Source organism: Hibiscus syriacus, unplaced genomic scaffold, assembly GCF_006381635.1.
Source record: "Hibiscus syriacus cultivar Baekdansim isolate YM2019G1 unplaced genomic scaffold, ASM638163v2 tig00111388_pilon, whole genome shotgun sequence".
NCBI classification, from domain to species: Eukaryota; Viridiplantae; Streptophyta; class Magnoliopsida; order Malvales; family Malvaceae; genus Hibiscus; species Hibiscus syriacus.
The window spans coordinates 599625-671713 of NW_024063076.1; the positions used below are offsets into that span (position 1 = coordinate 599625).

General features: G+C 34.1%; 4 protein-coding genes, 2 long non-coding RNA genes and 2 pseudogenes across 6 annotated transcripts; 3 read left to right on the forward strand and 5 right to left on the reverse strand.

The window, feature by feature from the left end:
* Nucleotides 1-7132: 7132 nt before the first annotated feature.
* On the forward strand, nucleotides 7133-8816 carry LOC120160046 (RHOMBOID-like protein 1). The gene is made up of 6 exons (XM_039170509.1): nucleotides 7133-7569; nucleotides 7653-7816; nucleotides 7898-8061; nucleotides 8139-8398; nucleotides 8482-8611; nucleotides 8694-8816. Exons 1-6 carry the CDS (start codon nucleotides 7181-7183, stop codon nucleotides 8814-8816), a joined length of 1230 nt encoding a protein of 409 aa, XP_039026440.1. The 5' UTR covers nucleotides 7133-7180.
* On the reverse strand, nucleotides 8723-19601 carry LOC120160047. Its single transcript, XR_005519402.1, has 3 exons — nucleotides 19591-19601; nucleotides 18360-18376; nucleotides 8723-8857 (listed from the first exon to the last, which is right to left on the reverse strand). It is a non-coding gene; the product is annotated as an uncharacterized LOC120160047 (long non-coding RNA).
* A 6957-nt stretch (nucleotides 19602-26558) lies between these two features.
* Nucleotides 26559-27163, forward strand: LOC120160044 (annotated as a pseudogene).
* A 641-nt stretch (nucleotides 27164-27804) lies between these two features.
* On the reverse strand, nucleotides 27805-35300 carry LOC120160048. Its single transcript, XR_005519403.1, has 3 exons — nucleotides 35283-35300; nucleotides 32013-32015; nucleotides 27805-27994 (listed from the first exon to the last, which is right to left on the reverse strand). It is a non-coding gene; the product is annotated as an uncharacterized LOC120160048 (long non-coding RNA).
* Nucleotides 32267-34607, reverse strand: LOC120160041 (annotated as a pseudogene).
* Nucleotides 35301-36738: 1438 nt separating the features above from the next.
* LOC120160042 (triosephosphate isomerase, cytosolic) lies at nucleotides 36739-39059 on the reverse strand. The gene is made up of 9 exons (XM_039170507.1): nucleotides 38910-39059; nucleotides 38533-38608; nucleotides 38322-38445; nucleotides 38112-38196; nucleotides 37817-37949; nucleotides 37533-37627; nucleotides 37227-37305; nucleotides 36924-37006; nucleotides 36739-36811 (listed from the first exon to the last, which is right to left on the reverse strand). The coding sequence occupies exons 1-9, from the start codon at nucleotides 38946-38948 to the stop codon at nucleotides 36764-36766; spliced, it is 762 nt and encodes a 253-aa protein (XP_039026438.1). The 5' UTR covers nucleotides 38949-39059; the 3' UTR covers nucleotides 36739-36763.
* A 2229-nt stretch (nucleotides 39060-41288) lies between these two features.
* Nucleotides 41289-42732, reverse strand: LOC120160045 (mitochondrial import inner membrane translocase subunit TIM9-like). The gene is made up of 2 exons (XM_039170508.1): nucleotides 42582-42732; nucleotides 41289-41654 (listed from the first exon to the last, which is right to left on the reverse strand). Exons 1-2 carry the CDS (start codon nucleotides 42674-42676, stop codon nucleotides 41468-41470), a joined length of 282 nt encoding a protein of 93 aa, XP_039026439.1. The 5' UTR covers nucleotides 42677-42732; the 3' UTR covers nucleotides 41289-41467.
* A 9793-nt stretch (nucleotides 42733-52525) lies between these two features.
* Nucleotides 52526-53945, forward strand: LOC120159990 (fasciclin-like arabinogalactan protein 4). Its single transcript, XM_039170462.1, has one exon. It carries the CDS (start codon nucleotides 52647-52649, stop codon nucleotides 53919-53921), a length of 1275 nt encoding a protein of 424 aa, XP_039026393.1. The 5' UTR covers nucleotides 52526-52646; the 3' UTR covers nucleotides 53922-53945.
* Nucleotides 53946-72089: the final 18144 nt, after the last annotated feature.

Here is a 72089-nt window from a genome sequence, read left to right on the forward strand (position 1 = left end):
GATTTCAATAAATCTATCAAAATGAAGACAGTTGGGACATAAGCTTGTCTTCAAAACAATTCTGATTGAGGATATGCATGATTGGACTTCAAATCATTTCAATAAAAGTTGATTTTGCAAAGAGACATGGTTCTCTGATCAAATTATAGAAAACGAATTCAAGGCAGAGATGGGCAGAGCGATAGCCAAATAAGTATAAGAACATGTCTGCCAAATAGTATAGGGACCAAATCATCAAAACTCAAGCAACAGTGGAAATTTCATATGTTATGTTTGAAGATCATTCACTTGAAGCGATGAAGTCATGTTTCCTAGATTAAATTGTGCAAAACTGTATCCAACATTCATCATATCAAATTGCATTAAATCATCTTTAGAAAATGGCATATGACGTGTCATATTACTTGTTTAATAGGATGGAAATCTATCTCTGTAGTAGATCCATCATCTTTCAATTATGACTATATCTCATCACGATGAACAATGTCACCGTCAAATTTAACATCGAACAAATTACTTAAAGTGACATGATTTCCTCATCATGAAGGAGTTGTGTCATTTTCAAAATCAAGTTATCTCTAGACAATTGAATTTCTCAATGGGAAAGAACATATTGTCTACATTACCAAAATACGTCTAGACATCCTCAACATGAAGGAACAATATCATTCATTTGACTAGATCTCCTCAACACGAAGGAGCAATGTCATCAATAAATTTGACATTGATCAAGTCTCTCCAAAGCAACCAGATTTTCTCATCCCGCGGGAGAAATAAAATTATCTTCAAGCAATCAGACTTCCTCAACGAAGGAACAATGTTGTTTTAAGATACATAATCATTCAAAAGCGATAAGACTTTATCATCACGAAGGAACAATGTTGTCAGTAAACCTAAAGTCCTCAAATGAAGTAATGAGCCAATCAAAATACAACCTAATGTCTCAACAAGGAGCAAATTTTTTTTTACATTCTTCGCTTTAGAGTGAGGGACTCCCGATTTAGAGTGAACATTAAATCTGAATGAAATGGTGCCTTTGATCTTTGCCCTATTCGTGTCTTTACACCAATGGGCAAAAAGGGGCAACTGTAGACACCATATTTTGTCCATATCTTATTTATTTATTATCATCGTTACTAGGTTACATGTATATAATTAGTAGCTATTATTAGTTAATGTTAATTGTGTTTGTTATTGTTAGTTTAAATAAATAATAATATATTATTTTCATTAAAAAAATGAAAGTTTAGTTTGTAAGTACCATGGAATTTTGAAGCATTCGATCAATACTATTATAATACATAAATATTAAATAATTAGATAAATATGCTCATTTGTTAAATTACATGACTAACAGGTTACAAGGAGTCCAGATTACAAACAGGTTAAGCCCAAAACCAATAGACCCAACACTGGGAAAACCCTAAGCCTAGACATGATAGCCCAATACAACTAAGGTTTCACCCTATCTCCCTAGCCGCCGCCTTACTCTCAGCCGTTAGATCTGTTCTTGATCCAACAGTCTAGATAAAAGAAGAGTAGGGTTTCTGAAACCCTAGACCTGCAACCGCCGCCTAGACCTACTGTCGTTGCCAAGAAGTCGCGTCGCCACATCCACTCTTGTCACCACCGTCGTTGTATGCTCCTGTCACCACCATCATCTTATTCGACCATCAACATGCATCGATCAGTCAAAAAGAGATAAAAAATAATTAAAAATTTTTGTATATTTTTTACACAGATAAAACAAACAAAGAGAATCTTGAGATCAATATGGGACTTCAATAGGGTAAGTGACACGAAATCCATGCTCCAAATACAATATACGAAACAAGATAAATGCATAAAGGAGACCATTTTAGAGAGAGATTCAAAAAAATAGAGAGGACTGAGAACCAGCCAGAACGAAAATAAAAGAAAACCAAAAGAAATCAGAAGAAAAGATTCGAAGAAAGTCTTATCGTTTTGAAAGAACAAGCTTTACCTGAAGTGGATTATCACTTCAAAAGAAAAAATGGTAGTTTTTTACGGGATCCATATTAAAGGTCGGTTTTAGAGGGTGAATAAATGGGTATGTTGGGTGTTTAGAGGTTTATCTCTTTTAGTTTAGGGCCAAAACTGAGTTTTTTGTTTCTATGTTCAAAAAGGGTGTTTTGGGGTACTGGCCCCTCATTGAAGTTGTGTGTGGAAGCGGCCTGTGGGGAAAACTTTCCCTCTCACGGTTGGGAGAAACAAAATGAGAGAAGAGAACAAAACGACTAAGATAGAAAATAAGGGTCATAGTTGAATTTTTTTATAATAAGGTATATAAACAAGCCAAAACAACTTCGTTTAAGACCCTCCCCACACCGTGTTTTTATAATTTTGGGGTAAATTGAAGTTTTGGACACTCGGTCTTTGTAGCATTCGATTTTAGTCCTAAAATGATATGGGATATTGATGATTTTGAATCTTGAATGTTATCTTTCTTACATTTTGGCCACCATGAGTTATTAAATGGTAATGGTCAAATGCTTGATTTGGGTGTGATAATTTAAGAGTGGTTTCATTTTGATCCATTTGTTTATATTACATTCGAAATTGCTATATTTATGCTATTGGTCCTCAGTATCTTGTTTGACGTTCATTCTAGTCACCATTTATGTTAGTAATGAGAGGAAATATTAAGTTTAAATGCTTCGATTGCCCCCTACATCTTGTTGTTATTTCGATTTAGTCACCATATGATTACTTATGAATTTATAGTGTTCTTTTTTTTTAAAACGTGATGGGCAATATATATATATATATAAATACCATATATTCATAAATATTTAGAATATAGTTTAAATATATATATATATATAATATTGTTTGATAATTTATGTATGTATTTAAGTATTAATAGGAAAGTTTTTTCAATAAATACTTATTAAAAAATATTAAAATTTGTTATTATTAATATTATGAAATTTTATAAAATATTCGTTTAACTATTCGACTAATCTATGGAAGACCTCCAAACACCTATGGTGCCCTTCCGAGGGTTATTCGAACAAAAAATAATAATAATATTAGTATTGGTTGTTTATTTATATTTATGTTATGTTTAATTAATTAAATATTTTTATTTACTTTAAATGATTGTAAATTTTTTCCACTTTCATATTCTTTTTTATGATGAAATTATTTAATAAATGAATATTTATTATATATTTTATTTATTTTAGTATCTTATTATTAATATTAATTATTATTATTATTGTCGTCTTCGTCTTGTGTTGTTTATTTATTTATTACATTATGAGAATATTCCATCCTTTTAAGTATGTCTTTTATTACTGTCACATTCATAAATCGAGTATTTGTTTTTCCGTTTTCTATAATATTCAAAGGCAATGTTGTCTTGCGTTGTGGGTTAACAAGATTACATCAAACATAACTGAATTTCAATTTCTATTAATTTACATAACAATGGAAGATCCTTTTTAAATAAAATCGAGTGAATTGAATCACTTTTATTGAGTCACGTATTTTATAATTAATAAATTCACTCTTTTCAAAATTCCTAGAAATAGAGAGGATCGTAAGTTAAATCTTGAGCTCGAATATGTAAATTTATCGATTTAGATGAAGTATAATCAAATGTACCAATTTGGGCGTTGTGGGGTGCTTATCATTCCCACCTGTAACCGGCTCCTGGATCCGTGAAAAATGAGTTTTTGGTAATATGTAAACCGATTTTTGTCTTAAAAAATAATTTTTATTAAAATTGTTTTAAAAGAAGCTTTTAGGTATTCACTACCTAACCTAAGATCAATGGTGACTCTAAATTTCAAATTAAATAAAAATTCATATTTTTCAAAACAAAGTAATAATTATTTTAAAATTAATTTATTAATAAAAAATGGTTATGACAACCTTATTATATTTTGGTATTTATATTATATCCCGATGTTAAATGTTTTCATGAAAAATGATTAGTTACTTAGTGGTTTCGTGTGATATTCTAATCTTTAATTTCAGGTGGGATTGGATTAAAATGTTACAGCAAATCGTTCATCCTCCAATGGATTGTCAAAGGCCACTGCATTACGCTGAATCCATAGGTTTCAAACAATCGCGCCAAAGAGAATATCCTAGCTCTCAACATTCCCGAAGAACGCAAGATAGTCGCTAATATTTATTCTAATCCAATCCTTCAAATCCACCGTCAAGAAATCTTGCAACCGCTCCAGCTTCACGATCGAAGCCAAACAAACAACGCCGTCAGATACTGACACAACAGATGGTTAGTATCCTCCACAGGGTCAACATAAGCAGGACACTGACTATCCATAATTAGGTGACGTTGCTTACTCTTCATATTGGTTAAAACCCTAGCACAGTACACTAGCCATAAGAACTATTCATCTTCTAAAGATCTCTAAACTTAGCAAGAACGCTCCAACGTCACTTTGAATGCAACCATTACTCCCTTCCCGAACCTTGTAGGTTGTTTTCATCGAGAAGAGACGATCATCACGAGGGCTCTAACCTACAGTTGCCGGACCAAAACGAAGCTGAGGTTCCTTAATCGCAGCAATGCGGATAAGAACGTTCAAGGGAAGATATTGTTCGAACTGGTGCCACTTCCACTCTCCCATATTATCTACTATGTCAGCAACCAAGACCTGTTGCATGCCCACCGCTCCAGCAGCCGCAACGTGATTAATTTGAGGACCACAATCGATGAGCCAACTATCAAACCAAAAAACAACGTTTCGACACCCACTCCATAGCTTTGAACAATTCGATTTGCGAAGCACCTCCGACACCCACTCCATGCATTTATACTTAGCTCTGAAAAATCTCACCCACAGATGATCATTCCTGGCTAAAATATTGAACACAATTTTCATTAAAAATGTAGCATTTTGTAGTTCTAATCTCCAACCCAAACCCTCCACAACAAGTCGACTGGCAATTTAGTTTTAGTATTTTTAATATGAATATTTAATTTTTAAATTTTTTTTAATTTTAGTTTATTTATATTTAGTTTATTTTTGAATATTTGAATAATTTTATATTTAAAATAACTTTTATTTTTAAAAAATTAAATAAGCTATTGAACTTTTAAAAAAATCAATTTGACCCTCGAACAAAAAAAATCAATTTAGCGTATCTACCATGTCATCTGCCGCATCATCAGCTACTGTGGACTGCCACTTCAGCACCGTGGACTGCACGTTAGCACTGTAACAGTTAACGATGAAAAACATTGTTCAGAGGGTCAATTTAGCTTGTTTTTTGAGTTGGAGGGTCACATTGATTCTTTTAAAAAGTACACGAGGCTCTAATGTCTTTTTACCTTAAAATTATCAAAATAATCCCAAAATTTCTAATTCCAGTCATATTTCCAGCCATCATCAGTCATCACTAATCACCGTTGTCATCGTTGAACTATCACTCGTACGTTATAGTCCACCTAGTGATCGATCGTGGTTCTTACCTTCACCTAATTCTCTATATCTGTAATATTTTAAATACCTAATCCCTAATCATAAACCCTAATGCATTTGCTGCAAAGGTGTCGCAATTCCTAGTGAAATTGCATCGTAATTTTCTGGTGCAATTGCTTTCCGATTTTTGAGAGCATTCAGTGAGGAAGAAGGGGTGGGGGTTATGTGCTGTGTGACGAGGGGAGGGAATTCTTTTTCTTCTAAAAATTGTTCTTTTTCTTAGTTTTTTCAAAAGTAAATTTTTTATAAATATAATAATGTAACCATACTTTTTAACGGTTATTATAGTCTAAATACCTAAAAATATAAAGTTAAAAATATTAGACACCTTATGAGCTGCACAATATATGTGCTCGTGAAGTATTGGAATGATCTTGCAGCTCTTACGTTTGAGGACAAGAAAGTCAAAGCAGAAGCGAGAGCAGTAGCATATCAAGAAAAATATAGAGACTTCCAAAATCAACTTCAAGATATGAAGATGATGATATAGTAGAACCTAACGCAAACTCCACTATCTTAGGTAATTTCTTAGGTTCATATTTTGTTTATTCTAATGAATAATATTGAATAACATTACATTTCACTTTATTGTTTATTGTTATTGGATATTTTTTTAGTATATTTTTGTTGTTATGTATTTCAACGTAGTCATAATTAAATTTTAAGTTTGTTGTGATTAGATAATGGTACAAGATGTTAAATTTTAGTAGTATAGATCCAAAAATAATATTCGTCAAATCAATTAACCTTAGTGGCGTTTTGTGAATAAAAACGCTACTATAAGTCATGATGTTTTGCGTCCTTTTTACGAATAAAACGACATAAATGGACTACACATTTGTGGCGTTTGTTACAAAACATGCCATTACATACATACCCAATAGCGGCGTTTGGGTTAAAACGCCACTATATATCATGACTTTTAGTGGTGTTTTGTGCTCACAAATGTTTCGACATGTTGTGGTGCTTGTTTTAACAGCGCTTCTTGCAGCGCTTTTACCTACACTATAGTTTTTAACGATGTTTAAAAACGTCGTTGTAGGCCTAAAAATACCGCAAAATATCTTTTTTTTTGCTATAGTGATGATTAAAAATCTGAAAAGTATTAAGATCCACAAATAGCAAATCGAAATTTGCAATATACTTATTTACTATTATTACTAACATAAGATTTGCATATTACATTACAATTGTATACACATGTTTCTTTCTCCATACAAAACTTGCATATATTCCTCCCCTTTTCCTAAAAATAGCTTTTACTATATTATACCATCTATTCCACTTCGGTGTGCAAGTTTTTTGGTTTGAATTTGATCTCTTAATTATTGTTGAAACAAAAAATTGTTATATAATAATGTCTTTTATACATTAAGTGAGAATGGCATCCAAGCAAAAGAAATCAAATGGGAAGTTAAAACTATAAGCCTATCATCCCTAACAAGCAACGTTAAAATTAGGAAATCATCCACGTAGAAAAGAAAGGAAAAACAAGTAGAAGGAAGGTTTGTCTGAACTCTGAAACACGAGAGAATCCGTGTAATATCAGAATTCAGAAAACGAAGCCTTTTTTGTGTATGGAAATCCATTTACATTCCAAGATTATGAGACACCATTAACTCATTCCAACAATGGGAATCCCCCTGTGTGTTTTTTGTCTTTGAAGGAGGAAAAGAAAAAGGTTATTTTGAAGGTGGGGGATGGATTCCAAGATTGAAATCAAGGTGACCAATCCAAAGAAAAGAGACACGACGGAACATCAGCTACGATCAGGTCACACCGCATCACAAACGTTACCGTCGTCGTCGTCATTGCCGTTGTCTGATGGGCAGCGTAGGGGGCATGGGAATGGGCATAGACACAGGGAAGGACAACAGCAACTAGGATGGACTGTTGATTTCATGCCGTTCAAAAAGTGGGTGCCTTGGTTGATTCCAGGCTTTGTTTTGGTTAACATATTCCTTTTTATAATAACCATGTACATTAACAATTGTCCCAACACCTCGAATAACTGCGTGGGTAAATTCCTGGGTAGATTCTCTTTTCAGCCTTTCAAAGAGAATCCCCTCCTTGGACCTTCTGCTCGTACGTAAGTCTCTCTCCCAATGCATCCAATTAATATATATCTTTCTTCATGGATGACATGGCCTGATGATTTCTTCGTCTCTTCAGACTAGAGAAAATGGGTGCCCTAGAAGTGAATAAAGTAGTCAAAGAACACGAAGCATGGCGCATGATATCTTGTATATGGTTGCATGCTGGTGTTTTCCACATACTCGCAAACATGTTGAGTCTTTTATTCATCGGGATTCGGCTTGAGCAGGAATTCGGTTTCGGTACGCATTGATTATGATATCAATATTACAACAACAACTTGAGATCTGATCAATTCTAATGCTTCTTTGGTATTACTGCAGTGAGAATAGGGTTGCTTTATCTAATCGCCGGTTTCGGTGGGAGTTTGATGTCCTCTCTTTTTATTCAGAGCCGTATATCGGTGGGTGCCTCCGGTGCACTTTTTGGTTTACTAGGAAGCATGCTCTCAGAACTAATCACAAACTGGACAATATATGCAAATAAGGCACGTAAGATCGCATTCTTCCTAGCCTGTCTACATTTCCTACCACAGATTGTTCTTACAGTTTGAGTTTTGTGCAGTTTGCAGCGCTGTTAACTCTTGTTCTGGTTATTGTAATAAATCTAGCAGTGGGAGTGCTCCCACACGTGGATAACTTTGCTCATATCGGGGGATTTATATCCGGGTTTCTCCTCGGTTTCGTGTTCCTAATCCGTCCCCAGTTTGGATACGTTAGTGAGAAAAAAGTTCCTCCTGGATACATTATACCTTCTCGTAAACCTAAACACCAGACGTATCAGTGTGTCCTGTGGGTCGTCTCTTTGATCCTTCTGATTGTTGTGTAAGGAATTCTAAATTTCACTCATCTTCACCATCAAAATAAGCTATTCCCATGCATGAATGTATGTTTATTTTTTTCTCCAGATTTGCTCTTGGCTTATATATTCTGTTCCTTGAAGGGGGTAACTTGAATGATCGCTGTTCTTGGTGTCATTATATGAGCTGCATCCCGACACCATTATGGAGTTGCAGACCACGACACGTGTATTGTCGGGTCAGTTGCATTAGTAATAGTTTAGTTTCTCCGATTTGTGTTCATTAAAATGAAAATGGGTTAATGTTAGTTCTTATTGCAGTCAACTGTATTCGGGAAGACGATGAACTTGACATGCATAGGCAATGGGAAAAGCGAAATCTATACACTAACAGAGGAAAACTCTTCCCAACTTCAACATCTATGTTCCAAGCTCTGTACTTGATGCACGATCATGTATAGGAGAAAGATTTTCTGTTTCTTTTTCTTTTCTGAAATCCGACGAGTTTCAATATGTCAGATAAAAATATTTTTCCAATTACAACTGTGGTTTTAAAATAAATGCCAGCTGAAATATTATTTAATAGGATCAAAAGAAGATGAAAGTGTCTCAGAAACAACAAAATAAAAGCTCAACAAACACATACTACAACGGGTCAATGAAAAGAAACATGGATGCAAATCTAATTTTGTTCCATTGAATGACAGATTTTAAAATAATCTCATTACTAAAGGTGAGTATTGTTATTTTTAGAGATTCTAAATTCAAGCAGATTTATATATAGCATATACGAGCGTTATCTATAATTAAGAAAACTCTAAATATATATTATCTTAATCACTTACTATTATTAAAAAATTAAACCCATAGCTCCAAAGTTAAAGGGAGAAGTGTGAAATGTAGAAGCGATGAATAATAAAGTAGGCACCTCTCCACCCATCCACTTTCGCTTGGTGATTGAGAAACATTGATGATTCATTCCAATGGAGGATGCTTAAAGCTGAAATGAGAAGTAACCCCTCAAAGCATCAAAATATGATGCATGATTTGGGGGAGTCAAAAAGGAAAAGAAGAAAATGGTCCCTAAATAACCAACCAATGGTTCCATAAAGAGACGGCAGCACTCTCGATGCATGCCATCTTTGGGAACACTTGTACTTAAATTGCTTAAAGCTGATATGTCGAAACCCAGACCTGTTTCTGTAAGTTGAATTAGTGGACCAAATATTTGATTTCCTTATAAAGATGATTGATGGCTTCAAATTGCGGCGATTACGAATTGACCAGTGAAGGTAGAGCAACAGCGATGGAGCTCAGATTTCTCCTGCCCCTTTAATCTTTTTTCACTACAAGGTCACCGTTTCTTATTTCTCCACTTGACCCAATTCAATGCATCCCAAGATATATATATAAAAAAGAAACTTCATCATAGGGGGATTTCTTAATCCCTTTCGCTTAATAAACTTTTAAAACGCATGATATAGTCAGTCAAAAAACTGACTGAACTACTCCTTTTCTTCATTCTTCATCCAATCTCGTCAAAAAAAATCATTCTCAAAACACAATTAAAACTAAAAGCTAAATTTTTCTATTTGTTAATGTCAACCGTTTGATCAACTTAAAATCGAATCATATTAATCTTTTAATCAAACGAGACCTTTTATCGTTGAAATTATCCAGAACCGCTTTATTAAAAAACTTGATCTTTATGATAAACATTAATTTGTAAAATTAACTTTTTAATAAAAATATTTTTTGTTGACCTCCAGTTTCAAGGTTTCGTCCTGACTCGACCCGACACCTAATTAATTTTTAATAAAATATTTTAACGAGTGACATTAGTGTTTATTAATAGTAGTCAGCAATAACAAACATAATAAAAATGAACTAAAATTTAATAATTGTAATGCAAGTTTTAAAAAATTAATTATCAAAAATGAAAATCAGCCTAAAATTTAGATGTTGTCAATCTAGTATACCCTAAATAATATATCTTATTAACGCGAATACCGATTTATTATGGAATAATTAATCTAAATGGTTGGGGATTTATAGGTTAATAATTAAATAATTGAAATATGATAAAATTTAGTTAATTTGAGTTATGCTAATACGTTAACTTAGGTGATATATGGATCATTTGATATTTTGAAGATGAGTGTGATTGAGATATCTAGTTTAATCTTAAAAAATTAAGATATGAACGTATATTATTTTATAATAATCTTGTCTAGCGATTTTGGTGGTTTAGGGAAGTGTTGTTCCCACTAAAGTCTAGAAGTCTTCAATAAGATGTGTACGTTGTGAATAACTAAAAAAAAAGATTGTAAACATATATTATTTTGTAATTATTTATTCTATTTCAAAAAAATAAAAATAAAAAATTACTCTTAAGATTAGTTTCGAAGTCATTTTCCGCTAATGACCATAGTTGACCATTGAACTAGGCCGGGGAACCATTGAACTACTTGAGCGAGTTATAGATGGTGATAGTCCATGATCTAAATCCTAGGCTCAACTGAGTTATCAACGTGAGTTTGTTAGAACCAAACCATAAATAAATATAAAAATTAACATAGATCTAATCATGTCAAATCATGGAGAATAAAATACTAGATGTGGAAGTGTACCTGAATTAATCGATAGGTTGAAATCATTGAATCTTTCTTTGGTTGTGATCTTCCAAGAAGATATGTTTGCTCTTGCCGTAAAAACTCTCTAACGGGATAATAGTAATACAAGTTAATCTATTTCTTGGGGACCACTACCTCTTTGTACAAATTGAATATTAGGTCAATATTTTAAGTATATATAATTCTGCCCTTCATCAAATTATAAATACAACTTATGGTATCTACACTTTGATTCCATGACACTTTAATACATATAACACATGTAACATAATTGGTCACTTAATTTTGTGTCATACTTTATGATAACATTGTACATTATACATATGTGCCCAGAAATATGGATTTTAATCCAACAATCTCCCACTAGGACAACATATGTTTCCTGACAATGTAAAACCTTAAGAGCTCAAAATTTGCAATCATATATTAAGTATTCTATAACAATCTCGTCAATAAACTATATCTATATAGGATCAAAGCGGTCTTTTTGGTATCTATCATGACTGACCCATCAATGGTCACGTATACAAACACAATTAAATGACATTGATCAATCATGGAGCGTAGCATAGAAATCACATGCAATGTGAATTGTACGTCTATTTTCAACTGATCCTCTTTAAACGTTAGTGAGATCAAATTTTACCAAAAATAGAGTGTGAATGAACCTAAACATTCTTTATTTCTGCAAAAAATAACTTTAAAATAAATATCCTTAAACTGAAGTAATTGAAGTTGTGTTTATAATATACGAGAATTAAAATTACAAACTCTCACTAAGATTGAATATCCTTATATGATATTACACCTACTTGAGTAGTGTGCTCAACATGCTCTATAAACACATAATCAATCTGAATTTTCTTTAAGAACCAGAAACATAATGTGTATGTGCTTAGACTTAAGATGATTATGTTATATATGGAAAAAAGAATTGTAACTTAGTTGTCACAATAACTCAAGTGGTCTTTCTTATCAATCTATAATTAGTAGTTCATGTGATAAAATTTTGCATTCATATTACAATAAGTCAGAGTCCATAAACCTGATGATCTCTTACTTACTAGACCTCCGATATGTGAGCATGTAACATTTTGTTCTTAAATGTATTGTATGAATCTGATGGAATACACTTGAAAGTAAATTTCAGTAAACAAATTCATTATCCTTCACACTTAGCAATGAGGATTTAACGCCTATTTATACAGATTGTTTACAACCAACCATAACAGATTTGTAACAACCTCATAATAAACTATTAACGTTCACACTCACATACGCTCAACAACCTCACACCATGCATACAACTCAGCTGCTAAACTAACTGATATCACTGCTACACTGACTTCACTCACACTCAATCTCAATATGCTAATATTCTCCCGTCTTTCTTCTCTCCTTTTCTAAACTCAACATTGTTGGACATGAACATTGTCTCGAAAAACTTAAAACGACGCCTTAGCCAAAGGCTTGGTAAATCCATCAACAAGTTGAAAATCAGCAGGTACATAACTCACCTTCAGTTTGCCACAGCAACCTTCTCTCGAACAAAATGAATGTCAAGGTCAACATGTTTTGATTTTGCATAATACACTGGATTGGCAGTCATTGCCACTGCACTTGTGTTATCACACCAAACAATAGGTCTGTCTAGAGGCTGCAACCCTAGATCACTCAATAAAGCATTAACCCAAGTTACTTCAGCGGTAGCTTCTGTAATACTTGATATTCAGCCTCCATCGTTGAGCGTGACACCGATTTTTGCTTCCTAGATGCCCATGTAACCAAGTTGTTGCCGACAAACACTCTATAGCCAGTCATTGAGCGCCTATCTCCAGTATCACCTGCCCAATCAGCATCAGAAAATGCTCTCACAGACAACTTAGTATGCTCAGACAAGAAAACTAAGCCATAATCCAATGTACCAGCTAGATAGCGTAGGATGCGCTTAACAGCAACTAGATGTTCTTCACAAGGTGCTTGCATGAACTGTGCCACCTTGTTGACAGCAAATACTATATCAGGCCTAGTATGGCACATATATAACAAAGCACCAACAATGCTTCGATAATTACGTGCATTGTTTAATAGAACACTTCATTTCCCAGAATTTTTCATAGCAGCTACCATAGGTGTGCAGGTTGAAGATGCTTGAAGCATATCTATTTTTTGAAACATTCGAGTATGTATTTCTTTTGACTGAGGACTAAACCAGCATCATTCCTCTTAACCTTAATACCAAGAAAGAACGAAAGTGCTCCAAAATCCTTTAGAGAGAACTTCTTGTGCAGCATATTAATAATATTATCAATATCAGCATTCGAACTACCAGTGATGATTATATCATCAACGCATACTAAAATATATGTGCACGAATCATTCACAACTCGCACAAATAGAGATGTATCAGCCCTTGACACCACAAAGCCCAATTCAAGTAGACTGTTCTTGAGTTTATCGTTCCAGTTTCGAGGAGCTTGGCGAAGTCCATATAAAGCTTTCTGCAACTTGCAAACCAAATGAACTTCATTGGAGCCAAGCTGTTCAAAACCAGGGGGATGTTGTATATAAACATCTTCAGCTAGATCTCCATTCAAAAACGCATTATTGACATCTATTTGTCGTAGAGACCATCCTTTAACCACTGCTACTGCTAGTACAACATAGACAGTTGCAAACTTAACAACTGGACTGAACGTGGCCACAAAATCATGGCCAGGAACTTGCGAAAAAACCCTTGGCAACTAGACGAGACTTATATCGATGAATAGAACCATCTGGGTTCCCTTTTAGTTTGAATAGCCATTTGCAGCTAACAACACTTTTATCACGAGGTAGCTCAACTAAACTCCAAGTTCGGTTTTGAATTAAAGCCGAGTACTCCGCATGAACAGCAGTTGCCCACTTAGGTGACATTAATGCATCACGAATATTAGATGGAACATTGTCATCAAGAAAGTGGTGTATACCTTGGGCTTATAGATACCACATTTGCTACGAGCCAGCATGGGATGATGATTAATATGAGGTGCAACAGTCTCATCGCGTACCACTTCTTCAACATGCATTTCATTTTGACACAAAGCCTTAGATGATTCCTCAAGATTATTCGAGGAAGTAGCAGAACCAGCAATTGAGCTCTTAAGCTCATACACAAGAGTAGACTGATTTCCTGATACCCCTGCATCGTCAGCAAGTAACCGATTCACATCTACTACAACATCAAGAGATTGATTGATTTGTGCAGAGGAGCTGCACGAAATGTGACCAGACTTAGTTGCAAATGGAAAGTACCATTCGTCAAATTTTACATGCCTAGACACATACACTCGCCCATTCTTTCTGAGACACAATAAACCTTTGTGTTGGAACTAATGCCAAGAAAGGTACATGATTGTGAACGAATCCAGTTTATGGTGATTAAATGGTTAAGGTGTGAAAACACCGACAGCCAAAAACCTTCAACAAACTATAGTTAGGCTTCTTATGGAACAGTGACTCATATGGAGAGAGCCCATTGAACACCTTTGTAGGCAACCTGTTGATGAGATGTACAACCATTGTTATAGCATAAGTCCAAAACGTGATAGGCATAGAAGCATGAGCAAGCAAAACTAATGGAAGCTCAATTATGTTCTTGTGTTTTCGTTCAACGACTCCATTCTGATCGGAGGTGTGTAAAAAGTTACATGGTGCACAACCCTAACTGTTTGAAGAACACGAGAGAGGCTTCGAAACTCACCTCCCAATCACTCTGCACAGCTAATATCTTTGAGTTAAACTGTGTGATTACAAGCTACTGAAACAATTGAAAAGCATGTACTGCTTGAGATTTATCACGCAATAGATATAGCCAAGTGTTTCGTGTACACGCATCGACAAAGCTCACATAATACCTAAACCCGTTAGAAGCAATTGGTGAAGGTCCCCACAAATCAGTATAAACCAATTGAAACGGGATAGTATAAATGAATCTGATGTATGAAATGGGAGTTTGTGACTTTTGCCCATATGGCAAGTAACACAGTATTCATTCACATTATTTTCAACGAGTACATTTAAGAATTTGCAAACTTGCTCTAGGGTCCCATATGCATGATGCCCTAGGTGCATATGCCAAAGTTCATACAGCTTATTTGGAGACAATGCAACATAAGTTTGTGCCTGACCACTACTCGTAGTATCCACATTTGACCGAAAGAAATACAAACCACCTCGTTCTTCACCACGCAACAAAATTTCTCCAGACCTCTCGTCTCGAACACAACAACTTGAAGCTCAAAATTCAAAGTAAACATCGTTGTCTTTAGCAAGCTTTGACACCGAGAGCAGATTTTTCGTTATCGTAGGCACATGCAACAAGTCATTCAAATAATTTACCAGAAGTATGAATAGATAAGGGCACACCATTGCCAACAAATAATTTACCTGGACCTGTAAAATCACCCTTATGACCAATGGTTAAGGCATCAGGTGTGACATGGTGTGAAGCACCGGAATCAACCACCCATGAACCACTAGAGGTGAAAGCGCTATGAGCCTCAGCAAGTCCTTTAGTACAGCAGGAACATGCTACATTCTCTACATCTTCAAGACTAGAGTAATGAGCACTACCAGAATTATCTCGTGATGAAGGACGAGCAGAACCTTTACCAGAGAAATTCTGATCAAACCGATGCCAGCAGTCAGCCACTAGGTGACCATTTTTGCCACACAGCTAGCACTGAACCCATGGTCTTCCACGACCGCATCCACGATTAGAATAACCAGACTCATTACGGTAGGCAGATCGATTGTAGGAATTTGCGTTGCTCGATTTGGGACCAGCGCTCAGATTGGCAATATGAGCACTCATTGGAAACTGATCATCTCGAGCATCAAATCCAGCCATTTGAGTCTTAGCATCAATCAGTAAAGAACACACCTTATCAAGTGAGAGAGAGTCTTTCATTGTTGTAATGAAAGCAACGTAAGGTTGATAATCTCTGAAGAGGCCTTTTAAGATGCTGGCTACTTGCTCGGCAGGGGAGATCGCACTATCACATGATGCCAATGCATCACAGACCTCCTTAATCGAGTGAGATAGGTTCATGCTGTCATCTCCTTTTTTAAGAGATTGAAGCTTGTAATGCAGACTAATGACTACTGTTGTAGAACGACTCGCGAAGAACTGTTACTTTATTCCAAACAGCCACTTCTGTGTCCGCACCAACGAATTGAGAAAGTAGATGAGAGCTAATGGTTGATAATAGCCACGACGCCAGTGCACTATCTTGTGCTACAAAATCGTCATACAACTCGTTTGGCATAGATTCACCATTCGTACCTACTATAAATTCAGGCGGAGGCTACAGCAAACCAGTTAATAACTGCTCGAGGCGATGGCTACGAACCGTTAGCAGAACTTGCTGCTACCAGAGTAAAAAATTTGACTCATCAAGAATAACATTCACCTTCTTGTGAGTGAACGTTTTAGCAAACACAGCATCCATGTTTACCAGCAGAAGGAGCAACGAAGCAGAAACACCTCAGGAACATAAAGCGAATGATACCATGATGGAATACACTTGAAAGTAAATTTCAGTAAACAAATTCATTATTCTTCACACTTAGCAATGAGGACTTAACGCCTATTTATACAGATTGTTTACAGCCAACCATAACAGATTTGTAACAACCTCATAACAAACTATTAACGTTCACACTCACATACGCTCAACAACCTCACACAATGCATACAGCTCAGCTGCTAAACTAACTGATATCATTGCTACACTGACTTCACTCACACTCAATCTCAATATGCTAATAGAATCAATTTGGTTGTTATCCAACGATCCATACCCAAAATCCTTAAATATTTGCTTATATAATATCCTAAAATCATATGATATATTTGAATGTGTATAAACCTAAATATACATTAAACTCCTCATTTACTTTTGTGGCATAAGGAACCTTTAAACTTGTTTCCTTTTACAATAAGGGTATCATTTGGTTTACTCCTACTAAACTTATAGTATATACAATTGTCAATCAAATTATCTCAAAACCAAATGAGATAATCACATGATAAAATTCGTTATACGATTAAAGAAAGTCATTCTTAAACTCATAAATGGATTTCCCTAATTTGTATATCATTAATTTTGTATCATTAGATATAATTTTCTAATTGCACTGTATAAAATATTTCATAAATGTTATCATTGATAAACCAATTTTGAAATCCAATTTATGTAACTCAAAATCAAATATAAGCAAAAGTATCATAATTATCTTGAAAGAGTCTTTCATGAAACCAAAGAGAAAGTCTCTACAAATTAATGCCTGATTTCTGAGTATATCCTTTGTATACAAGACATGTTTTATACTTGGCAACATCACAATTTGCAACCATCTTTGATTATAGATTTTCATTTATAACAAATCAAGTTTGCACCTTCAGGTAATGGGATGAGTCCTCAAACTTTATTATCTCGTATAGAACTTATACTCTTCTTATATAGCATTAATCCACTTTTGAGAGTAATAACTTCTATGACATGATGAAAGTTGATTTGATCATCTTTCATCATTCTACTATTATCATTATTTCTTGCTCAAACATAATAATTCAAATAATATTTCTCTCATCTTGTGGATTTCTTAATGATATTTGTTCTTTGATGTTTTTAGTTTGTTCTTCTATAACAAGTTTTCATCTTAAAAGGAGAGTTGTTCAATATTATCTTGTTGAGGTTCTAGATTCACTTCTTGATTAACGACATGTATGAACACATGGATATCATCAAAAGTGATAATAGAAATTGAGTATAATTCAATTCCCCCTCAAAAGTAATTCCTTAAACCTTATTTCTCCCTATAAACTCAACATCCTAAAAAATAATGTTATAGATCTCACCTTTAAATAATTCCTAATTACGAGATCATAAAATAACCCCCTAAATTGCTCATAATAACCAAATTAGTTGCTTACTATTGTAGAATTAAATTTCTTCCCATATTCCTAACTTATCTCAAAAGAGAACAACTACATTCTGATTTTGTTTTCCCCCTTATATTTATATGCATTTTCCAAGTGAGTACTTTAAGAATTATTATACTTCAATCTTTCTTCCTATTGCACGCAATGGAAAATGAGCTCATTTAGAGTTCATTTCTCTCTTTGAGTTGATTAAACTCTATAGGAAACAATACTAAATTCTTAATAACAAGTAATTCTTCCGAAAAACTTGATCTTAAATGTCTTCAGTTTTGAATTATGAAATATATCCATAATATACTACCTCACATTTCCTTAACCCTTATACTTTATAGAAATCAAAGAAGTTAAAAGTGATGTCATTTAAACCTTATTTTTTTGGAAAACTATTTCTCAATTTCGTTAAGGAAACCGCCTAGTAATCTTTTCAGATTATTTGTCCCTAAAGGCTTCTAAAATGTTGTGTTTCATGACCACTAAATTTATACAATTTAAACAAATTTTACCTCTCAAATTCTCTCATACCAATTAAGAATGTTATCCCCATGAGAGGTGGAAATTGTTTTTTCCTTAGTGTAAAGTCTATGTTCATACAACAAAAACCTTATGTAAGTGGATTTTTTTCATTTCTTCATATTCACTTTCCTAAGTGCATTTTCCATAGAGTAGATATTGTGGTAGCAATAAATAAATAAATAATTTGAATATAGAACAAAATATAAATAAAACTGAAGCTCACATCTTAAGTAAACAAATAAATTCAAAATTATAGCTAATTCTCATTACAAGATGCCAAACACTACATCAATATCAAGTCTTTGGATAGTAGTATTAACAGTAAATGGTACTCTTGTTGTAGTAATCAAACATTGACAATAAGCTATGTCGAACAAAAGACTATTCTTTGGACTAATGTTATGCTCACATAAAATAAATACCTTATAATTGTCACATGTTATCACCACATGTGTCGCTTGAATATGCCAAAATATTAACTTTCCTTTGAGCCAATTAATAAATGCATGAATTACAAGAAACACATAATCATCTTGATATTTCAAATAAATCAGTCTACACAAAAGATGTCACTTTGGCGACATTTTGTTTCAACAAATCTACTAAAATATAAGTTTTAGCCAAAATATGAATTAATTTGTTTCAAAATATATATTCTATTAACCAACAATCAAAACTGAAAAACCAAATTGAATATATACATATATTGCATTAAAGAAATAACCCTAAAACCATATAATATTATCAATCAATCAATTTCTCTTAATTTTATCTTTCAATTAAAAGATAATCAAAATAATAATAAATTTGAATAACTTAAACCTTATCCCTAGATATCAACTACTTCATTAATATTTCATCTTTAGATAAAATTTTCACCTTAATTAATATCTGATGCGGTAATCAAACATTGATAATAAGAATATGTCAAGCAAAATCGTCCTTTCGGTCGATTTATTACTCACACATCAAACTGAATAATTATCACTTGATTATTACCAAAATTGTACATGTGATTCAGTCAACAATTAATATTCCTTTAGGCCAATCAATACAAACATATCTTAAGTTATATGTACATAACTTTTATATTTGAAAATCAAATATTTTCCATAACTGGGGTCTCTTTAACGACTTATTATTTTAATTAAGTCATCTCAAAATAAATATAAGTATTCAAATTTAATATTTCTATAACAATCAAAGGTTAAAACTTAAATTTTTGATTGCATGAAAAAAATAAGGTTGCATTAATGGTGCTATTAGAAATCGAAAACTCAAGTCTTTGATCATTTCTAAAGAATTCCTTAAACATACAATTAATTCATAACGTCATAAATTACCTAAAACATAAACCGAATTAAAAACAACATTCAACCAAAAGTTAAGGTCAAAGTACATTATAGTGAATTAAAACTATGCAAAGGTTAAAAAAATAATCAAACTAAATCGAATATATTAATGCCAAATATATATTCTATAATTCATAACAGTCAAAAACAAAATTGAATTTTCCATTCGCGTCATGATTTCCGAAGTAACTCTAATAAAATTGTCTAAATGACGTTATTAGAAATAAAAAACCTAAATATTTTAATATTTTTCAAAAATTTCTTAAACATGAATTCACCAAATTAAACAAAAATATAATACAATAAATCAAATCCAAAAACATAACTTTAAAAAACATATGTACCATAATATTTCTAAGTATCAAACTCGAAAACTTTATTAACTGAAACTGAATTAAATTCACATAAGAAAACTCCTTAATATCAAATCTATAATAATACGATAATAATATTTTTTCCCCAATGCAAAGTCTATTGGCACACCAAAAATTGTATAATAAATAATCATTGCATTAATAAAATACTTAAAACAAATGCAACAATAAATTAAGGAATAATAACGTATAAAAATTGTCATACAAATTGATTACGACGCCATTTTTTCTTACGAAAAAAAATTCAATTGCTTTATAGGAAGATGAAAATCACAACAAAAAACACTAATTTTTTTTATATAAAGGATAACATTAACTAAAAAGGTCGTTATCGATAATCCAACAAACTATAAATCCAATGATGAGACTATGAAATATTAAAAATTATAAAATTTTAATATTAACCTTTAATCCAAATACTAAATCAATATATGTGATTATTCAAGAAAAGAAAACAAGCAATTACATAAACCTTAACAATTGCTTAGCTTTTACTACATAAAAAAATAATAACCATGCGATAAACAGAACCACATATTCCACGATTATCAGAGAAAATCAATTGCACAATGTCAACTGAATCCAAGCAATGTAATAAGTATTATATATATATATATTAGCGCACAGATGCAATCGGATTTTCTTTTCTTTTTTCTTTTATCTCAAAATTATAAATCATAAAATAAATTGATTCATGACAGGCGATGATACCACTTGTTAGAACCAAACCATAAATAAATATAAAAAACTAACCAAGATTTAATCATGTCAAATCATTAAGAATAAATTATTAGATGCGGAAGCGTACCTGAATTAATCGATAGGTTGAAATCCTTGAGTCTTTCTTTGGTTGTGATCTTCTAAAAATATAGGTTTGTTCTTGCCGTAAAAACTGTCTAACAGATAAAAGTAATACAAGTTAATCTATTTATTGGGACTACTACCTTTTATATAGATTGAATATTAGGTTAATGTTTTAAGTACTTATAACTTTGTCCCTCATCAAATTATAAATACAACTTATGGTATCTACATTTTAATTCCATAACACTTTAATACATATAACACATGTAATATAATTGGTCACTTATAATACATATAACACATGTAAAATAATTGGTCACTTATAATACATATAACACATGTAATATAATTGGTCACTTATAATACATATAACACATGTAAAATAATTGGTCACTTAATTTTATGTCATCCTTTATAATAACATTTTACATTATACATATGTGTCTACAAATATGGATTTCAATCCAACAGAGTTATCCAACTACAAGTTATTTGCACTACAATTCTTCCAAAGATTATCAAATGGCTAAAGTCGAAAACTTGTAAACTATACAATTGTGTATTCAAAGTGTTGTTTAATATTAGTTTAATAAGTTCATTGTGTCCAATTAGGTAATAACGAATTAAGTTTTTTAATATTTTTTTTCAACTGAATTCTTACTTACAAATTTATGATCAAATTAGTCTTTGAAAACTTATATTTGGATAAACTGTTCGAGGTGTCACTAAACTTTGTCCATTGAATTGTTTATACAATTAAACTTTTAATTTCATAATGTGTCGTTTTAAATACTAAACTTTAAGAGTATAATGATTTTGTCACTCGACTTTTAAACAATTTGTTTTCTTGGCTTATACTTACTGATAGTCAACAGAAGCCAAGCATCGTCCATCACCAGTCATATTTCGTGGTAATATAGGTATCAAAACATTCGCATTTCACTCCACTTTGTTTCTCCTAAGATTGGTTTTCCACGAAACTCACTCAAAACCGACCATTTAAATGTTCGACTTATTAATACTGACCTCTTTCAATGATCATTCGATTAGGCTAGTTTTAAGTTATGTTGTTTGTCTTTTCGAAATAACGCTTCCCTTTGTTCGAATTTCTTCAATTTTGAGTGGTTACGTGAAAAACTAATCATATGAGAAGAATGATGAATGAAATTCGAATGTTTTGATATTGATTTTATCGCAAAATATGATCAGCACGGGAGGCGATTGATTACCAGTGGCGATTGAAAAGTGCAGTGCTGAAAAACTAACTATTTTAAAGTTCAATGACAAAATCTATACATCCTTAAAATTTAGTGTTTAAAACAATGTTGTTTCAAGCATCAGAACAAACGTACCATTATTCTTTTAGCGTGGCAGATCACATCAACAATTGTTAGTCATATCATTGTCTCGTTAGTGACTTAACAATAGAGTATCGTAATTGAATGTAAAATTAAAGTTCAACATTATAATTAGAAAAATTGAAAGTTCAGTTATCCTATATTTTTAAAATAAGAATTTAATTAAAATATCTTTTTAATTCTAATTTATTTTTTAAATAATGATTTAGTTGAGATGTCTTCTCAATCCTAAAAATTATTTAATCATAAAACTATATATAAGAACTTAATTGAAATATATCATTAGGGATTTTGAGTTGTCGTTATCTACATTTAATAAGGGAGGTAACAATTAATGCACCAAAAGGGAGGGAATGGCAATTGCACTACTAACCCAAGACCAAGGGCACCCCTTATTTTCAGCAGCCGAGGCTATATATCTTAAATCTTCATATCTAAATGAGGCACCCACCATGTAATTGTGGTTCATTTGATAAAGATGGGTAGCTGTGGAATGAGAATGAGAAAAAAAATACATTCATAACCAAGAAAAATCAAAGCCAGCTAAAGTGGCATGTTTTAGTTACTAAATATATTTTTTATTTAATGGAGTAGTAGCATATAAATAGATGCGTAAATGTTAATGTTTTAGTATTCTAGAAGAAAAAATCATAAATCGAACACAATATATATATAGTATAAAAGAGAAATTGAGAAAAATAAAGATAATAGCTAAATTGAGAATTAAGCTAAAGGATAAAGAAAAATAGTTATTATATTTTTTTAATAATCTATGTAATATCTTAAATCATGTTAGTGAACATTTTGGGTCCAGATGACCTAAAACTTAAATTTTTCCTTCTCAACAAAGTGGCTGTTGGCTTCTTCAAAATCCCACATTTATTATTTAGCTAATAAAGTTCACATTTGAGAAATTAATTTTAAATATTTAGACAAAGTTGCTAGCCTGGATTATCAAAGCATAAACAAACAAGCTTGAAATTGAAGATTGTGCATGTCCAATTATGATTAGATTCCTTGGTTTGACAGCAAGAATAACCAAATCTTGAAGGAAAACATAAACAATTTAATAATTATTCAGACTCACAAGGACAAGTATTTCCCCCCAATCATCAAAATAAAATATATACTTAGAAAATCTAAAAATTTAAAAAAAAAGTAATTATTAACAAGTTAATAGCATCTTAGATTAGAGATAATAACAAGAGGAGAAAGGGTTTCAATTTTCAAAGCATATACATATATAAATGTAAAAATTCTGTAGATAGCTAATGACAAATAGAAATATTTCAAACTACATATATAATATATGTGTGTGTGTGTTTTAAAATAATACAAATGATTAAATTATGTTATTTTTTATAACAATTAATTTAATTAAAAATACAGGTTTGAGAGTAAAAAAAAAGGAAAACTAAAATAAATTTTAGAAAATTGGAGGGCATACAATATCATTAGCCAAAAAGAAAAGATAGGAGGAATAATTTCTAAAACAGATTGGATGTAGTCTGTCGTAATGTGAAATCACGAATCTCTCCCTCAAGTTAATTCATGCATCCGTTTGTTTTCATGCAATCTTGCCCCCCATTGTCATTTCGTACTTTTATTTTTCTACTGCAATCTTAATTTGTTTGTTGAAATTTCTCTTTCAGTTTTCTCCTTATTATAGACCTCAACAATGTATATTTTATAAAGAAATAAATTTAAATAAATAAATTTGTAAGGTGTATATTATTAATAATTAAAAAATATTTTTAAAAGATATTCTAAATAGATATCATCTTGTAAAAGATCGTATATAAAAAATTAATAATGTGCACTTTTTTTATTAGTTAGGTCTATATTATGGTTTAGGGAAAATCGTCTCCCTAAAATTTTAAAATTACTATATATTTTAAATTTTTTCTATGTATTTTCTATTGAAAATTTATTTTCGTTCCTTGAAATTTTAAAAGTTTAAATTCACCCTCAATTATAGAATCCTACGTCTGTCCTTGCCGAGATATATAAAGAGGTTATAATATAATTTCTCCTCGTCACGATCCATGTAGAGAACCTTTTACTATATGTCCAAGTCATAACCTATCATCTTAGTAAGTTTATTCACAACTTTGTCACTAATCATACCTTAATCTAGAGTTGCATGGTCAAAAAACATTACCTTAATCTTATCAAAACATTAAGGTAAAGCCGACTTATAGATAAGTGATAACCCTCCACGGCCCAATTATTCTGTGAATGTGACCGTTGTCAAATTTTCACGTACAAGAAAAATATAAGACAAATTATGCCCAACTTCTTATTCTTGTAGGAATCCGACTTTTGGGTTTCTTTCCCCTCTAAAAAGTAACATTTAAAGGTATTTTCGTGCATTTGAAACCAGATAAAGTGCACTAATTGACACAACTTGGAGTTAAGCAATAAATGTTGCTTGGAAATTGCATTTTATAAATTTTCAAGTTTTTTTTAATTATTATTTCTTATACGTGTCCTTTCATTTAGCTTAAATTCTTTTATTAGCTCATGTATTATGTGAAAATAATGAATTAATCCCTAGAATCTAATATTTTCATTTGTGCTCTCAAATTTTCAAAATTTGATATTGAATTAAGCAGTAATTGTTAAGTCTATCGAATCAAATTTTGGTAATAGCTTCTTTCATAATTTGTGCATGCATTGTCTTGGTGAAGATATGAATTTCAAAATTTTAAAAATATAAGAATTAAATTAAATCTAAAATCCATTAATAATATAGAGAATAAATTCATATATTTTGCATTTATTAGGGACTAATGACACTATTCAACCTTTAATTTATTAGGTGTATGTGCCTATGACACTAGTTAAAGACCCCCGGGGGAGGGGGGTTAGATGAGCCGATGACTACGGGATTAAGTGGGTCCCTATCCCCACGTTAGATGCTTGCAAGTGTCTTCTACTTGCCACAGCTTTAAATTAGCTTCCCTTCTTGGGGATGCTTGGTTAGTGCGTTTAAGTGTTTACTGTTTAACCTCTGATCCATCTTATATCCCATTTCTACTCATGAAATCACAGCCGCTGACTTTCCCTTTTAAAACAGTTAGGCATACAGAGGATTTGTTTACTCATATATATATTACTTCAATCTCTAATTTCTCATAAATTTTAATATTTAAATCTTATCAAACATGAATTTACACTAAATTAAATTTAAAATCATAATTACAAATTAAAATAAGTTAAATTTCTCAATTTAAATAATTTGAGAATTTTATAACTCGAATTTAGTCGTCCCAAAACCAAACCCACCTCTTCCATAAACAAGTATGATGGAAAGTAGATGATGTAGGGCCATTGAGCCAAAACTTATCCTTATAAGGTTCAACCTAATTTATAGGTGGAGGACGAATTTGTGTAAATTATAGGTTATTTATTTATTTATTTATTTCATATAATAGAATCATACAAAGAATATAATAAAGCAGACGATTGGTAAGACTACAAAATATATTGTTTTTTTAAAAGATTTACTTTAATATTCTTCTTGGCTTAATATCTATATGATCCACTCTTCGTTATTTTCTCTCAAATTGATATCTAATTTCTTCTTTCCCAACTTGTCTATACATATTCATTACTTTCATTAAGTTGATATCGGTCACTAGCATCGTCGATTAGTTTAAAATAGATAGCTGAGATTACTAGGGTTGTCGAAAAATGCATGATTCTAGATAATGCATAATGAGAAAAAAAAAGTCTCCTTCCCGTTGTGTTGGCAAAATAGGATCCATCTTTAACATTATCATTAAGCTAGATACGTTGAAGGAATAAAATTACATGTATAAAATTGAGAGAAAAATTTAGATACCAAATTAGAAAAAAGTGACAAGTACAAAGGTCATATGGGTATTTAAGCCTATATTCTTTAATATTTTAATACAAATTGAGAAAAGATAAAATAGTTTCAAACAAAAAGCAACGTTAATGAAGATCTGTTTGATTTTTTGCGTAATAAAGGGGCCTCAACCCCTCCTTCAAGAGATACAGTCTCCCCTTTAAGTACCCCGGTCACCCCTCTCCATCCATTCACACCCCAACCATCACACCCCTTCTCTACTGTTAAAAGAACAGAGCTGAGTTTTTAGACTTCTAGCCATAGCGTTGGAGTAATTAGAGGGTGGGAAAATGAAGATGGTGAGTTTATTCTGTATTTTGATGTTTATTTGTTCAATGTGGACGACGGGTGAAGCTAGAATTCCAGGAGTTTACTCCGGTGCTGGATGGCAAAATGCACATGCTACCTTCTACGGCGGTTCTGATGCTTCTGGTACCATGGGTACGTACCCACATTTTTTCCTCAAAAGCTTCTACTTTTTCTTATAATCTTTTCCCTTTTTGTATTGTTGCAGGAGGAGCTTGTGGGTATGGGAACCTGTACAGCCAAGGGTATGGGGTTAACACGGCAGCATTGAGCACCGCATTGTTCAACAATGGGTTGAGCTGCGGTGCTTGCTTCGAGATCAAATGTGCTAGTGATCCCCAAGTGGTGCCATTCAGGGAGTCCTTCCATCTTCATCACCGCCACCAACTTTTGCCCGCCTAACTATGCCCTCCCGAGCGACAATGGCGGATGGTGCAACCCTCCTCGCCCTCACTTTGACCTCGCCATGCCCATGTTCCTCAAGATTGCCGAGTACCGTGCCGGCATTGTCCCCGTTTCTTACCGCCGGTATGTGTGCTCTGTTTCTTATGTAAACTCACTCGCATTATGCTAATTTTTTTGTTTTACGCAAAATCGTTTAATTAATGCATGAGAACTCATTTGCTTTTTCGTTAATCTCTGTTTTAGATTAGATGTTGGGTCCTACTTTTTTCTGATGCAAGCTCTCGTGAAGTCTGTGTCAGAGCAGATGAGCTATTGCTTATTACTAGCTTTGGTCTTTCTAGTTTTACCAAAATGCCCTTTCTATTTTTCCTCATTTACTCTCAAACCCAATCTTAAAAGTTAACCGAGCTTCGAAAGGATTTTTATTCTCTAGCTATCAAAGCAACATAATCTGTTATCTGTGGTTGATATAGGGATGAAATTCAAGTTTTACCATTGTATAGGACTAGCGCTAAAGTTGAACCATTCTATTTATGCATGAATACACGCAACCCCAAAGGCCGACTTAAGAGTTAAGATGATGATCTTCCGGGAACTCCCATTTGAAGTGAGAAGTATTTTTAATCACGAGAAAACAATAACTGCTAGTAGCTAACCACTCTGTAGTGGCCTCATTGTAAAAAAAAAAAGGAAAAACAAAAGCCGAGAGACAGGATTTCACAGTCCCCAATGTTCTTAAAGACTAGTATTTGGAACCATAATTCCTTGTATTGTTGTTCCAGGCCAACAATCACGCTCCATGTTTCATGCTAACATTTGGCGTGAAAGGATCTAAGACCGGATGGATGAGCATGAGCCGGAACTGGGGTCAGAACTGGCAGTCAAACGCGGGGCTAGTGGGACAGACGCTGTCTTTCAGGGTGACAGGCAGTGACAGGCGCACTTCCACCTCTTGGAACATCGTTCCCGCCAATTGGCAGTTCGGTCAAACATTCACTGGCAAGAATTTCAGGGTCTGAACACAACATAAGAACCACAAAGAAAAACAAAACAAAAGGCAGTAGCAATTATGAACTCCGTAATATAACCTTTTCTTTTAAAAAGGAAGTTTCCCACCATAACATAACGGTGTTTTAGGGGCGGAGTTCCGTTTTAACCAATTGGATTGGGGCTGTTTTTTTGTTTCCTTTGGTTCAGGATCTGAAATGGTGGGTTTTGTTTTGTATTGTTTTTTGTGATGTGGTTTGGAAGGAAGGACTGAGGCGGCTGCACAAAAATGTAGCCCGCAGCCTATCAAGTGTTCAAGGGATTCGGGGAGTGTACTGTGACAACTTCTATGTATTTTTAGTTGAATTGAATTATAATATATATTTGGTTTGTGTCTTATCACTATTATCTATTGTCCCCATGTTTAAATTCATTTAAAACTGTCTCTTCAAATCGCCGAAATGTTATCTACTAAAATATTAATAGTATTCATTTTTTTCCTAATACTGGAAATTAGGATCTAGCTAAAATCCTATATGTCATGGCTTTATGCAGTACCGAAGATAATTCCTGCGGTGAGGCCATAGTTCCGATCGGTGCACCACGGCTAAGGGTTGCCAAGTAATTGGCAACACCATTCTGTTCGCGTCGAATGTGTCACACTTGTGTAGACCGGTTCGATTAACTTATGCAAGGCTTCAACTTAGGAGTTCCCTCTAATAGCATCAGACAATTTATTCAAGATTGTCTGTTTCCAATTCCATCTTATGGTAACCAAGTTCCCATGCATAAAGAAGAATATCATGAACAACCTAGAGCTCAGCAACAAGGACTGAGCATCGACCCAAGCTCCGGGAAAATCCAAAAATCCAACCTTCGTCAAAGCTGTGCAAAAGACCACTTGCTGCCGCCATATTATCGTTTGTTTGAATAACACTATCCGAGTTCGCCTTGATCCAACCAAACAATGGTCGTAACCACACCCTGGGGGAATTCCTCACAGCGGAAACAACATTCTTATCTGATTCTGTACCCCGGATTGTTTCCTCCACCAGCCAGTCACATCTAATGATGAAATCTTCCCTTTCAATGTAGTTAGGATTGAAAATCACCTTGCAACGATATTTCCATAGTTGCCAGCATCAATTGGAATTGAGAGGAACGATATTGTCATTTGAAATTGTTATAAGCAAACATACCTTTGCAGCTAAGGTTCTGCTCGAACCAAACATCAATTGGAATTGAGAGGAACGTTTCCAACCTGTTGGCTTTCACAGCCTTAGGCCAGACTGTTTTTGCCAATCTACAGTGTCGCAGAACATGGTCCAAGTTTTTAGCTCCTATTTGGAAAATCATGCACTCCTCCATGGTAGTTAAGTGACGCCTCAAACGTTCCGAATTTGTGAGCAAGCGATCATGCAAGACAAGCCAAATGAAAACCTTAACACTTTGCGGTACTTCCAAACTCCAAACCAAAGTCCACCGCTTTTGGTTTACTACCCCATCATGATGAGCTAAATACCCATAAGCAGACTTGGAAGTGAAATTGCGTACAAGCTCCCATCTCCAAGCAGATACATCCGATCCCAATTGAGCTTGGGGAGGCCGGACAGTAGCAATACGTTGTAGTATGTGTTCCGACAAGACTCTGAGAGTATCGCCCGATTCCAAAACCCAGAGGGAAGGGTCATCTCACTTACTGGAAAAGGGTTTAGAGAGTCCGACCCAATATAGGAGAACATTAGCCGTTTTCATTTTCCAACCAGTGATTATACCAAAAATTAGTGTTTGTCCCGTCACGAACATTCCACGATATACTTTCTGTAAAATCATGCCAAATAAGGTGTAATCCTCTCCATAATCTAGAAGCGCTCTTACGCTGGATCGTGAGTGGAAAAGGTTCTTCCCACTTGTACTTTGCGCAGATGGTTTGTACCGACAGTCTATCAGGCCTTGAAATCAACTGGAATGTCACTTTCATTAAAAAAAGCACAATTTTGAGTATGAAGGTTCCGCATCCCCAAGCCACCATTCTCCTTGGTCTGTTGTATCGTTTCCCTTTTAACAAGTGAGATTCTCACGTTTCCATTATTGGAACCCCAGACAAACCTTCGAATTATCCTTTCCATCTCCTCGCATAAGCCTTTAGGAAAGACGTTATTCGACCAGCTAAAGAGCGAGTTTTCGCAGCCCAATCGGAAAGACGTTGATTCAATCTATCGAGTAGATAATGATAAGTAACATTGGCAGTTCTACCATGAAGTAATAGAACACCAAGGTACCTACCCAAGTCCTTTACCTCTCCAAACCCGAAACTATTTACAACACCAGTTCGCCTTTGGAGGTAACATTCTTCGAGAAAAAAATTTGTCTTTAATACACTAATCTGATTGCCAGAATTCGTACAATAACCATTAAGCACTTTCTTAACAGTATTGACCTGATCAAGAGAAACTTCTGCAAACAAAACTAAGTCATCCGCAAAAAAAAGGTGGGAAAGGCTCGGTCAGTTCTAGAAAAGCGAATCTGCTTCCAAACACCCGCACCAATCTTGTTCTGAATAGTTTGGGAGAGTCTTTCCGTACACAAAACAAATAAATAAGGTGACAAAGGATCTCCTTATCGAATGCCCCCTCGTAGGGCGAAAAGAGTGTAACTTCCCGATTCCAAATTACCTTGGTAGTGACTGATCTGACACACATCATAATATGAGAAATAATCTTTCGAGGTAATCTAATAGCCAATAAGGTATCCTCAATATAATCCCATTCCAAACGATCATAGGTCTTCTCAAGATATTTTTTTAAAATTATTATTTGATATCGTTAATGAGTTTGTATTTTTAATTTTTAGAATTGTTAAAGATATTGGGTTGATTTTAAATTTTGATATATTTGTTGTTATTGTCCAAGATATGTTAATAAGTTCATTGTTTTTGTTCATAGTCTAAGATAATTTCATTCATTTTTAATCATTTTTAATAGCATCGATAAGGAAAAAATAACTCAACGATTTCAAAACATGAGAAAGCGTCTTGGACAATTGTAAGAAAAATGTAAGAGTTGTCGAACTTTATTTGACGTTTTTAGTTATTTTTTTAATGGTCTTATTTTATTTGATTTATGTCTTGACTATCTCGTTGGACTTTCTGAAGCTCATTCCGTCTGTTTAACCATTTTTATACGAGTTCAATTGTATTAGAATGCTTCATTTATGTATTTGAAGTTTTATAATCATTTGAGCAGCGCTATCATGTTCTGTTATGTTAGTGCTTTGTTTACGAAGCCTATGTAATGTATGAGTAATTTAATACTTTCTGGTTGATGCAAATGATGTGAAGTGTAATAATACGATTAGTGTATACTCTGCTCTAGTACGTAACAGATAGGTGATTGAAAATATTCTTTGTTTTTTTTCCCCCAATAGAGATGGTAAGTGACTGTGCCAATGCCATTAATGTCATGTGGCTGAACAAATTATACATTGTGCTGAAACGGAAAGTGAAGCATCAAAGTGCTTAATGAGTCTGGAAGCTGATAATAAGCATGCTGCATGTGGACATGCACTATTTGTTTTTTTTATATGCACAAAAAGAATAAAACTTTTAAGAGAGCGACCGTCTCAACCGCCTCCTACTAGATCCATCACAGAACCTCACTCTTGACGGATCAAGTGACGACTATTTTCTCATTTTGATATTCTCTTCTTGTTTAAGAGGTAGTCTAGTTGAAGCAGAAGCATAAAATACTATAGTAAAATAGGATTTATTGGACATTGTTTTAAAATGAAGATGAGTCGAATGGTTTGTCAACATAATTGTGAACAATGTCAAGTTAATTGATTTAACACGCCACATCAACATTTTGTTATCTATTATTAACAATGAGCGATTAATTTATTATGAATTAATAATGTTCATGATAAAATCATTACTTTTAAAGTATTAACGAGAGAAAAAATTTATTTAAATATTAGTGACCATTCATGTAATTTAGCCTTAAATATTTAATAAAAGCCATCCCTCTGCTGTGGAACCTGGAAACGACTTGCTTTCTGCATCGAATTTTGACCTACGAATGGACAAAGTCCTACACACAAACTATTGACTTTGTTTTCGAGAAAAGCGGCTAACAACACAAGTGGTCGGTTGCAAAGGGATTTGTCGTCAAGTAACATATAATTGCATATACATTCCACTTGATCTGTGTAACAGCCTGCAATTTTGTCGTCAAGATTCGTGTTTTGACTTTCGAGTACATTTAGCTAATTCACTAACTGTACAATCACTAGGCAAAAATATAGTAAAAGTGAACGCCCAAGACGACCAACCGATTATGAGTATACTCAGGTGGTCAGCAGCTTTCATTCCGGGTCTTGATTCCGTTATCAGGCATAAAGTGGCGAAGCCGATGGACGAGGGTATGCAGTCTTACTCCTTCCACCATTAGCATCATCTGTGCTTTGCCTACGTCTCCGAGGCATGCCGTTAGTCTTGTTCTGATTACCGTCGGAATCATTAGATTCCATTAGCAGCTGCAATGTTGTTACAACCTCATTCATGTTCGGTCTGAACTTAGGATCGATGGAAAGGCATCGCAAAGCAAGGGCAGCAGCCTTAAAGGCTCCTTCCATTGAGAACTGGCCTTCAAGGCGATTATCCAGTACACGGAATACTTTGCGTTTGTTGGCAAGGTAAGGTTTGGCCCATTCCACCAGTTTTTGTTCTCCAGACGGTCGATTCTTGTCGATTGCTCTTCTGCTGGATAACATCTCAAGAAGCACAACTCCGAAACTATAGACATCACTCATGGCAGACAGATGACCTACACAGTTGGAGAAAAATAACATAATGATTCTTTGTTTACAAGAGCGGAAGATAACGTATCCTCGGTTTAACTGTTATTAAGTACCTGTGGCAAGATATTCCGGAGCAGCATATCCATAGGTCCCCATGACCCTTGTAGAAACATGGCTCTTATCACCTGTTGGCCCATCTTTGGCCAATCCGAAATCCGAAAGCTTTGCATTGTAGTTCTGTAATGGCATCAGAATGAAATGGTTAATACACATGTGATGAAATAGTCATGTAATTGGAAATAATGCTGGCTTAACAAATCACATACCGAATCAAGCAAGATGTTGGAAGTCTTGAAGTCTCGATATATGACTTTCGTCTCCGTGCTGTGAAGGAAGGCAAGCCCTTTTGCGGCACCGAGAGCAACCTTCAAGCGGAGGGTCCAAGAAAGAGGCTGGAAATAAGAACCTCCTGGTACAGGTAATTCAGTGTTATAATTAAATAAAATGACACTTAAAACAGAGTTTCGTTCAATGACACCAAGCGATAGACCGGAAGAACTTACTCCTGAATAGATGATTTTCCAAGCTGCCACGAGGCATGAATTCATACACCAAAAGGCGGTGTTCATCCTCCAAGCAATATCCAATCAATTTCACAAGATTGGGGTGATAAAATTGTCCCAGGTAATTCACTTCAGCCTATAAGATCGACAATGAACACAAGTAAATCTATGCACTTGGATCTCGAAACATAAGGCCAAAATGATAAAAATAAACCAATAAGCTTCACAGATAAACATCTTAAGCAAGCAAATTAAAACACAAAACACATTAAGAAATGCAAACAACTCGAATGCTCTGCATATAAAAACGACGCTGAACATGGACCCACCAGCCACTCCCTGTGACCTTGGAACCCATCCTGCTTAAGCCTTTTGACAGCAATAATGATGCCAGTTCCAGGCTTGGTAGCGGCGGAGGAGTTTTCATCTATCCAACCCTTAAACACGGAGCCGAAACCGCCTTCTCCAAGCACGCTGTCGGGGCGGAAATTCCTTGTGGCCATTCGGAGATCAGCAAAGCTGAAACTTTTCAAATTGGGGGACTGTAAAATATCGCCTTCACTCCGAGGTGTCAAAGGTGCCGAGAATGATGAAACTTTGCTGCCGCTGCTTTCACTGCTCAAATCTTTCCCTTCACCGCTATCATACTTTGAAGTCAGCCCTGTTTCAATCATGGATTTGCTAATTGAGATCTGTTGATTGTTCTGAAAGCTCTATATTACTAAAATGTTTAAATAAGCAAATGAGTCCATGGAAAACAGCAGATATATTAGTATGATGCTCAATAAAGAGAAAACAAAATGGTAGCTTTAGAAAAATTCAACTACCTGTGTTATCAGGCTCTCGGCTTTAATTCTGGCACTAAAGCAAATCCCCATTGTATCAAATACCCGAAAACAAGCCACCATCTTCAACTCTTCTTCTGCAGAAAGTGAAACACATACAAAAAATGACCCTTTGATCCAGAATTCAACAAAGAATAGGAGATCTACGTTTCATAAACAAAGCTTCCCAAAACCATCCCTTTTTAGAACAAAATCATCTTTTTTCTTACTTAGAAGTTCAAACAGAAAAAGGAAACACTTGAAACAAAAGAATACCCAAGAAACTAAATCACCCAAAAACAAATCTTTTCTCTGTAAACCAAATAGAAAGCAAGGGAAAATGGGATTTGAGAGAGAGAAATTTACCAGTTCATAGCAAAAAGCTTGAATTTTTCTTGTACAGTAGTTGGTAGAAGCAACCGGCAGGCGGCAACTAGTAAGCAGATAGTGATAATGATTGCAGATCAAAGAGATAAAAAAAAAAAGAAGTTTGAAGGAGGGTGAGATGAATTGCATTAATGGCGGACTGATCCCGCTTTCTAAGCGTAGCGTGTTATGCTTCTCTCTCTCCGTATAGGGGGTCAGTCAAGTCAGAGATCGTTAGCCCCTTGCTTGCACAGCATGGCCATCTTATATCTGAGTCGTTGGCTTAACTAAGGCTTCATAGCTGGCTACTTCATAAACTAATAAAGACAAACTTTTTTGATCCCGAATTTAAAAATGGGGCTTTTAATGGATAATCCGTAATCGCATGGATAATTGAAGGACAAATGGCAAACCTTTTTTAAGTAAAGGGTTCATTTTTGTATTTTCATGGCATGGATGAACTCCCAAGGGAACTTCCTGTTCTGATCAATCCCCGTTCACTATTTGTAAAATCAAAATATTTTAAAATTTGATTAAAATAACTATTTAATCACATGTTAGATATATTTTTTGACATTATACCTTTAATTAAACCTAAATTAAGTTAGTATCAATTAAATCTCCAATTTAGATATGACTTTTATTAATAAGGTAAACTTATACACCATAATAATATAAAAGGTATACTATGTGTTTAGTACCTATACTATTAGTATTGGTATATTTTAATATTTAAATTTTTATTTTTTTCAAAATCATACATAACATTTAGTTTTTATTTCATTTCAATACTCTTTAAAAGTTTAACGTTAGATTTTGAATGTTTTTTTAAGTTTAGGTACTAAAACGGACTAAAATTTATAGTTTAGGTACTAGACACATTAAATTTTTAATTGCATGATTACTAAGATGAAACAAAAATTAAACGTTAAATTGAAAATTTATGTACCAAAACATATCAAAATTGATAATTTATATACTAAACGCGTAATTTATCTTAATATAAAAGATAATATTTTAAATATCTTATTAAACATTTTAATAAAATATAGAAATAACATGAAATATTTAAATATTTATTATTAAATGTTTTATTATAATATAAATAGCGTAAGGTGTTTTTAAAAAGATATATAAAATTATAATATTTTAAAAGCATAAATATATTTGATTAAAATAAGAATAAAATATAATATGAGTAACTTAATTTCCTGAGGAGCGAGAAGTAAAATTGACCCATGTTTTTCAATCTTTGAATTTGTTAAAGAATATCATTTAGTATTTCAAATTTACAATGATCATTGAATTGAAATAAAACAAAAGGCTATTTTATTGACAAAACTACTTTAAAGTTAACTTTGAAAAAGTAGGTATTTAGAAAAGCTAGATCACCAACTATTAGCTAGAAGGGAAAGGTTTCACAACTACTTAATCCCTAAAGTTATGTGTAATGTTCGGTCAAATTGTGCTTGTAATCCTTGTATTATATTTAATTTAAGAATCTAGTTTCTTTACTTTAATTCTCATGTTAATATTGATGTTATACATTAGTCTAAATCATTAATGCCATTAAAAATATGATTGAGAGAAGGATAATACGAACCCGTCGTACCATTAATAAAGGAACAGTTAACTAACGATTAATATTTTAGTAAAGAATAATTTTAAAAAAAGATTTGTCTTTAAAACACCATAGTTTTATGTATTATATATAAAAATTTTAAGATATTGAAATTTTTTTATATTTTCATTGGTCTTTAAGGATTTTTCTAAATATGATTATTTTATGCATTTAGCGAGGTTATTATTTTATGATATTAACCCAAATCAAGACTGGAAAAGAATTAGTATGATTTAACTAAAATTATTAATTTATAAAATTTTCATCCATCGAGATTTTTCAGAGAAATCAATGTAGTAATCGAAACTCGATAAAAAAAAAAGGTGAGCTGAATCAGTTATAGGGTTTCAATTGCCAAGTATTTTTAAGGTTCGACTAAGTTAGGGCAGCCCAATTCGATGCCAAAACATGATCAGACAATATGAAATACTCGTAGAAAACACACGAACCACAAAAAAACGAATCCACTGAAAGTCCAACATGAGGATCCATGTCTCAAACCAACAAAAACCATGTCAAATTTGGTCTGATATCAGGTTCTAAGAAAAAGGGCCACAACAACAAAACTAAAAGTTCTCCCCAGAATTTTGTTTATGCTTTCAAGCTATGATTCCAGGCTGTGAACTTCAATTCTTTTTCACAGTTGCGGACTTGATGATATCCACAAACTCGGGCTGATGGAGGAAAATAAAAACACAAAAAGTACAAGTTAAGCATGACACTGCACAAGTTGAAGAAAAGGCATCAAATAAAGGCACAAGCAAAGCAAGAAAGAACGCTACTAACCTTCAGAGAAGCTCCACCAACTAAAAAGCCATCCACATCCGCCTGTCCAGCCAGTTCCTGGCAGTTTGCTCCGTTTACGGAACCTACATTAATTTGCAATCAATGCAAAATCAGATGGTGGGGTTTAACCCGAGAATTGAAAGTTAATGGAGTACCAAGAAAAGTTACTCTTTACAGGTTAGGATGGAGCTTATAGTTTCCAGATTTTTAAAGTAATAACATGTTTACATGCTAGCATAGCCTATGCTAAATTTCCTTAAGCACTTGAATAAGATCAATACTTCGGGGACTAAAGAAAAATACCTCCATATATAATTCTAGTTGATGCAGCAACATCAGCGCCAACATTTTCATTAAGCCACTTCCTCAATTCGCAGTGAACCTGGAACACACAATCACACATCGATATGTAAGATAAAATAGGGTATGATTTCTCATAGAAACAAACTAAGAAGCAATGGCTTAGATGCAAACAAAAGCTTGATAGATTGCCCTAAAACAGTTATATAATAGCACTCGGCATTTATGAGAAGACCAAGATATTAAAACTGATGATATGCAAAAGTAAAGGATCGTTTAAAATGATATGTGCATAAAACTCAAACTTACTTCCTGAGCCTGAGCAGGGGTTGCAACCTTCCCAGTACCAATGGCCCAAACAGGTTCATAAGCCAAAACAACATTGTCCCAATTTGTTATTTTATCTGCAAATGAGCAACAACAGTTAAAAATTAAATATCCATACAAAGAAATGAAAAAGTGTAATGCACCGTGTTGTGGTTAAATTAATACCCACATAGACCACAATCATAAACTTTTACCAAGGGGCAATTAGACCAATGGTACCATGTCTTCGAAAAATATTACTGATTTTATATTCTAAAAGCAAGTACCAGCTATTGCTTTGGTTTGTGCAGCAACTACAGCCATGGTAGAGCCTGATTCTCGCTGTTCGAGAGTCTCTCCAATACAAGCAATTACTTTCAAGCCTTGTGAAAGTGCATATGCCACCTTATCTCCAACAAACTGCAGAGACAAACATTCAGAATAGACCAAGGGGCATGAAAAAAATACTAAGAATCAATACTAATAAGTAATAACTATTTCATTCACCCAAGAGACAATAAACAAAGCAGGAAGTTCACTAGGTAGGTTACGAAATAATGAGAACCTAAACATATTACTCACCTCGTTGGACTCATTCAAGAGAGCCCTTCTCTCAGAGTGACCAATAATAACCCATGGAATCCCCAAATTAACAAGCATCTCCGCGCTGCTCAAAGAGAAAATGAAGTTAAAACGATATAAGAATCTAGAACCTACTGAACAACAATGTTACATATAACCTGCCATAAAAAATGATCTACAAAGCAGATGACAACAGATAAAAGTACATACCTAACTTCTCCGGTGAAAGCACCGCCTTTGCGAACCCAGCAGTTCTGAGCAGCGACATGAAAATCAGACCGCAACAGACCTTTGACAAGGGTAAGGAACACAAATGGAGGGCTCACAACAACCTCTGCCACATTCAAATTAAATTTTAAATGTTTCAATAGTTAAAAAAGTGGAAAAATTTTGGACCTAAACAAGGAAAACAAACACTAACCCACAACATCATGGGAGGGAACCTCAGCTTCATTCAATGTAGTAACAATCTTCTTAACCTCCTCAGTTGTCCCATTCTGAAACAAAATTATTGCCCCTTTTCAAAGTAAATATAATTTATACATATAAAACACCTAATAATCAAAACAAACCTATGAATCCGACCTCAAAACCTAAGGGAGTTATTTAAATTACCGATCTGCTACGTCTTAGTATAAAGATAAAACGAGATGTAACAACGTTTTCTAATGTCCACTATTAAAATAAAACATTGTTTCATGCGATGCTGAAGATAATACGAGATCTAAAACAATAGATCAAAAAAATTGACTTAGAAATGAAAACCTATTATAAAACAGAGGAGAAGAGCAAACATACGCATTTCCAGTTGCCGCCGACGAAGAATTTCCGAGCCATGAAGTTATGTGTGTGTTTTTAAATGATGAAAACGAGAATTCAGAGAGAAACAAGAAACCCAAAGCTGAAAAAGCTCACTGTAATATAAGACTCTGCGAAATCAACTGTGGGCTGTCGCCCATGTTTCCTTATAGTGCCAACCGAATCTGTGGGCGAACTGCAGAGCACACTTTACTTTAATTACTAAAATGCCATTATATATATAGTATTTTTGACTATATACATGGTATTGCTTCTATTAAGTCCCTTGATAACTAAAAATTAAAAAAAAATCCTCTAACTATAGAATATTATTTTATTAAATCCTTCAATTACTAAAAGTTATAAAATAGTCATTCGAATATTCATTATGTTACAATCTCATTCTTTTTCGTTAAATAATTTACGATTGCTTAAGCTGGAATTTAACATGATGACTAAGATATGATAGTCGTTTGAGATTCTATGATTAAATTTTATCATATCACAGTCAATAGGTTAACGTTCAGTTCAGAATATCGTCAATTTTTAACAGAAAATGATGAGTTTAAAATATAATGAATAAGCGGGTGACTATTTTATAACTTTTAATTGTCAAAAGACTCAACAAATGTATTGCTTAATGCAGATAATTTACTTGATTGATTTCATATTCCATCATTATACATCGTGGAAAATAAAAGGTATTGCTTTTGGTTTTCAGTTTAACTTCATTTACAGCTTTAACCAACGAATCCAAATCCTTGTCTGAGCTACCACCTTTTATTGCATTCAGGGCTGCTTCACTCGAGCCCCCTCTGCTCTGCTGCCATCTACTGACTCAACAAGCACTCGAGCCAATGTGCTGCACTCCGGTATATTTTGACTCGACTCACCCACTCGTATTCCCACCCCCAGTTGATTAACCGATAACTTTGTATCGTAAACTGATCCGCATCCGTGATCCCTTCCAGTGTCGAATTCCACCCACAATGTGCCAAAAACGCCCCAACGGCTCGGTGTTGGAGAATCGCCACTTGCGGCGCCTTTTATCAAGAGCCCTTTCCCTGCCACACGATCATCGAATCCCTCCGGGATCACCCCATCATCCCTGACGCACCAAACGAAGTGGACCCCGCTTTCTCGAGCCCCGCCGCCAGCTCATCCGCTTGCTTACGTGTCAGCACCTGGCGACTCCCAAAGCACACGTAGATGACGGAATTCTCTTGGCGTGAGTCCGGCCACGCCATCAGTGTTGAAAACCAAACAAATCCATCAAAAGGTAGATTAAACAATGCACCGAAAAGTGAACACAATTAATTGCACATGATATTTGTCGAATTTTTTAAAATTGGTAAAATTATTTTTAATCATTGTAATTTAGAGTATTTATAAATTATTCTTTAAGTTTTAACTATAAATATCCTAGTTTAATTAATTTCAAAATCATCTCAAAGTATTAGTCTCACCGGAAGTTGAGAAGACGATCCGTGGCACGCCTAACTCTGAAGCGAGACTCTTAGTCCAACCAAGGAAGAAATCGGAGAAAATAGCAACAGGAGCACAAGGATCCCTACTAAAGCTGTCTACGTTTTCAGTCGTTGCAGTATTATTTCATCACAGACATGTAAGCATTATAAACTAGGAATATCCCCTTTACGCTGCATCTTATCCTACAGCTCTAACCCATCTTTCTTAGTCCCTTTTTAAACAACCCATTGATGAAAACCGAGTATGTATACTCATTAGGAACCAAACCAAGCTCCTCCATTTTCGAGGTTTAATATATTTTTAGGTGTTTAAATTGATTTTTAGTGTCTAAAAATTTTTCGTTAAAAATAGGTTTTTAATGTTTTTTCTGTTATATTTTTAAGTTCTTACCGTTAAAAAATTTATTAAGTAACACATGTCGTTTTAATTTTCTTTTTAAAAAAAAGACACTTTTAAATAACATTTTATTTTTAAAAAATAAAAAATATAAACATAACACTTAACACTAAACGGTTTTTTTTTTATCATTTTACCTTATATATTATATTAACCCTTTGGCAAACAGCAATTTTACCCGACCCATGTCACCATTTTTACAGCACCCATCAATCAAAGTGATGTGTTTATATAACAACATAGAATTGGGCTTTTATCTTTATGGAGAATGATTAATCAAATAATCTCTCATCTTTATGGAGAAATTGCATAGTTTTAGTGGTCAAAATCTATTCTTGAAAATCACTGGGACGAATCTCAAACCAAGAATTGGGCATTTATCTCTGCATGGTTTATTTGCTCCAAATAAAATCAACATGTTTACATAAATCCAGAAAAAAAAAGTATCAAGGTATTTCACCATATCATCAACTATCATGGGTGATGAACCATCTCGCATAACTATAATCTATTCAATTTCTTATGAGGAAATCAACATTAACAAGTCCTATGATCAACAACAATCGTCAACCCTGGCAACGTATTGTCTTTCATCTGAGGAAGAACCCATTTTATCCCAACAAGAAAATTCCATGCGATAAAGCAGAAGCATTTTCAAGGTTGCTTATTAGATTCTAATCTTGTGTTGCAGCCTGGGAGTTCAGCTCAGCAAACCTCAGTCCTACACGCATCGAGTGCTTCAAGAACTTCTCAGCACATCGTGTGACACAGTTCTCCTCCTGCTTCTGCAAAGTCTTGCGGGTGAAGTTGTCCACGCAGTCATTGAAGCATCTCTCCACAAGTGAATTGTACATTCTTAAACTGTACATCAAGTATAGAAAATGATTAATTAGAGCAATTGAGTTCAAAACCACCATGCAATCGAACCAGATACAAATCTTTTTTAGTTGGCGAATTGGAAAAGGCTCTTTAAGCACTACATATAGAAAACCATGGAGAAGATTGAACACGGGAAATATGGCCATTGCACAAAACCTCTCGACTCCAGCAAAAGAGGGATTTGCCTTTGGGTAATAATGCAAATAAGTCTCCGCAAATAACAATGCCCTAACCATCAGTTATCCCCAAAATCCCAGGCAGGCATTATAAACAGAAAAAACTATTGTGACACTATAAGCATCATCAGGAAAAGCAACAGAAATAAAATCCGGGATAAATATTAAAACTACACATGAACTTTGGTCAAATATGCGATGTGATACATGAGCTTTTATGCAATTCTACACGTGAAACTTTGGTTTTGTTTCAATTGCACACATAAAATTTTGTTTTTCATTCGATTGTACACATTTGTGTACACAATATCCAAACCTAAAAAGAAAGACAATTCATAAACAGATCATACATCGTTCAACGGAAGCAAATGCAGGCAAAAATACTAGCTAAAGCATCACTAAAAAGAGAATCATAATTCATATTGTAGAAATGTAATTCCCAAAACGTCCAGAGGCAACATAAAAAGGCTGCACTGGTTTTAAGGAGAATATATCTTTAGCTTCTCATCATACACAGAGCCGCAAAACCCTGCACTTTCTACAATCTGAGAAGCTGACGATTCTAAACATTATAATTAAAAGAACCCCAAAATTTGAATACCCCGAGCAAATTTAACCAGTTTTCTAACACTCCATTAATCATCAAAATCTAGGAATCGAATAGGGGAGTTAACAAGCAAATTCGGTGAGGGTAAAATGGGAAATGTATGGGCGGAAAAAGAGTGATAAACACCTGTCACGAAGCTGAAGATGGTCGACCATGGCGGACATTCGGTTCTTATCTTCTTCAGGGAGACCCTCGAGCCCTGCTAACATGTTCTTGTCCATATTGGATCTCGCCTTCTAGTCAGGAGTTTGCTTAGGGTTTGTAAGTTTGGCTTTATAGAGAGGGCTTTAGTTTCTGTTCTTTTAAGAGAAAAACCCTAGGAATCGTCATCTTAAACGGCGTCGCTGAGTCCATAATAGGACTTTGAGTGAACAAGAAATTTATAAATGATGGTCTAAAATTTTAATTTTATTTTCTTAAAAATAATGGGGGTGCAAAAAATTTTATTTGTTCCATTTTTCTATTATATATTATACTAAATTTCATTTTTTTCCCTAAATAATGGGATGCACTTGACCCTTAGGGGGCTTATTGCATCCGCCCCTGATATATATTTTGGATAAGCTACGAATGTAATCACTCATCTATTCTCGAGGTTATATTTTTGCCATTAAACTATTTTATCTTTCAAAATCATACCTAACATCATATAAACTGAATATTAAATCAAATTATAAGTATTTATAAATATATCCCTCATCAAATTATAATACAACTTATGATATCTACATTTTTATTTCAATAACACTTCAATACATATGATACATGTATGTAACATAATTTCTTACGTAAGAGTATGTCATACTTTAAAATAACATTATATATCGTACATATCTACAATTACGACTTGTAATCTAACAGAGTTACATATGGTAGCAGGACAAGTTTCATTTGTTTGTTTGTAACATAATTTCTTACGTAAGAGTATGTCATACTTTAAAATAACATTATATATCGTACATATCTATCTACAATTACGACTTGTAATCTAACAGAGTTACATAATGGTAGCAGGACAAGTTTTCATTTGTTTGTTCATGTGCTCCCTTTCTTGTTGTCTATGTTTCTGTCATAACAGGGGAGACTCATTGACTACTTTTCCCTCCCTATACATTCAGCCTATGCATTTCGAGTAATAGTGTTGTTGTTGCCCTCCTTTCTCGTACTCAGCTTCCCCATAACAATCAACAACCACTAACTCATACAGCAAGAAGGGCTAAACGTAAAAGGTATATTGGACAATAAAAGTAATGTAATAGTTTCATTTCAGCCTAAAAAGGAAAAGGTAGTAGTTTCATTTCCAAGAAATAAGAAATTTATATATATATATATACATATATATATTGTTTGGTTATACCAAAATAGGAATAGGGCAAAAACACCGCCTGTTAATTCACTAAAAACCCAAAAACATTTCAGCTGGTAAACGCTTGATTGGCATTACAATAAATATCTAGGGAACATTTTATATGAAGTTTGCATGCGGACATGGTGCAGAGTGCAGCCAAATATCTTCAAATTCCAGATGACACCAGAGGCCCAAAATCTTCCTAACAAATACGGATTTATATTCCCTCCAAATTAATAAAAAAATTCAATACTCTTTATTCTTTAAAATGCACGAATGAAATAACATTACATACATGCAAATACAATCTCTCCATGAACCACCTAGTCTACTTATTGTATGCATATATAAATGGAATTATTGCAAGTGTTTATATATTTAATCTACTCATTTTATTTCATTCATTTTAATTTTAACACATTTAGTATTTTAATTTAAAGTTAAAATTAATTATTAAATTTATTGAATTAAATATTATTATTTCTATATTATATATAGTTACAAGTTTAATTTATGTTCTTTAATTTAATAATATTTATTTTTAGAATTTAATCATATTTATCATTATATGTTTTTAGTTGAGAGTTAGATCCCTTCAAGTATGTTGGAAATTTATTTTTTAAAGGGTAAATTAAAAATTTGGTAATTAAACTTTACTCTCTCTCTTATTCCATTCATTGTACTTTAAATCTTTGCAATTTTCTCATTATTTTTGGTCAGTTGTTTCCTCACTAACAATGTTATGACATGGCTTTTTTTATTTTATTTTTAGGGTAAATTACAAATTTTATCACTAAATTTTACACACAAACTCTCTCTCTCTCTTATTTTGATCATTAAACTTTAAAAGTTTTCAATTTCCTCACAAAACTTAATACAGAGTTTTTTGTTGTTACTTCGTCGTTAAATAGTTAAAGGCGATAAAACGATGTCATTTAAAAAAACAAATTTTTTACCAAAACGACAGCTTTTTGCATCTATATAAAAGTCCATTTATAACGACATTAGTAAGAAAACAGCTGAGTGACAAAAAAACCCAACACATTTGGTTAAGTGAGGAAATTGAAAAGATTTAAAGTACACTGAGTGAAATAGGAGAGAAAGAGTAAAGTTAAGTAACCGAATTTGTAATTTACCAATTTTTAATCTGTAAATTACAAATTTAATCACTAAACTTAACTATGTCTCTTATTTCACTCACTATACTTTTAATTATTTTCAATTCAATCACTTAACTTTATACATGAGATTTTTTGGTCATTCCTTTGTTAATAACAAAAAAAAACCATGTCATAATTTCATTAGTGAGAAAACGAATGAGTGACAAAAAAAAACTCAATGTATCGAGTCCGATGAGAAAATTAAAAAGATCTAAAGTACAATGAGTGGAATATACGAGTATATTTAGTTATCAAATTTGTAATTTACCATTTTTTAAAAGTAAAAAAAGTAGGGTTCAACGTGTATGCATGGTTAAATTATTAATTTTAAGATGGATGGTCTTAATTAAATTTTATATGTTTAACCTGTATTTTAAGTTTATAATTATTCTTATATTTATTAATTCACTTTTATAAGATTTTATAATTAATATATTGTGAAAAATATTATAATACTTTGTTGGGTGAAATTGAAGGTGTATTTCCCGAAAAATTATCGGTGATCGGTATATTTACTGATCTAACACCGGTCATATTATATTTCCCGATCTAACACCCGTAGCAGTAAAGCGCGCCCCCTGAACCGCACTATATGTTGATTTGGCGCCACGTGGGGTATAGCGCGCCCCCTGCACCGCGCTATACGCTGACATGGATTACACGTGGGTATAGCGCGCCCCCTGATCCGCGCTATACGCCACGTAGGGGTATAGCGCGGATCAGGGGCGCGCTATACGCCACGTAGGGGTGAATTATATTTAACGCGGTCCCTGGTCTGCGCTATATCTTTTATCTAAATAATTACATATAGCGCGGTGCAGGTACCGCACCTTATATGGTTATAAATACACTCCTCCGCCGGTTAAATTTCTCACATCTCCTCGCATCTCTCCTCTCAACTTATAAATTAATACAACAATTCTGTCAACGAGTAATAATTCTGGCAATCTTCTCATATTTGATTTAGAAGTTCGTGCGATTTTTCGTTATAAGGTAATTTTGTTATAATTTTTTAATTATACTTATTGTTTATTATCATTATTTGAAAAAAATATTATACTAATTATTTTCAATTAATTTTTATGTTTGTAAAATTGAAAAGCGGAAGCATACGTCTAAATAGTTTTACAGTGCAGGTAATAATATAAAATTATATTGTTTAAATTATTTACGTTGATGTGTAAAAAATTTATTGTGTTATATTTTCGTTCATATATAATTTATTTAATCAGGTTTGTTTTAGTTATTTTTTTTGCAGATATAATATTGCCGCATTTTTAAACTCAAAGAATGACGCGACTTTCAGCTATTGTTTATTATGATGATGAAATTCGAGAAGATGAAACCGCCGTTGTTTTCGTATCAAATGAGTGTGTTAAAATATCATTCAAGAGAAACATAACTCTTGAGGAGTTGATAACGAAGATTTCAAGGAAGATTCATGTTGGAAGTAGTAGAAGAATGTCGTCGTTGCAGTACAGATTTCCAACATCATTGTTGCCATTAACTTATACAGCGTTCGAACTTTCGAACAATGATGATGTTCAAATGATGGTTGAAGCTCAAAGTAATTATTCAGACGCCGCTATTACGATGTATGCACATTTTGTTCAAGTGCGTATTGTTCGGGGTCAATCATTAAGCTCCCACTATGGGCTGACTGAACAAGTTGATCAAGTTGACAGCCTGACTACAGTAATGTGTAATGATTTTAATGCCATAATGGGGAGACATTCATCCGCAACTCCTTACGATATGTATCGAGGTGGGTCCACGAACAATCCGTATGGCAACACCGCGTCCAGTTCAAAGGGAAGCCATTCATCTGCAAATTTCTTTGACCTTAATATGGAGATGTCATCGACGCAACAATCTGTGCAGTTTCCATTTGACACGATGGCTTCAAGCTCCATGGGGAGGCATTCGACTGTGAGTTTTTTCGATCTCAATGTCGATATGTCTTCTAGTTCAAGGGGAAGACATGCAAGTAGTAGGTTCTTCGACCTAAATGTGGAGCGCATGGAGGAACCATCATCTCCACCAGAAGAACCGCTTCGTGAGCCTGGTGCGGATGGTGCTGAGACCGGACAATTCATTCACCCAAAATCACCGCAATTCAACTCCGATGATGATGATGTAGATGAAGTTCCAGGAAATGTGACACAAACTGACTCTCCTGCACACATGTATGAAGCTGATTATGGTGTAATGTACGGGCCAGAATTTGCGGATATGCCTCATCTAGGTGACTATGGATATTACTCATCAATAAATAATGGTGAGTTATCTTTAGGCATGGAGTTTTCAAGAAAAGAAGAAGCGATGATGGCTATCAAAAATTACAATATTCGTAATTCTATTCAGTCCAGAGTCAACCGATCGACGACTGAAAAATATGTATGCTACTGTGCCCGACGCGAAAACGGATGCAATTGGTGGTTTGCGTATCAAAAAATGAAGAGGAAAAACAACATATGGGAACTGACAATATACAACGGTCCTCACACATTTTGTGCTGGAGGGGTCAACCAAGATCATCCCAACTTGGACTCTGAAATGATATGCCAAGCCATCATGCCATGGTAAAAGCAAGCTCTCATATAGCTATTGTAGTGTTGATTTCAGCTATACAATCGCAGTATGGGTACACTGTCTCCTATAAAAAAACTTGGTTGGCAAAACAAAATGCCATTGTCAAAATTCATGGCGAATGGGATACATCTTATAACGAACTTCCAGGTTGGTTTACGCTGGTGCGGACGTTGAATCCTGGGATAATTGTGTACTTCGAAACCTCCTATGCATACCATAATGATCGAGTTCTTCGCGATCGAAGCCAATTCTACCGGGTTTTTGGAGTTACCCACAGTGCGTTAATGCTGCCAAATACTGCAAGCTTGTGGTCCAGATCGACGAGACTTTTTTGTATGGAAAATACAAGCATTTTTTATTATTGGCAGTTATCCAAGATAGCAATCGCAACATTCTTCCAGTTGCTTTTGCTCTTTTCGAAGGAGAAGATACAAATTCTTGGGCTTTTTTCCTTCGAAATTTACGTGCACATGTTATCACGAGGGAAAACATTTGTGTCATTTCAGATCGCGAAGTTGGGATCAAAGCAGCAATGGAGTCTTTAGGTCCAATGTGGCAACCACCCTTTGTCCAACATAGGTATTGTCTACGACACATTGTTGCGAACTATCATGGAAGGTACAAGAAGAATGACGAGCGTCAATTAATTGTGCGCATGGGTAAGTGAAAGCAAGTTAGTAAGTTATACATTTTTTGATCATTTTAATTTTACAAAGAAAGCAAGTTAGTAAGTTATACATTTTTTGATCAGGTTACGAACTACTTCCTCAAACGTTTGAATCAATGCTTCAAGATTTGCGGGCGAATAACGAGGAAGGATACGATTACATCAGCCTCGTCGATAAAGAAATGTGGACAAACGCATATGATGGTGGATATCGATATGGACACATGACGACCAACTTGGCTGAGACAATCAATTCAACCTTAAAGGGTGCACGTCACTTACCTGTAGCGGCTTTGGTAAAAACTATATATTTTTGTTTGGGGGCGCTTTTTGCGAAGCTCGGGGGACAATATCAAACCTGGATGCAAGGCAGTCATGTCTATCACCTTAGATTAGTTGCAGATCTACAGAAAAAAATTGCTGCATCAAATGGAATGTCTGTAACAAGCTTCTCTAGAAGACATGAAGTGTTTCGTGTCACAGAGTTGCCGCGACCTCTTCAAGGGATTGAAGTTGTGTCGTTAATAGTAAATCTAAGGGACAGAACGTGCGACTGCCGGGTTTTTTCAATCTCTGAAGTATCCATGCTCTCATTTGATAGCAGCTTGCTCTCATACACGTCAAGACTATAACCATTATGTGGATCCTGTATACCTACTATCTAAAGTGTTTAAGGTATACGAATTTGAGTTTCCCCCTATAGGTAATGACAAAGACCCTGATGAGGTTCAAGATTGGCTTCCGATTGTACCAAATTCGAGTTTATTGAGGGAGCGTGGTCGTCCAAAATCCAATCGAATTCATTGCGATATGGATATTCTAGAAAGATCTAGATAAGACAGAAAATGTGGGCATTGTAGAAACCCATGACACACTAGAAAAACATGTCCACTTCTATTGTCATCAAGTAACAATTGATGAGGAAATGATGTATTTGTTTATCAAATAATAATTCTTGTATTTTAATTTGCATTTACTTCAAGTTAATGTCATTCGATAATCGCTGATGAAGATTAAAAAAACGAACACAATCATTAAATTTTATCAAACTAATAACAATTTGGTATTTAAATACAACAAACTTACAATAAGAATTAAATGGTAAATAAACCAAATTACAATAACTGATATTAAATGGTAAAAACAAAATTAACTGAAATTATTAAAAAAAAGTCCAACAAATTTAACAAAATAAAGTAAGTATTAAATGAGAAATAATAAAAAATTACAATTAAACAAAATAAAGTAAATACAAATATAATAAAAAAATCTATCGATACCTACGTCGCGAATGTGTTTCGCAGGGCGGTGGCTGTCGGTCTCGAGGAGGATTTCTTCATATCACTGGTTCTGACTCCTCGCTGTCATCATCGTCGTTGTCGCCGTCGTCGTCGTCCTGAGCAGGTACATTAGGTTGATGAGGAGCTGATGACGATGAAGCACCTCCATATAATAAGGACCCTTGAGGTGTATGACTGACTATCCCACCGGCCTACGAAAACTGGGAAAACCCAGACATCGCTGAGTTTGAAAACTGTACAGGAGGTGTCTGTGCTGCGGCCATGGGTGATGAGGCTGAACCCGCTAAATATCCAGTATATGAACCCCAAGTCATATCTGCAAACATAGACCCATAATAGCCTCCAGGAGGGGTCATCTGTGACGGTGGTTGTGGCGGGGTCATAAAACCAGGTGAAGGCGGCAGCGACGACATATGGTAATGGAAAGGCGATGGCGGCATCATAAATGGCTGTGGTGGCTGCTGTGAAGGTCCTGCTGGTACAGTTGAGGATTAACCGGAACCACCTGCTCTCCCTCCACGAGTCGGGGGACGATGGTGCTGTGTCGGTGAACGTCTCTATCGACGTTGTGGAAAGGTCTACCCTCGTGCATCCTCGGGAAGTAGAAACGGTTTCCCGTTACTGTTGAACCACTCATAATAATCCTCAGCATACATCAAGAAGTCAGTAAAAATGGGCTCTCTACGTGGAAGGCACCGATGTCGATCCTCCCACAACACGGCCCACTCATGATGCCTCACCAGCCAATCTGTATCTGTCTTGTCGCGTCTATCTAAGCTATACAACTCGTCCATATTGCGAGATGTTTCCAGAATTGGTTGAAAACAACCAAACTGCCAGAGCACGCGATCAGTGGAGTGCCTAACAGATCAGAGGGACCATCGCCATCCAAACATCTGATAGACCCTCAACTCAGGTGGGATCACCTCTAAGGTGGGATCACCGCCCTCACATCATCAGTAGAATATGGCACCCATTCAAACTAAAACAAATAATATATAATTTTTATCAAAATAATAATTTAATTATATAACTATAATCTAAAATCGATTTTTAAACTTAAAATTCATACCTGTGTGCCAGCCTTCTGATCGATTAACACCCTAATTTTTTCTAAATCATGAGGTAGCTCCTAATGATTTTTCCTATCAGTAGACCACCTATTCAAGGAAAAAAATTTATTATACGCTGTATAAAATTATTAATATATAAAATCAGTTTTATAATTACCTCAGAAGTAATGGAAATACGAATGGGTTCTTCACAACAGGACATAAAAGGGGCAATCGATACCATGCCCAAGACTGCAGCAGTAGGAGACATCCGTCGATAGCATTACGCCTGTAGTCAGTGACTCCACACATCTCTCTGTACAACAAAGCCAAAACTGTCGAGCCCCAACTGAATGATCCAGGGAGACGAAAGTCGCTAAGATGTCGCAACCACATGCAGTGAACTAGGTTGCGCGATTTGTCTGGCATCATCAACCCTCCTATAAACTGCAATATGCATGTCCGTGCATATATCTTAACCTCATCCTCAGAGGCGTCTGCGCTCAACTCCCGAAAATTAACATCTAACCAATTTAACGGTATCCTACCTCCGATAAAACTTTTCGGGACACGTCCTAGATTTTCCCGACACAAAGTAGTCCAAGAACCGGTAGCTATCCCTGATATCACATCTCTATCCACCGGAAGCTCTAGGTGCATAGCAATATCCTCAAGCGAGATCGTGCACTCTCTGCATGGAAGATGGAATGTGTGGGTCTCTGGCCTCCACCGCTCTACTAAGAAAGAAATAAGGTTCGGTTCTATCTTACAGTGACCCTGATATCTACCTATGTAACCAAATCCAACCTCTACTAAATACGGCAAGACACGGCTAGGTATCACTAACTTAAGATTCCTAATAAAATGATCTAATATACGGTCATTCTCTTAAAAAAAATAATTATAAAAATTAATTCTTAATCTAATAATCATGCATTAAATAAATCAACTAATTATTACTAACAATTTAAATTGAATTAAAACGTTAAAATGTTACCGTATCAGCAAAGTGTCGAGATATATGATTTCCATCCAAGCGAAGTACATTGCCTTCCATTATATATCTGCAAAAGAATTATATTAGTAAAATATTAAATAAAGTAAAATACTTAAATAAATTAAATACATAATATTAAAAATATTATAAAATATACCTTAAACAGAGAGAGTATTTGAGAGAAATTGAGAGAATTTGGTGTGATGAAAGTGATTGAGGATTGGGGTATTTATAGGGAGGATTGGGGTGTGAACGGGTGGGTAATTAAAAGTATAGCGCGCCTCTGTACCGCGCTATACTCCACGTGTTAGATAATCAGGTATAGCGCGACCTCTAATCCGCGCTATATCCCTACGTGGCATATAGTACGGATCAGGGGCCGCGCTATACCCACGTGTAACCCATGTCAGCGTATAGCGCGGGGCAGTACTCTCCCTTTTAAGAAAATATAATCTGACCAGTATTAGATCAGTAAATATATTTATCACCGATAATTTTTTAAGAAAAACGCCAAAATTAAAGTTATCATATTATAATATTAAAATTTAAAATACAAAATAATATAGGAAATTAAAGAAATGGTGCAAAGACACGTGACATTAACATATTCCAGATGAGTCTGTCTGTCTGAAGTCATTACAAAGATCAAGCTTTGCTTAGGACATTGAAACTTGTTCACTACTCTCCCTTTACCTTTATTAGTAATTTGCATCTATAAACGTCTTCTGTTCATAACGGCACGTATCTTCACTCACACCAGAGCTGCGAGTGGGGACACAGCAAACATAAACAAAAAGTAGCTGATTTTTATACAACCGGAAACATCAAATTATTTAATACTTAATTCGTAATATTAAGCGAGAATGATTTTCCTATAAAATAAATGTTTAATAAGCATATTTATAGGCTGGAATTATTGTAAAATTCAATCAAATCAAAGCGTATTCTCACTCACTCGCGTACTCCCCCACTTGCACTTTGAAACAATCAGAGCATCTCTCTCCACAGTCCACCCATTCTTTTTTCCTTTCACTCTCAAATTCTGCAAAAGACAGAGAGAGAGAGCTCAAAGGCATGGCAGTTCCATTCCTTATTTCCCATATTACCCCTTTCACATTCTTTTATTTCCTCCTCCTGTCCTCATCCTCCTCCTCCTCACCCACCGCCGTCACTGATCTTAACATAACCTCCATTCTCTCCTCTTTCCAAAACTTTACCTCCTTCGCCTCCCTCCTCAGTTCCACTTCTGTCCTCTCCGACCTCACGCGTCGCGAAGACCCCATCACTCTACTTGCGGTCCCAAACCTCTACCTCTCCACTCCTCCTTCCTCTGATCTCACACGCCGCCTCCCTCCGTCCTCACTTGGCGATATCCTCCGCTACCACATCCTCCTACAATACTTCTCCTGGACCAACCTCCTCCAGATCCCGCCCTCCGGCGTCCTCGTAACCACCCTCCTCCAAACAACCGGTCGGGCCCCTGCCAACTTCGGCGCCGTCAACATCACGCGCAACCCATTAACCGAAGCCATTACAATCCAATCACCCGCCCCTTACACCGCTTCAAACGCCACCGTTTTGTCCCTTATCAAATCGCTGCCTTACAATATCACGATTCTCGCCGTCAATTCCCTCATCGTCCCGTACGACTTCAACTTAATGGCTTCCGAAACCCGCCCCCCTCTCGGCCTCAACATTACCAAAACCTTGATCGACGGCCACAATTTCAACGTCGCCGCCGCATTGTTATCCGCTTCCGGCGTCGTCGATGAATTCGAATCGGACGAAGGTGGTGCTGGGATCACTCTCTTTGTCCCCACAGACGGCGCTTTCGGTGATCTGCCGGGAAACCTGAGATTGCAGTCACTTCCGGCTGATAAGAAATCAGTGGTTCTAAAATTCCACGTGCTTCATTCTTATTATCCTTTGGGTTCTCTGGAATCGATCGTGAACCCGGTTCAACCCACACTAGCGACTGAGGATAGCGGCGCGGGTAGCTTCACTCTCAACATTTCGAGAGTCAACGGATCCGTTGCGATCGATACGGGAATCGTTCTAGCGTCGGTTACCCAAACGGTTTTTGACCAAAATCCTGTTGCCATTTTCGGGGTTTCCAAGGTATTGTTGCCCAGAGAGATTTTTGGGAAAGATCCGCCGGGGCATTCAGTGGTAGGGACAGCTGTTCATCCACCGGAATTATCTCCGTCACCGGAGAAATCAGCTTGGTTGAGTAGTCCTGCTTCATCGCCGGTGGGATTTCACGAGGAGATAAAATCCGACGGTCAGAGATTCCGAGCGCTAAGCAGCATTGTTGCTCTATATTGTATGGTACTGTATCTAATGATATGAGCTTCAAATTACTGATTTTTTGGATTTTCTTTTTCTTTTTTCTCTCTTACACTGCCACAAGAGAAGCCATTTTTCTTGTTTATTTTCTGGAATTTTAGAGAGAATGCTGCTAAATTGGCAATGTCGTAATAATAATTTATATGGAAAATGCATCATCCATTTTTGCTTCCTTGTATAAAATATGTAAAGCCTTTCCGTTTTGTAAATATAGTATCTTGCATTGCACTAATCGCATAACTAGTGGATTTTTCAACGGTTTTCTGGGCATTTGGAGTTCAATCCTGTTCCTTTCTTCTGTAATAGGATTACTAGTTTATATCTAAAACCTTATTTTGATCCATTTATCATAACTTCCCCCCTATGCTATACCTTAACGTTTTAGATAATAAATTGTCGATTAACCCGTAAATTTGATTAAAGTCCTCTCTCATTGGTCATCCTTCAATTAACCCCATAAACATGAATTTTATATCTATTATATTGAAAGTATCTTATATTCTACAAATCTATTTTATTGAAAAATATTTTATATTCTACAAATCTAGCATAGAAAACTTGATTTGTTTTAAATAAAATAATAATAAATTTATCATTAACATTCTTTAAAAATAGAATATTATCATATAAATCTATATCATAATTAAATTAATAAGTTTTTAAATATTATTTGATAAAAATATCACAAAAATAAGAATGGGAAAAAAGGGGAAATGAAATTTTCTGATAATTATATCTAAAAGATTAAAGTGTATAAGTTTAAAGGTTTAATACAAAAATTAGTGTTTGAATTTTTTTTCGAAATACGTTTTAATGTTTAAAGAATTTTTCGTTAAAAATAAGTGATTATGTTTCAAATATTATACTTTTAGGTGTTCGGATATTAATCGTCGTTAAGTGACACATGCCATGTTTTTGGTAAGTTTGATAATTTATTTTTAAAAATAAAAAATAAAAACAATTCTTTTGTAAGAAAAAAACTCAAACAACACTCATGCATCCCCTTTGCCTTTTCCCCTTCCATAGTTGTCGGTCGGCCAGTTGTGACTGTCACCATCACCGTCATTTACATCGCGTCAACCCCTCTATCAAACTCTTGTTGATCTTTTGTTGTAATATGTCACTGTTTGCCATGGAAGAGCGTTCAAAGGTTCGTCGGTTTTTAAGCTACTGTCATTATTTTTCGTCGATTCCAACGTCCACAAGCCACACCGCCGCCACCATTTGAACCATCGTGTAATTCCGATCAAAACCCAACTATTTGGCGATGATGATGATGGTTGGAGATGGACGACGACCGTTTAGGTTAATAAATTAAAATTGAGAATTAGGGATTTGGATTTTAGGGTATAGATTTAGAGATTTTGGGTGACAACAAGGATGACGATTGATCAATGGGTGGGTGGCGACGGATGGGTGACCGTTCAACGATGATGATGGTGGTCGGAGATGGCCGACAACAGTTGGTGATGGGGTTTGAAATGAGAGATTTTAGTTTATTATGTTTTTTTATAAATAATATTAGTAAAAATTGTGTTTTTTTAAATAAATTAAACTTTTTTCTTTTTTAATTTAAAAATAATATTTGTATTATTAAAAATTTAAAAAAAATAAATGATAGACACTTAAAAGTATAACCGAGAAAACTTTAGACATTTATTTTTAACGAAAAATTGTTTTAATCATTAAAATGTATTACTAATCAAATTTCAAATACTTGTTTTCGTATTAAGCCTAGTTTAAAAGTAGCACAAATCTAAAACACTCACTCCAGAGCGGCTCTTGAAGCCCAAGTGAGATTTGTCACTTGTCAGCTTACTGTTACGTTCTATAGTGTTATACGCTGGATTAACACAAAGTTGATTAATATTGTTAGTTACTTTAGGTAACATTAAAAAGGTAAGAAATAGCTTAATTTAAGTGCAAGAAGTTGTGTTTTAGAATTAGTTTAACGTAAAATATAAATATTAAATTGATATTTTATTTAAAATTTATAGATCAAATTAATATTTTAATTATTGTTTATAGATCAAATTAAAAATCAACATGTTTTAAACATATCATGCTACCAAATTAACAACATTTAACATTCTAACGGTTAAAATATTATAAATCGATAATACTAGTGACTAAAAATATAAATTATGAAAGCAAGTAATCAAAGCATAATATTTTTAAAAAATAAAGAACAAAAGTGAATACTTATAAAACAAAGATGACCAGTTCAATAGTTTGCCTATAAGGCTATAACATTTTTAAGAATGGACCGACATTGAATGACCAGATTCGTTAATGGGTCAAGGAGATATCAGTTCTATCTCGAAAAATAATCACTAATAGTTTGATCCGACCCAATATGCTGACTTGAATACATTATTTATCTAAAGTTAAAAATTAGGTATAAACTAATTTATTTATGTAGTTAAAAGAATTGTTGTCGTTCTTAGAAGTTACGAATTCGACCATCAACGACTGTAGTTAAGTGATTAAACATTCATTGTTAAATGATTGAGAGTATTTAGAACATATACTACTAGATAATCACCCTAGCTTAATAAAAAGAAAAATGTTAAAAATTAAAATAATTCATTAATAGTTAATATTCAATTAAAATTAAATAAAATAATAAAAAATCAAATTTATTGGAATTAAAGTTACACCTAACATTGTGGGTCCGCCCGGGCCTTATAAAAGAGTAATTGCAAGATATTTCAATTAATTAAATACGTAAAGTCATTGCATAGCTGTAAGGGCAATAGTGAAGAGAGCAAAGAGCCAAGGAGAAGTGGATGACAGAGGGCAGGCATGGTCCCCTCATTCTTTTACGGTTAAGATGGGATATGGGAGTTTTAGAGAAGGCGTGTTAGCCGTTGGATGTTTGACACTAAACCAGTTTAGGGAATCATCATCCACTTGTCTGTTCATTTGTAATTGGGTCCATAATGTAATTGTGGGTAAATGTAAAAGTTAGGATTCTGGTTCCTCAATCTTTGTCTCACGTTGATAGGTTCGGTTTTGGAAAATTTTCTAACAAGAGGACCCCACTAGAGTAGTTTTTTTTGGGGTAAAGTTTAATAATGATTTTATTTTAAAAAAATTTGGATGTTTGATAAAATTGATTTAATTTGAATTTGAAGTCTCAAACTATTTTTAGGTTAGTTAGATCGAATATTTTAAAAAACATCTTTTAAAATTAAGAAATCATATTTAAAGACAAAATTTGATCACGTATTACCAGAAGTTTATTTTTTAGAATTCAGGAGTCGATTATATGAGTGGAAGTATTAGTGCCCCAATAACGCCCAAATTTAATAACTAATCGTTTATATTTTGTCGTGATAGTGGAAACCATAAATTTGATTCAAAAATTAAAGTATACCCCTTTTTTTTGTTAAAATTGATCAAGTTCACATTTCATTTGAATGTTGTCGAACCACATTACTTATATCAAGTTGTGTTTTACACGCCTATTCTACGATAAACATTCTTGAAAATATTCAAACAAATAATTCCAAAAAACATTAATATCAAATATAAGAAGAGAAATTGGCAAATATATATTTAAAACTAAAGATAAATAAATAAATAAATTAAAGAATAAAAATAAAATAAAATATAAAGTAATAAAAATATATACAAATACATACGATTCATTTTATAATATTAATAAGGCACAAATACACGTGGTACTCTATTATACCTATTTAACTCTTTTTATTATACACGTATCCATGAAAAACTTAAAATATAAAACATGTATACACACCATAGTATATGGACAAAAATAAGACTAAATAAAAGACATGGACCAAATTAAAATGAAAGGATAATTATAAGGAATATTTAAAGCATTAATCATATTATCTTATGTAAGGAACGAAATAAAGTAGTGGCCAAAATGAATACAAGGCTAAATCTAAGATCCTATAGAATAAAACATGCAATTTCCAGCATATAAACTTGAATGACTAAAATAAAATAAATCTCAAATTAACAACCCAAGTCAAATATTTAACCACAACATATAAACAATACATATAAAATTCAAGCATGGCAAAATTCAAAGCTTGAGATTCGAAAATTAAAAATTATATTTAGTTATTGAAATGGAAAGATTACAAAACATGATGGGCCTAGACGAGGGTTATCCAACACATTGAAATGAACACTCTATCTCCCAAAAATGACACCGTTTTGTGAGTGTATAAAACCCTAAAGATGAGGCTAAAATTCCTAAGGTTTTCTCATTTTCACTTTTGTCTCAATTTGTTTTAGAGAAATATCTCAAAGCTGTTATCTTTAGCCTCTTTCCAACGTATGTCAACCATTCACTGGCGCTGACAACACCGTAGGCCACCACTGTCGGTGGTCGAAAAATCTGAAACGAAATCAAAAAATTACTTTTACTCTTACTTTCTCAAACCCAAATCCTATATCACTTTTACCTAAATCCAACCCCAAAACCCAAGATCTAACAAATAAATCTGAAGAGTCTACCTTCTTCTATCGCGAAAACCACCGTCTGATAGAGCTCTTTTCGAGATATGTTGCTTCTCACTCACCAATGAAGGCTTTGAATGAAGGGATTCTCGTTCTAAGGTTTTGAACCAATGTTTGATTCTTTTTTTTAGTTTCGATTTTTTATCTCTTTTTGTTTCTTTTTTTTGAAACCCCCTTTGCTCTAAAAAATTCCTTTATTTTTATGGTTGTCATGTTAACGAGTTGTGATGATTATCATAGTGAACCTACCTTGTAGCGTTGGTGAAGGAAATCTAGATCTTTAAAGCCCTGAATTTTTCTAAATTAGGAGTTATTTTGATATATATATATTTTGATTTGATTTGTTTTATTTTGGTGATTGATTTTTTTAACTGTTGATTGATTCGACTGGATTTGCTGAAAATAGTGGTGATGTGGCATCAACGGAGGTGAGAATGGCGACTGCGAGAGTAGCTCCTCTTCTTGGCGGCTGTAGAGGCAGGTGGCTAACTCTAAAATTAGGGTTAGCCAAAATGTATTTAGGTCGTGGGCTTAGGTTTTTTAATTTGGGCCTACTGATTAGGTCTTGTTTGTAATATTAGGTTGATGTTGTAATATAATTAGGTCTGCCAATACATATAAACATATGCTAGTATTTTATTTTTTTATTTAACAAAAATGCTAATTAAATTACAAATAATAACAATAATCATAAACTAATGTTAATATAAAATAAAGTTAATAATCAATTTCAGAAAAAATTAGTATCTACAACTGTCCCTCTTTTTCCATTGATGTGCGAACACAATTAAAGCAAAGACCAAAGACACAATTTTGTCCTGTTTCGATGTTTACTCAGAATCTGAAAATTGAGTCCTTTGTTCAAAAGTAAGGAATCTGAAAAATGATGTTATTTCTTCTTGCTGAGGATGTCAAATCATATCTTGATGATTTGTTATTTCATTTGAAGACCTTATGTTTGCTGACGACATTGTTCTTTCACAATGATGATGTCTAGTTGTTTTTGAATGATTTGTTTATGAAGTCAATGTGGTTCCTTCATGTTGAGGAAATCTAGTTTCCTTTATATACTTTGCTTTTAAGGACGACATTGCTCCTTTGTGTGAGGAGTTTTGGTCTCTTATGAGTAATTTGCTTGATGTCAAATCTAGTGATGACATTGCTCCTTCGCGTTGAAGAGGTCTAGTCCTGGCTGAAAGATGATTGATCAATTACATTTGGTATTGAGATGGATTTTCCAAATCCTGTTAAAAACAAGTCATATGCCATGATTCCATATGTGTCATATGCAATATGTCCTAAAGATGATCAAATGTAATTTGATATGATGAATGTTTGATGTAGTTTTTCATGACTTAATCTGAAAAACTGAGATTTCATCACCCTTGGTGAAAGGTCTTCAGTCATAGTAAATAAAATTTTCTCTACTACTTGTGCTTTGGTGGTTTTGGTCCCTGTACTATTGGTGTTTAGTCGCGGTGACCACTCTGCCTACTACTACCTTTGATTTGTCTTCTTTATTTTACTTGGAGAATTAGTCCCTTTGCAAAGGTCGACTTTTCTTGAAATGACTTGATTGATTGAAATCATACCCGACATATCCCCTAATTTAAATTCACCTTGAAGATGAGGTCATGTCAAGATTGTTTTCATTTTGATGGATTTCTAGAAAGGATTTTATGGATTAAAACACTCTTGTTCACGTCCTAACCAAACACAAATGAGCTATTGATGGTTGATTCACTTGTACTTTCTGGTAACCACATGTTTTGAAGTCTCTATATCTCTAAAACCTTCTCAAAGTAAGGCATAATAATCTTTTTATACGAAAAACTATTATTAATCAATATTTTATATGCATGATGGTTATAAAAAAAGAAATAAAATATAATCAACTAATTCATTAACAAAATATAAGGAATGTGTAATTCTTTTGAGTCGGTGTTTCTTTCAAGGATAAGGTAAACATTACAAAAAGAACAAAAACCAAGTAACCCTAATATCAAGCACATGACTCATTCCATTTTCTCACTTGCAATCTTTTCTGAAGATTAACATGTGTCTAGATGATTCAGATCGTACTAAGGATATCTGAGTATGAGAACCTCTCCCTTAATTGTCAGACTTCCAAGGGAATTCACCATTCATTAACCTAATCTAAGATATTTGAGCTGTCCTTTTGGATTTTCAACTTGAATCCTACTTTGGTTTCAAGACATTGTTTTAGGTTTTCATCTTAAACCCCATTTTTCCTTTCATGTTAGTCAAAATCAAGGTTCTTTAAAAAAATGCATTTTTCACGACATTGGGGCTTTCCCAATTCGATATTAATTTCCCTCAAAAGTCTTTTTGTATAGGAATGATTTTTTTCAGCACTAGATATTTTTCTTGAAATTCTCGAGGTCTGATCAAATCTATTTTGAACCCAATCAACTTATGTTGAGTTAATCGATCGACGAATATGGCCAAGAGGGGGGTGAATTGGCAATTAAAATTTTGGTGGAAGCTTTTGCAGAAAATTGAAAGTAATTGCATAACGATTTAGAGTGGTTCAACTTTCTCAACCAAAGTCTACGTCCACTACCTTAGCTATCCACACTAAGGATTTTCCACAAATTCACTAATTTGTCTTTCTTTTGAGGACAAAGAGTAACCTTACAAACCCTCAAGAATTATACCCCAAATTCTTGAGAACACTCTCTCCCAAAGAGAATAATACAAATTTGCAAACTTAAAAGGAAATCCTCACAAGGTAGATTGTTTGCACAATTATAGAATAAAGAAAAGAACACTCAAGAAAAATACAATTGAGCACAATAAGTGTTCTTGAAAGCAAAATGAATATTGAATGAAAAATTGGCTTGAAATGCTCAAACTTGAGGTTTGATGCTTTCTCTTAGATTCTCTCTTGATTCTAGTTGCTTGATGTTTCTTGTTGTTTATCAATGGCTTCTAAGCTTGCTTAAATACACCTTGAATCACTTATGAACGTTGGGGATCATTAATGAAGTTTTTGGAGCCGTTTAAGTGTGAAAACAATTAATATTTCTGCTTGGAGAGTGGGGGAATCGGTACCCCTCATGGGGAATCGGTTCCCTAAGTGTAAAATTCAAATATTTCGACCGTTGAACAGTGGGGGGAATCGGTTCCCTCCGAGCGTACTGGAATTCTCAAAGCCAAACCATTCAGGGGGAATCGGTACCCCATTGGGGGGAATCGGTTCCCTCTGAGCAATCTGGAATTTTTGGTTTTGAAATGGTTCGAAATATTTTATAAAATTGTTTTGAAATTATTTTAAGATTAAAACTTAATTTTACACTTGAGTAAGGATTTAAAATGAACTTTGAAATACTTTGAGTAATATTTTGATATTCGATTTATATATCGAATGCTTTAGAAAAATCATTTTCAAAATTAAAATTCTTTTAATTTAATTTGTTATATCAAAACATCAAAATGTTTTCAACAATCTCCCCCTTTTTGATATAACAAAACATTTTAAGATTTTCTAATTTCAAAATGAATTTTGATTTTGAAAGAAAAATACTACTCCCCCTTACTTAACACTACTCATCAAAAACACTTTTATCTCTCCCTTTTTGTTAAATTAAAAAAGACTCGTAAAAGATTTTAAACAAGGTTTTGAAATCATTTAGCCAATTGATTATAAATATATATAGCTTAAACTACTAAGAACACAATCATAAGAGAGGTTAGCCATAAGTTTCATAAACAATATTCATAAACATGTAATGAATAATTGGTCATATATGTCTAAAGATGCAAAATAAACACGAAATCCAAATCAAATGTATTAAACATAAGTTCGAACAACCAAAAATAAACAATCCAAAAGCATTCAAAAATATTTTAACAATAATGCAAATATCCAAGTTCAATCCAAACAAGCAAAGCAAAGATTAAAGTTCAAGCATCCGTAGGAGGATCGGGAGGTGGGAAATGAGCTCGCATAGCTTCCATTTCATGAGTGAGTTCATTAATACGAGCTACGAGCGTTGGTTGACTCATTGTTTGCACGCATCTCCCGGAGAATTTCCAATTGTTGAGCTTCCATAGTCGAGAAGTGAGATTCTATGGAAGTGAAGCGAGAATGCAAGGATGCATAACGAAAATCAAATGTCTCCATGAATGATTGAAAATATGGAGGCACATGATATTCTTGCTGAGCTTGTTCCTCGTGTTGTTCCGACTCATCGTCGGCTTCATCAATATCTTGCATTAATTGCTCAAGTTCGGGATCGTCGTCATCTGCTGGAGGAGCTCGTGAAGAACTAGCTCCCGGAGTATCTTCAGAAGATCGAACCCATTCACCGGTGTCCTTATTCTTTATCCATCCTGCTCTCGTTAAGAAAAGAAGATTAATTTGTTTCTTGAGAGGAAAGACGACATCTAGACCTACTCTAAGCCCGGCTTTAGAAAATAGATTACTTAGAATGCAACCATAAACTAGAGAGGAACAAAGTTTCTTATTTGGTACTAAGTTTACGGTTTCAACGATTTCAGCAAAAATAATCTCAGGAAGATTTTTTTTAATATTGTTTTGGAAACAATGTAACCACCAAAGATCTAAAGTATGAAGAGTAGAGTAACGACCTCTGGATGGTCGAAACCACCAAGAAATCATTAGATGGAGAAAATGATCATGAAGATCTAAGACACTCGCACTATCCCTTCTTTTACAACGAGAACCTAAAAGTTGTTTTTCATTTGATATACCATCATTATCTAATCCTAATTCATTAGCTATGTAAGCTGAGTCAAGATGGATGAATTGTCCTAGGAGATAGGAACAAACTACTATGGTTTTGGTTTGAGCTCGGTTTTTAATACAAACGGCATTAGAATAGAATATGCAAACAAGTTGATGGTAAACTATAGGTTCAAGGTCACAAAGTTGATCAAATTTCCACTCTTGTAAAAGAGGAAGATATCTAAAATCGATATATATCATTGCTTGACAAGAAGGGATACGTTCTTCTCTAATTTTGTAAGAGTCAAAATATTGATAATACCAAAAATGATGATTTCTAGGACCCGGATGATTGAAGCACGAGTTTTGGATAGTCATATTAGGATCAACGGGATTAGGAATAGGAATTTCAGGAATAGGAGGAGGATTTGGAGGTGGGTTGGATTGACGGTTTGAGCGACTAGATGATGACCTAGCACGTTTAGGATTGGACATGGTTTAGGAAATCGGAATAGAATAGATAACCTGCAATTTAGAAAATACATGTATGCAATTCAATCAATCCCAAAACTTAATTGAGTTCTCAATATTTCAAGGTTCTCTAAGCCAATCCTAATGGACAAAGTTTTCAAAAAACTTATTGAAAAATAAGGTTTTGAAAATCAATATATGTATAGTTTTTATAACAACAACGTAATTCAATCAAAACACAATAATTTGAATTTTTTTTATATTTCAAAAATTTAAAAAAAATTGGAAGATTCTTGTGTTTTTTATTAAATTAGTTGTAAAATCTAGTTTCTAATCATTAAACAATCAATGCCCGATCACTATTTATATCTAGAACTAATTAAAACTAGTCATATGTTCAAAATCAATGAAATAGAGAGTTTAGAAAAATTTACCTTGAAAGATGAGATTGAGTGGATTTTGATGTTGTTTGCACAATTTTAATGATGTTAGCAGGTTTAGGAGATGATATTTGAAGAGAATTCTGATTAAAAACGTTGTTTTAAGGAAAAGTGGAGATATGAAGAGAGTAGAGAGTGGAAACGGCGGCAAGAGAAGAGAATTTTGGGTTTTAACATTTTGGGAGTTCTGCCCTATTTAAAAACCAGAACCCCAGGGGGTATCGATTCCCTCTGCCCTATAATTCAAAAATATGTATTTTAAACACTCAAAATGCTAAATTAATCTTCTCTAGTGGTATTGTTAACTCATATATCAAAAATTAATTATGTTCAATCAATCAAATTAATCCTTAAACTACATTTGAACATAAAGTTAATTTTTCATCAAGAATCATAAACTCCCCCTAACTAATAGTAATGAATGTAATCGGAAATTACTATTATAAGCATTTTTCATTTAGTCTTAAAAGTGCTAAAATTATTTTAAACACTAAGTGAAGATAGGTCAGTTAAACCTAATTCTCTCCTAAGTGTCCAAAAACGTTCCTTGTCTAAAGGTTTTGTAAAGATATCCGCTAATTGATGCAAAGTATCAACAAATTCTAGAACTACATCTTCCTTAGTGACATGGTCTCTAATGAAGTGATGTCTTATTTCAATGTGCTTAGTTCTAGAGTGTTGATTGGGATTTTTAGTGAGACAAATAGCACTAGTATTGTCACACTTGATAGGAATGGTACCTACTTCAATTCCATAATCAAAAAGTTGTTGTTTCATCCATAAAAATTGAGCACAACAACTACCATCTGAAATGTATTCGGCTTTAGTGGTAGATAATGCAACATAATTTTGTTTCTTTGAAAACCAAGAAATCAACATATTTCCAAGGAATTGGCAAGTACCGGAGGTGCTTTTCCTATCTAATTTGCATTCTCCATAATCCGAATCAGAAAAGGCATGCAAGCTAAAGCTAGAGTCTCTAGGATACCAAAGTCCTAAACTAGGAGTGTCCTTAAGGTATCTAAAGATTATCTTAACAACTAGTAAATGTGATTCCTTAGGGCATGATTGAAATCTAGCACATAAGCAAACACTAAACATAATGTCCGATCTACTTACAGTTAGATAAAGTAGAGATCCAATCATTGACCTATATAATTTAACATCTACACATTTACCTCCTTCATCTAAGTCAAGCTTTGTTGAAGAGCTCATTGGAGTGTCATGAGGTTTGCCATTTTCCAGTCCAAACTTCTTGAGCATATCTTTGACGTACTTAGCTTGATTGATGAAGATGCCATCTTTTTTTTGCTTGATTTGGAGTCCCAAGAAAAATGAGAGCTCCCCCATCATGCTCATTTCGAATTCGCTTTGCATTAGCTTAGAAAATTCTTGGCAAAGAACATCATTAGTAAAACAAAATATTATATAATCAACATAGATTTGAACTACTAATAAATCTTTACCTTTATGCTTTAAAAACAACGCAATGTCAACCTTCCCTTTTGAAAAACCCTTTTCAATTAAAAAATTTGACAATATTTCATACCAAGCTCTAGGAGCTTGTTTTAAACCATAAAGTGTTTTTGTCAATTTAAGAACATGATCCGGAAATTTAGAATCTTCAAAACCTGGAGGTTGTTCCACATACACTTCTTCTTTTATAAAACCATTTAAAAATGCACTTTTAACATCCATTTGATATAGTTTAAATTCATGAAAATATGCAAATACTAATAACATTCTAATTGCTTCCATCCTAGCTACGGGAGCGTATGTTTCATCATAGTCTATGCCCTCTCTTCTTGAGTATACCCTTGAGCAACAAGTCTAGCCTTGTTTCTCACTATAATACCACTCTCATCAAGCTTATTCCTAAATACACATCTAGTACCTACAGTAGATTTATTACTAGGCCTTTCAACTAATGTCCATACTTTACTTCTCTCAAATTGATTTAATTCTTCTTGCATAGCCATAATCCAATGTTCATCATTTAATGCTTCTTTAATATTCTTAGGCTCTATGCATGAAATAAATGCAACATAATTACAAATATTTCTAAGAGAAGATCGAGTTGTTACCCCTTTGGATGGATCACCTATAATCTCACCATCCTTGACATAGTTGTACTCTCTTGGATAAAATACTTCCCTTTCTTCAATCGTTGGATTCTCGAGAGGATCACGAGTTTCCTTATTTTTCGTTTCTTTCTTTGATGATGGTTCTCCAACATCATGTCTAATGTCATTTATAATGCCTATATCATCATTCACACAAGAATCCTTCCTCGGAAGGAGATTATCATTGAAAACAACATGTATAGACTCTTCTACAACTAAAGTTCTTTTATTAAATACTCGATAAGCTTTAGAATTTAAAGAATAACCCAGAAAAATTCCTTCATCACTTTTAGCATCAAATTTGCCAAGGTTTTCTTTACCGTTGTTTAAAACAAAACATTTACATCCAAACGGATGAAAATAGCTAATGTTAGACTTTTTATTTTTGAAAATTTCATATGGAGTTTTCTTTAAAATTGGCCTAATCATTACTCGATTTACAACATAACAAGCGGTATTTGTGGCTTCCGCCAAAAAATATTTTGGCAAATTATTTTCACAAAGCATGGTTCTAGTCATTTCTTCTAAAGTTTGATTTTTCCTCTCAACAACTCTATTTTGTTGAGGGGTTCTAGGTGCTGAAAAATTATGACTAATACCATTAGAATTACAAAACTCATTAAATCCAAGATTTTCAAATTCAGTGCCATGATCACTTCTAACACTAGTGATAGAGTAACATTTTTCGTTTTGAATTACTTTTGAAAAATTTGATGAAATTTTCTAATGCTTCATCTTTAGTACTTAAGAATAGAACCCAAGTATATCTAGAATAGTCATCTACCAAGAAAAATGCATTGTTTTCCACCCAAGCTAGTAGTCCTAGTTGGCCCAAAAAGATCTATATGGATCAATTGTAATACTCTACTAGTTGACACATCATTAATGTATTTAAAAGAAACTCGATTTTGTTTTCCTTTAGCACAAGCATCACAGATTTTATCATTATCAAATTTTAGTTTAGGCAGCCCTCTAACCAATTCTCCTTGAACTAACCGTTGCAAAACACTCATGCTAGCATGTCCTAGTCTCCTATGCCATAACCAACTATCATGCTCATCCTTTGCAACTAGGCATAAATTAGTCATTTCTATAGAGTCTAAATGCACCATGTATATGTTTCCTATTCTATGACCAACAAGAATAATCCTATTAGATGCAATGTCAATGACTTTACAACCATTAGTTTCAAATATGACATTGAATCCCTTATCACATAATTGACTAATACTCAAGAGATTATGCTTTAATCCATTCACATATAACACATTTTTAATTTGTATGGAAGAGGTATTACCTATTATACCTATACCTTCAATGTGACCTTTTGAATTATCACCAAAAGTCACTTCTCCTCCATTTTTGGCGTTAAGATCTATGAACCAGCTTTTGTCTCCGGTCATGTGTCTCGAGCATCCACTATCAAGGTACCATGAATTTGAATTTGTTTCACGTGCCTTGTAGCAATGCTCCTTTTCCTACAAATATAGATTAATTTCTAATTTTTGGTACCCAAATTATTTTGGGTCCATATTCATTAGTTTCTAAAATCCTAGTCTCCTTAGGTATCCATTGATGTAGGATATCCTTATTTTTAGTAGTAATGAGTTCTTTGGGAACCCATATACTTCTAATGATTTTTCCATTAGAGGTTTTTCGGGGACCTCTATGATTGTAGTTTTTAAAACTTTTTCTAAAAAAAATTAGATTTTGAATTTTCTCCATTTTCAAAACGTTTTGTTCCAACTTTATCAAAAGAAGCTTTAAGATCATCAATTTTCTTTTGATGGTCATCATTGACCTTTGAAAGTAAATTTTGCAAATCCAAATTTTTCTTTTCAAACTCTTCTAGTTTGATTTACAAATCTTTGATTTTACTTTCAAGATCATTGTTGGTTTTGGATATGAGTTTATTTTCATTTTTCAATTTTGAAACATTATTTTTATATTTTAAAAACAATTTCTCATAATCCAAAGCCAACCCATTATATTCCTCTAATAACTCATCATAGGATAAATCATCAAAATCAGATGAGTTAGAGATTACCTTAGAATCTTCCCCAAATGCCATCAAGCACAAGTTTGCTACTTCTTGTTCCTCTTCATCAAAACCTTCTTCATCGCTCCATGTAGCCACATGAGCCTTGTGCTTATTCTTTGATTGACCATTTCTCTTTAATTGTGGGCAATCATATTTGACATGCCCCGGTTTTTTGCATTCATAGCAAATGATCGGGTCATTTTCTTTTGGTTTATTTTTGAGCCCTTCACTTCGTTTGAATTTTCTTCATTGGTAAGGTCTCATCATTTTTCTGAACCGTTTGGCAAACAATGCCATTTCCTCATCATCGTCATCTTCATTAGAATCACTCTCATCTTTTGTGGATTTGAGAGCAACTTCAATGTTTTTCTTCTTCTCATTCTCCTTTGGTGTCTCGTCAATCTTATCGAGGTCCACCTCATCTTCAAGCATCATTTTATGAGTGAGGAGGGAACCGATTAGTTCTTCAAGAGTTAAGGACGTTAGGTCTTTAGACTCGATGATTGCCATCTTCTTTGATTGCCATGATTTTGGAAGGGAGTAAACTAACTTCCTCACAAGCTTTTCATTTGGAATGATCTCTCCATATGATTTGAGACCATTGACAATCGTTGAGAATCTATCCGTCATAGCTTTGATATCTTCATTTGGTTTCATCATGAAATTTTCATAGCTATGCGTTAGAATACTAATTTTAGATTTCTTTACCTCATCGGTACCTTCATGAGTGATTTGAAGTTTGTCCCATATTTCATTGGCGGTTGTACAAGATGAAACTCTTCCGTATTCATCTGATCTAAGAGCATAAAATATGATATGGATGGCTTTGGAGTTGAGCTGGAACATTTTTATCTCTCATTCACTCCACAATCTTGGATGAGTGAGAGGCTTGATGTATCATTCTTCTACGACATTTCATGCCCCCATGTCACTTGCTTGAATGAAGTACATCATCCTATTTTTTTTAATAGGCATAGTTAGCCCCATTGAAGAAAGGAGGCTTGTTGACGGGTATCGAATCGAGACCAGAGTCGAAGTTTGAAGCGGAGGCCATTGATGACTTTGATTATCGATATAACTCTTCCCGAATTGACTCAAGAGGTGATTAAACCTTCAAATGAGTTAGGCTCTGATGCCAATTATTGAGTTAATCGATCGACGAATATGGCCAAGAGGGGGTGAATTGGTAATTAAAATTTTGGTAAAAGCTTTTGCAGAAAATTGAAAGTAATTGCACATCGATTTAGAGTGGTTCGACTTTCTCAACCAAAGTCTACGTCCACTACCTTAGCTATCCACACTAAGGATTTTCCACAAATTCACTAATTTGTCTTTCTTTTGAGGACAAAGAGTAACCTTACAAACCCTCAAGAATTATACTCCAAATTCTTGAGAACACTCTCTCCCAAAGAGAAAAATACAAATTTGCAAACTTACAAGGAAATCCTCACAAGGTAGATTGTTTGCACAATTCTAGAATAAAGAAAAGAACACTCAAGAAAAATACAATTGAGCACAATAAGTGTTCTTGAAAGCAAAATGAATATTGAATGAAAAATTGGCTTGAAATGCTCAAACTTGAGGTTTGATGCTTTCTCTTAGATTCTCTCTTGATTCTAGTTTCTTGATGTTTCTTGTTGTTTATCAATGGCTTCTAAGCTTGCTTAAATACACCTTGAATCACTTTTGAACATTGGGGATCATTAATGAAGTTTTTGGAGCCGTTTAAGTGTGAAAACAATTAATATTTCTGCTTGGAGAGTGGGGGAATCGGTACCCCTCATAGGGAATCGGCTCCCTAAGTGTAAAATTCAAATATTTCGACCGTTGAACAATGGGGGGGAATCGGTACCCCCTACGGGGAATCGGTTCCCTCCGAGCGTACTGGAATTCTCGGAGCCAAACCATTCAGGGGGGAATCGGTTTCCTCTGAGCAATCTGGAATTTTTGGTTTTGAAATGGTTCGAAATATTTTGTAAAATCATTTTGAAATTATTTTAAGATTAAAACTTAATTTTACACTTGAGTAAGGATTTAAAATGAACTTTGAAATACTTTGAGTAATATTTTGATATTCGATTTAATATATCGAATATGCTTTAAAAAAATCATTTTCAAAATTAAAATTATTTTAATTTAATTTGTTATATCGAAACATCAAAATGTTTTCAATAACTTATTCTAGTTTCAGCTCCATTAGTGCTCTCAAAGAAGGAATTTCTACCTCGATGGGTAAAATAGCTTCCATCCCATAGACTAGTGAGAAAGGTGTTACCCTAGTCGATGTGCGAATAGAAGTATGATAAGCTAGTAAGACAGAGGGTAGATTTTCATGCCAATCCATATATGTCTCGATCATCTTTGTAATAATCCTTTTCATTTTCTTATTTGTCACTCTACTTCCTTGTTCTTCTTTGAGTGATAATAAGCCGAGTTATGATGTTTGATTTTGAACTTAGTACAGATTTCCCTCGTCCAATCATTACTCAGATTCAAAGCATTGTCCGAAATAATTCTCTCTGGTGTCCTATATCTACAAATGATTTCTTTCTTCAAGAATCTCCATACTACTCGCTTGGTTACACTATCATAGGATGCAAATTCAACCTATTTGGTGAAATAATTGATGGCCACTAAGATGAATCGGTGTCCATTAGAGGCCTTCGATGTGATTGGTCTAATGACATCCATGCCCCACATTGAGAAAGGCCAAAGTGCATTCATTACATGTAAGGGTGAAAAAGGTACATGTATTTTGTCACCATAAATATGACATTTGTGGCATCTACGGGCATAGTTGATGCAATCCCCTTCCATTGTAGACTACTAATACCCAAACCTCATGATTTGTTTAGCCATCGTGAACCTGTTGACATGAGTTTTGTATATTCCTTCATGGATTTCCTCGAGTACCTTTTTGGCCTCAAATTTGTCCAAGTATCTCAACATTATCTAGTATTTTCCATTCTTGTAAAGGACTTCCCCATCTAGTACGTATCCTATAGCTAATCTTCTCAAGGTTCTTTTTTCATTCTCAGTAGCTTCAACCAGGTAAGCTTGATATTTGACATATTGAAGAATGTCATAATACCATGGGAGACTATCATCTTCTTCAATGTTACAACAATGAGCTGGGGCTTCCCTTATACTCATATGGATGGGCATCATTCGAACTTGATCATTAACTTTAAACATTGAAGCCACCTTAGCCAAGGCTTTCCATTTGATTTTTCTTTCGTGGGAGATAAGTAAAGGTAATTTCTTCAAATTCTTTTATCAGATGCATGACCAAATTCTTGTATTCTATCAATTTTGAATCTATAGTTATCCACTCTCCACGAAGCTGATAAATGACTAAGGCTGAGTCCCCAAGTACTTCTAGAATCTTAATTTTATGCTTAATTACAGCTCGAATTCCCAAGATACATGCTTCATATTCATTCATGTTATTTGTACATTTCAAAGTGAGCCGACTGGGCCCTAATTCCATGCCCAATGAAATTTGAAGCACCATCAAAGTGCATTCTCCATATTTCATCCTTTGGGGCTTTCTCTTCTTCTAAGGTGGATATGCATAATAAGTCTTCATTAGGAATTCAAATTTCACTAGTTCACAGTCCTCTAATGCCCTGCTTGCCAATAAGTTTGCAACGACACTACCTTTTGGCTTACATAAACTATGTTAAATTCAGACAACAACATCTACCACCTAGCCATCATTCCAATTAAAGATGAAGATTTTATCATGTATTTCAATGGATCCAGCTTCGATATTAACCAAATAGTGTTGTACAACGAATATTACCTCAGTCTTTTTGTAATCCAATATAAGACGCAACACAACTTCTCGATCAAGGAATATCGAGTCTCGCAGTCAGTGAACTT

What these genes read in the sequence shown, in the direction of transcription:
- LOC120160046 (XM_039170509.1), top strand. Translation starts at nt 7,181, where the DNA reads ATGGATTCCAAGATTGAAATCAAGGTGACCAATCCAAAGAAAAGAGAC. An exon ending in TGAGCAGGAATTCGGTTTCG is followed by an intron (nt 7,817 to 7,897) that starts GTACGCATTGAT and finishes GTATTACTGCAG; the next exon opens with TGAGAATAGGGTTGCTTTAT. An exon ending in GGACAATATATGCAAATAAG is followed by an intron (nt 8,062 to 8,138) that starts GCACGTAAGATC and finishes AGTTTTGTGCAG; the next exon opens with TTTGCAGCGCTGTTAACTCT.
- LOC120159990 (XM_039170462.1), top strand. Translation starts at nt 52,647, where the DNA reads ATGGCAGTTCCATTCCTTATTTCCCATATTACCCCTTTCACATTCTTT.
- LOC120160045 (XM_039170508.1), bottom strand. Translation starts at nt 42,676, where the DNA reads ATGGACAAGAACATGTTAGCAGGGCTCGAGGGTCTCCCTGAAGAAGAT. An exon ending in CATCTTCAGCTTCGTGACAG is followed by an intron (nt 41,655 to 42,581) that starts GTGTTTATCACT and finishes CTTGATGTACAG; the next exon opens with TTTAAGAATGTACAATTCAC.
- LOC120160042 (XM_039170507.1), bottom strand. Translation starts at nt 38,948, where the DNA reads ATGGCTCGGAAATTCTTCGTCGGCGGCAACTGGAAATGC. An exon ending in TCTTGAATGAGTCCAACGAG is followed by an intron (nt 37,950 to 38,111) that starts GTGAGTAATATG and finishes TTGTCTCTGCAG; the next exon opens with TTTGTTGGAGATAAGGTGGC. An exon ending in ACAAACCAAAGCAATAGCTG is followed by an intron (nt 37,628 to 37,816) that starts GTACTTGCTTTT and finishes GCTCATTTGCAG; the next exon opens with ATAAAATAACAAATTGGGAC.